The 53,618-nt window shown below is 51.7% G+C and overlaps 1 protein-coding gene across 4 annotated transcripts; it reads left to right on the top strand.

Moving 5' to 3' along the window:
• The first annotated feature begins 27,310 nt into the window (after positions 1–27,310).
• On the top strand, positions 27,311–51,836 carry MEAK7 (MTOR associated protein, eak-7 homolog). Of its 4 annotated transcripts, none has more exons than XM_036012286.1 (9): positions 29,164–29,287; positions 33,067–33,100; positions 36,551–36,714; positions 38,398–38,628; positions 38,959–39,103; positions 41,333–41,758; positions 45,278–45,396; positions 46,924–47,103; positions 47,643–51,836. In XM_036012286.1, the coding sequence occupies exons 3-9, from the start codon at positions 36,565–36,567 to the stop codon at positions 47,754–47,756; spliced, it is 1,365 nt and encodes a 454-aa protein (XP_035868179.1). In that variant the 5' UTR covers positions 29,164–29,287; positions 33,067–33,100; positions 36,551–36,564; the 3' UTR covers positions 47,757–51,836. The 4 variants fall into 4 exon arrangements, with proteins under 4 accessions (XP_035868182.1, XP_035868179.1, XP_035868181.1 ...); XM_028501872.2 differs by having other exon boundaries at positions 29,165–29,287; positions 36,540–36,714; XM_036012288.1 differs by lacking the exon at positions 33,067–33,100 and having other exon boundaries at positions 36,540–36,714.
• Positions 51,837–53,618: the final 1,782 nt, after the last annotated feature.

The raw sequence follows: 53,618 nt of genomic DNA, 5'->3' as shown, positions 1-53,618 counted from the left end.
TCTTCTGTGTTTGGGAGCATACACTGTTTTCCACCTTCTCACTACTTTAAACAATGCTACAATGAGCAATGTAACAGCTACACTTTGCTCTCAGGCGACTCTCTCCACACCACAAATCAGAAATTCTGAGGAGTGGAGTGACGGGACCCTGACATTGGCACACCAGGACGCCCAGTGTACACTGAGGCCTCACTGGGGTTTTCTCTGTCACCAGATCCTGAGCTCCTTGTGCTCCTAGTACCTGGCACACAGTGCGTACTCATCCAATGTTAGTTGAACTTGAACAGGGACCATCAATAACGTTAAGAGGATGCCAAGTCATTTCATGGCATGGGACCTGCTGGTTCTCACTCATCATTGCTGTACTCCAAGAAATGTTCCAAGGTCACCAAATCACACCTGGTGTGAGGAGATAGGCACGAGGCAGAGGAAACCTAGGGCATGGGGGCTGCACAGGGGAGGGTTGTGAGTCAGTTCCTCAGCCCCCTAAATCATCATCCCTGCAGTAAGCCCCTAGGAGAGGTGATTATAATGTTTCACTTCCTATTGGGAAGTGTATACATTTTAGAGACTCAACTCAACGAATCCTCACACGCCCAACACAACCACATGATCAGCGTTGAGATCAGGAAACCCAACATCCCCAGGACCCTAACCTCACTTCCTGCCCCCTGAGTGTCCTCAGTGGTAAGCGTCACCCCAACTCCCAACAGCATAGATTCCTTGTCCTGCTTTTATACATGAACCACATGCCTTGTTGTCATCTTTTGTGTCTGGCTTCTGTGCCTCAGCGTCACCTTCGTGAGATCCAGCTCTGTGGTCCAGTAGAGTTGCTGGAGTTCTTTCTTCTGTGTGGGTTCCGCTGTATAGACAGGCCCCGTTTACTCGGGCATGCTACTGCTGGTGGGCACTGGTGGCTTCTGAGGTGGGCTCCGGTGAGGAGGATTGCTAAGAACATCTGGTACACGTTCTCACACGTGTACACTTCCCTGCTGGGTGTATGCTGAGGAGTGGGATTGCTGGCTTAAGGTGTATGTCTATGTTCAGCTTTATCCCATATCCCAGATAGTTAGTAAATGCTTATTCAATGAATGACTTTCTTGAGTCAAACAATCAGAGCGACGGATAAATCAAAAACAGGGCTGGCGTCAGGAGCAATCAGCCTTCTGCTCAGACAGGCCTGTACTTGAGATTCAGTACTCTGCGATAGCTCCTGAAATTCTCGATAATTTTATTGTTACATTTACATTTTGTGGATGAAGTGTGATGGGACAACGGACATGAGCCGGGAGCCTGGTGGGCCTGTCTGCCGCCACCTCCCTGCCTCCCAGGGTGAGTTCTCAGCCACCTGCTCCCTGCCACACCCCTCGCTGCCGCTCTCCACCCACTGGTCCTGTGAGCATCCTGCTCCCAAGACAGCATGTCATTAAGTAACAAATAAACACCAGGATAGGGAGAGAGAGAGAGAAAGAGAAAAGAGAGACTGCACATTTTCATTTTGCCCTGGGCCCACAGATTATATAGCCATCCCTGGCTAGAGCGTACCCCACACCCAATGTGGCCTGGGCCCTCTGCAAAATGCTTCATACATGTGATCACGCTTACACTCTCACCACCATATGATATCAGTGTTATTGTCATCATCTTCCCCCTATGGCAGACAAGGAACTTGGAAGTCACCCTGCTGTGTGGTATCTGGGAAGTGGGCATTGGACAGAGTTGAGGGCTGCTGTGTCTGCCCCTAAAGCTCGAGTTCATTCTCCCCTCAGGGTACCAGGCCTCCCCACGGGTCCAGGCCCCGCAGACCGGGTGAGATCGTCAAGGGGAAGGGAAGAGCCCTGAGACAAGGGGTCCCGCAGCCCTAGGCATCAGTCAGGGCAGCGGCCACAGGCCTGGCTGGCATTTATGGCTGGGGGTTGGCCATCTCCTGGGGCTGGCGAGGGGGCAAGTGGGGACACAGCAGCCCGAGGGGCCACAGGGGCTCCTGCAGGGTATGGCAAAGATGGGCCGGGGCCATTTTCGAGCGTGGCAAGCCTTATGAAATGATCATGAGGTCGTGATTCATAATGCATGAGAGGTCAGGTGGCGCTGCCCCACCGGACACAGGGCCTTTGTTCCCGGTGAGGACTGCGGGAGCACTTGCCTTGTAATCACCCCAGAGAGGAAGGAAGCAAAGAAGATTTATTTCCCAGAGTCTAATCAGCTTCCTTTGGGGAGGCCGCTATCTGTCCTGCACAGATCTCTGCCCCCCGGGGAATGCTTCGCATTGACTTGCTCAGGGTCAGACTTTGAGGGGCCAAAGATATATTGCTTACAGCAATATACAGCGTCTTAGAAAATACACGTTCTATTGTGTGTGTGTGTGTGTGAGAGAAGCTTCTTTCCAGACTGGCCATTTTCACAGCTGTCTGCATTGTTCACCTCCCAGCTTCTTTGTGAAGTTTTGTTTGATCGGCTCGTTTCTTTTGTTTTTAAACAGAAGGAAAAAGAAAATGACCAGGGCAGGCAGGATCTTCCCCAGATCAATCGCTCCGCTGGAAATGGACTGAAGATCAAAGGTCAATTTATCCCCCACCAGATCTGTTCTGAGGGCCCCCTTCTTGGAAGGGACGCTCGTGGGAGAGTGAGCGCGAGATGGTTAAGCAGAACATTCCCGGCGGCTGCGGCCAGGGGGTTGTTGAATGCGTTTCACAGGAAGTTTCAAGGCAGACTTGTTTTTTGCCAACTGCTGACTCTGTTTTCTGCTTCTGTGTGGAAGCGGTGTTGGTACTGAGGCTTCTGTCCGCTTAGCCAGAGCCCCCTGCAGCAGGGCTGGAGGCCGGATCCAAGCTGGGCAGTCAGCGCTGTCCTACGGAATTGCTGTTGGGACTGACTCTGGAGCAGAGCAGATGAAATCTCGGGCAGGGCGGGCACTCATGTAGTCTCACTGGCCGAGAGAATACCGCAGGGGGTGTGGGGTGGCGGTGGAGAGGCAAAGAGACAGAGACAGACAGACACACCATGGCCTCCAGAGCACCTTCTGCTTTTTCCCAGCCTCTCTCTGGCCCTGTGGTGTCTAACCACATTCTTTATGCAGGGCTGGCTGCACCATGTGTGGGACGTAGTGCACAAGGAGATCACCGGTCCTTGTTCGAATGTTTTTAAGACTTTCAGCCCTGGCTGGTGTGGCTCACTGGATTGAATGCTGGCCTGTGGACCAAAAGGTCACTGGTTCAATTCCCAGTCAGGGCACATGCCTGGGTTGTGGGCCAGGTCACTAGTTGGGAGCATGTGAGGGGTAACCACACATTGATATGTCTTTCCCCCTTTTTCTCACCCTCCCTTCCCCCCTCTCTAAAAACAAATAAATAATTTTTTAAAAAAAAGACTTTCAAGGTGACATTAGCAGAGAATGAAATCTAGTGGGGACCCTTCCAAGTCGGGGACCTGCTGTGCCACCGGGCAGGTTGCACGCCCATAAAGCCAGCCTTGAGTCTGTGGGCCCTGTAGCCAAAGAGCCTTGAACAAGGCAGACCAATTGGAAAGGTGGCCTTTGCATGTGAAAGAAAGGTATTTCAAAAATTTTCCTAGAACTGCATCCAAGGGGGCAGCCCCAGTCCGGGAAAACCCAGAAGACAGAAAAAGTCCAGGATGACTAAAGAAAGTGAGAGAAGAGGCATTCCCAGTGCAGGCACCGAGCAGAGGGCCCCAGGGGGGAGGGGTGCAGCTGGGAGCAAACTGCTTTATAGGCCATGCTGCTGGGGCAAGTTCAGACAGAGTGGGCCCAGGGGCGAATGAACCCCAGCCCAGGAACCCCGAAGGGGCCTAGAGCAAGTTGACCATGCTGAAGAAAGGGAGTCTGGACCAGATCAGAACAAAGACAGAGAACTTTCTCTTTGCACAGTGCAAGTAAGGAGCTCATCAGCAGAACAGAGGGGAAGGCTGAAAATCATCATTGGCCCCTGGCATTAGTGTATCTATCTGCACATCTGCCCTTTGGTGTCGATGTTATGTTTAATTAACTGCACAATTAGCTGAATGCCGTTCTCATTCTCCATTGTGAGTTCAAATATTCCCATCCAATCCTTTGTAAAATCTCATTAGCAGAAGAAGCAATACCATGCCTCACTCTTTGAATTGGGTCAAGCCCATCTGTGCATGGTGGTATAGCTGTTGGGGCTCGAACGGACGGGAGAGAGTGGCAGCGTCTGTAAGAGAGGCTCCCGTCGTTGGCCTGTCTCTGCCCCCTGGGGAGACGCTCACATCTCAGGCACTGTGCTGGGGGCTGACGGGGTGTGGGGGGTTGGGGGGGTTGGCTGACCAGGGCCACACTAAGCCTTCATCCCAGTGATCTGTCACTCTCTTCATTGTCATTGGTCCTGCCCGTGCATCAGTAAATTCCTGTTGACAGCCGTCTTATAGTAATTTGGAATCCACTGGGTAAAATGTCAAGGACATCACGAGAGGTCTTTCATGTGCAGCTTTGGTGTGTCTGTTGCATTTTCCTGATGTGCAGCCCTGTGAATCCTGCTGGAAAAGGAAGTGAGTGAGCTGGCCCTCAGTGGAATGGTTGGAGCAGGCCTAGATATGAATCGCAGCATCCCCACTTATGGGCTGTGTGACCTTGGTAAGTCACCTAACCTCTCTGAGCCTGTATTCCTCAGCTGTAACATGGGAATAATAAAATTCCTTATGCCACAGGGTTGCTATGAGGATGATAAAAAAGCTACCAAGCATGTAGTGATGCAAATTATTGTTGTTACTCTATGCTGGTTCCTGAGGAATACTAACTACTTATTTCCCACGTGTTCCTAAGCCATCCGTCCCAGAATCTTGCTTGAGGTTGAAAGGAAGGGACTCTATGGACGTGCTAGCAGGGGCGTGGTTATGGCTGTGTGTGCTGGTGCAGACAAAGAGCTAAAAAACATGGCAGGCCCGGAAGGCTCTCCTTAGAAAGGCCTGTGTATGAGGCTGGCCCTTGGCTGGCGTCTGGGAACTGGCACTTGAACTAACTGTTCCTTGCATTCTGTAACTGATAAGGATGTTTTATTATTGTACCAAAGCTGTTTGCACAAACAGTATCGTTTATGCCGAACACCTGCTTTCCTTGTGGGACTCTGGAATTGCGGTTCGTGCCAGGTCAGGGGTGCCTCCGAGACCAGCCCCAGTACAACCCTGGACCTGTGTCTCTAACGGGCCTCCCGGGCCCCAGCGGAGCTTGCGTGTTGCTGAGGGAAGGTGTGCTCTGGGTCACAGCTCACAAAAGAGAGGGCGCGGGAAGCCGGTGCATGGATCCCTCTCCACTCCACATCCCAGTCAGCTGGGGCTGCTGTAAGGAAATGCCAGGGACTGGGAGGATTAAACAACAGATGCTTGTTTCCCACTGTTTTGGATGCTGAAGATACAAGGTCAAGGTGGTCCCTGGTGGAGGCCTGCTTCCTGGCATGCAGACGGCCACCTTCTCCCCGTGACATCACACAGAGGAGAGAGAGGAGCTGCAGTCTCTTCCTGTAAGGACACCAGTCTCATCGTGGGAGCCCCACCCTCCTGACCTCGTCGGAAGGCCCCGCTCCGAGTGCCTTCACGCTGTGGGGCAGGGCTGCGACGTATGAGTGTGGAGGGGACGTAACATTCCGCTGATACCACTTCCCCTGTGGGTTTCCCCCGCATAATCTGGCTGTGCATCCCAACTCCGTTGCTGAAACAAATTTGGGCCATGAGCACAATGGTATGCTGAAAAGGAGTCCTCTTAGTGAATTTTGTGAATGCGGGAGTGGTCTTGGGGACCCCTGACATGATGTGTGTGTGTGTGTGAGAAAGAGATTTCTACCTTTTGGTTTCCTTAGGGCAGTGATATTACTTTCATGGTGAACAAATAAATACGCTGTAAAATTTTGCTGAAGGAACTCGAAGCCATGGTGTTTTCAGTAATAAGATCACGTTCTTGGTGCAGTATCCTCAGGGACAGCTTCCAGCAGCTGCTCGGCTGTGTGGCTTCCTTCCTGCCCCTGGCCCTTGGCCCCAGAGTCCCTCCCCGTGATGATGAGATTGTCGGGACCCACCCCCCCTCTCCTCCAGGGGCTGCAGGCAGGAAACCGGGGGTATCCTGGAGAAAGGCCTCATGCCAGAAGGGAACTGAGAGTGAGTGCGACAGGAAACTAGAACTCCCAAGTGTCGAGACAAGATTTTGAGCAGCCAAGGAAGGCGCTTCCAGAAATGGTACCGAGGTCCCCAGCCACTGCTGGGGAACTCCGCTCAGCAATGCTGAGATGACTGGCCGTTCTTTTCAGAAAGGTCACTGCTCGTGTCACATTCACTGTCCCCGCGATTGTCTTGGTTACGCTCATGAATGAGGGAATCAGAATGGGGTGATTTCAGCCAGCAGACTGGACAAAAGGACACTTGGCCAAAAATGCAAATCCAGCAGCCAGATTGCCCATAAATTTGCAAGCTGGTAACGCTTTGTGTTCCTTTGTTCAAGTTCTCGCCTGTCTGCTTGGAGGGCGTGTTTGTCCAGAGTTTCCAGAACTGGCGGGATGGGGGCAGCATTCACCAGGGACGATGCGCCTCTCCCAGCCTGCGGAAGTCAGGGACAGACGAATGAATGAATGAGAGCAGGAGCAGCTGTGGCTGTCAGGAATGCAGCCTGGGGTCCCAAAGGCCAGGGGTTTGGGTGAAAAGGGAGGAGAACGTAGTGGGTAGAACAAGGGCTGGGGTGTCAGACTTGGTCCCTGGCCTGCCTCGGCCACGGTGAACTCGGGACCTCTCTGAGCATCCGTGTGCTGGTCTGTAACACAGTTTCCCCTTCAGCGGGCGCTGTGAGGATGAGCACCACGCACCTTCGTACAAGCACAGGCACTGCCGTTAACTACCAGCCCCTTGGGGTCCACCACAATTATCACATGCTGGGGGTGTGGTGCTGCTTCCTTCCTGTGGGTGCAAAGAAGGACGGGGAGGGAGCTCACCTATATCTAGGTCAATAATGTACCTGACACTTTACTTTTTATTTATTTCCAACAAGTATCTTGTAAGGCAAAGCTCTGCAAACTTAGACGTGTACACCTATTTCTTGGGGATCTTGGTTAAAATGTGGATTCTGACTCAGCAGGTCTGAGGGTGAGGGCTGAGATCTGGCATTTCTAGTGGATTCTCAGACCGTGCTGATGTTGCTGGTCCACAAGTACACTTTGCGTGACAACGAGGTAGGCAAGGCTTACTGTGCCCATTTCACAGGTGAAAAACTGAGCTTCAGGGGTGGGGAAACCCAGATCGGCCTGCCTCTAAACCCGTGCTCCCTCTCCCATGCTACTAAAGGTTTCTCAGTGGCTGGATACCATTCTGATTGCCATAGGACAGGAGAGTAAATCGGAGAGGGGTGGGCAGCATGGATTGGAGGCGAAGAGAATGAAGGAGGGGCATGTGTTGGAACATTATTGAGGCATGGAGGTGGGAGAACATACAGCCTGAGAACAGTGTGTGAATAGAAGGGTAACAGATACAGTGATAACATACCGTGAAGGGTTTCTTCTTTTCTGGACAGAATTTTATGGTTTCATTAACACGAACACAGTGTGCACACAAGCTGTCTCTTCATTTTCTTCGCTGCACAGCCTGGCACTGGGACTAGTGACTCGGAAGCGGGGCTGTTCTTCCCTGGGCGGCCTTGCAAGCGTGCGGGGAGACGCTGTGAGCTGTCTCAGTGCAGGAGGGTCTGTTGCTCAGCAGCAGCACTTCCAGCTCCTCGGCGTGTGGACCAGCGGCTCCCGAAAGCCACTGGGCAGCATGTGCTTGGTTTTCTCGTTGTGCCCCAACCAGTGCTGGGCATCAAGAGCCAGCCCTTGAATCTTCTGAACACTCTCTTGTCTCTGCTGCTGGGGTCCTGCCAGTCACACTTAATTTTGATGGGCTGGTTTGGCTGATGCTGGGTGAAATGCTTGGTCCTGTTTTTGACGATCTTGGGTTTCCTGAAGGGTGTGAGGGTGGCCACGATGCCGAGTAGGACATGGCCGCCTCCCCACACACAGCACCAAGGAAGAGCTGCAGTGAAGTTTTAAAGTGGAATCTGGAGTGTGTGGGTGAGGGGAGTAAGGAGGCTTTCGGCCAACCCAGGGTACAGGGGGTCATGAGCAGTGTTGAGTTTAGGTAAGCTGTTTGCCTTAGGCAGGGTCAGCAGGAAAGGGCAGTGCACTCAAACGGTTCCTCTAAACAAAAGTAATGAAGGGTCTATTCACAGAGGCTTGGGCAGTGGATCGAACCGAAACAGGATTGAGGATTGAGATACTCCCACAAGCTGCAGCAGGGGCCACTGCCGCCCCTAGCCTGGCAGCAGGAGCGAATCTGCCAGCGCTGCAGCATCAGAGAGGTTGACAGACAGCAGCCGTGGCCTTGGTCAAAGAATGAGGCCACTGCTAAAGCAAGCCCAGTGTGGACAGAGCTTAAATACCCTGCCTTCTCTCTCCTCCCAGCCTCTCCTCCCCTGCTGTGCTTCCCATTGGCCAAATCCAAGGGAGCCTGAGAGGCGAGCTCATGGACATCAGCCACCTGGGCCACAGGGCAGAGAGTGGGTCTGGAGAATAACCAGCAAGTCCTTGAATCCCAGATGTGCAGCTTACTAAATGGGCAGACTTGGCCAGAGAGTTATCATTTCTGTGACTGTAAAGTGGAACTTACAAAATAGTACCTTTCCCATAGGGTCATTGCAAACATTCAGAAAGATAATGCACATTCTTGTCTCTTATAACAACTCTGCTGATCAGGAAAGAAGCTATGGGAAAAGAAAAAGGCTTTCCTTCTGATGTTGGGAGCTTAAGACATAATGGTTCAGCTGGAAGTGTCAGAAGTCCAAGTTGGGGTCCTATTTTCCAAATAAAAAGACCTCTAGGCCTCTGTAATATAGTCCTGACCCGGTCCTGAGTCACTACCCCCATGCTGAAACAACTGTCTGCACTGTGATGGTTTAAACAAAGTGTAGAGGCTATGAAAATGCTACTTTATGTGGCTTTGGCTACATCTCTTCTGGTGACTGTTGGGAAAATAGCAAAAGGTTTGCAGCAGACAGCAACTGGCTGCCTACTGTCCCCAGCGAAAGACTCCTCCACATTCCCAGATGCACATACTAGAAACTCAGGAGGCATACTGGGCTGTACCCCCTGACCCTTACATCCAGCTCATCAGCAAGTCCTGCTGATTTTATAGAAGCATTCACTTCCATTCCAAGCACTGTAGTCCAAGCCCCTGCATCCTCCACTAGGTTTCCGCTCTCCCCATTGGTTCCACATGGCAGCCAGGGTGAGGTCTCTGAGATTCAAATCTTAGCATGCTATGTCCTGTGGGAAACTTTTGATGACTTCCCATCCCTCCGAGAATGTTTGTCCTACCAGGCCTCTCATTAGCCAGTCTTGTTCATGTCTGTGGCCACTTACCCTGACCAGCTCGCTCAGCTGACACTCGCTTCCTTCCTATTCCCCAGATCCCGCCCTCTCTCCCCTCCCCAAGACTTCCTGCATCCTAGGCTGACTTTCTCTACCATCCATCCTCCTTCCCTTCTCTCAGGTTTAACACCCACTTCCTAGGGGAAGCCCCCGGCCTCCCTGGCTAGGTCCCTTCCTTGTTTCCTATATTTTCTCCTGGCCCTGTTGTATTTCCTTCACAGCACTTGCAACTAAGTGATACATGGTTTGGTGGTATGTGGTCATTTAGAACGTTCAGGTGTCAGTAACTATGCCCTCTGTTTGCCAGTGCTTAGCACAGTGCCAGGCGTATAGTAGGTGCCCCAAGAAACATTTTTCGAATGAATGAATGAATGAATGAATGAACTAGTGATTATTAAATGAAACAGGCTCTCCATAGGTGCCTTCAATCCCCAGCTCTTAAAACTTAAAATTCACTGTGTCAGCATATGGAGAGGCTGACACAAGTTTTCTCTTTGAGGGAGTTCATAGTCAGGGCAGCTTTGGTGTTGAAATGAGAGAAATTACCCACAGACACAGCTGTGGCTCCTTTATGACTTTTTGAAAAGTCATAGTCATAAATCAACCTGTGCACAGCCCTGTGCACCACACACAGATGTCATTAAGTCAGCCTGGGAGGCTCTGGCCCAGGGGTTGCATTATCCCTTGCAAATTCACTCCAAGGTGAGGTGGTGGTGGTGGTCTGGTGGGAGTATCAAATGGGGCAGAAAACAGAAATATCCAAGGTTAACCTTTGTTAGTACTTAGGAAGAGCCAGGCACTATTCTAAGAGCTTTGCTCATTTAACACCCATGTTATGAGGCAGGTCTTACCATCCCCATTTTATAGATGGGCAAACTGAGGCCAGTGAGACACCTAGCCCAGGTCATATAGCTAGTGGATCTGCAGAGCTTGGCTCCTTGTACTCTTTCCCTCTTTCCTGGAGGCCCTGCTCTCTCCAGCTGGAGGGGAGCACCCGCTTTCTGATGCTTTGGCTATGGAGATTTATGCCCTTAATTTCAGTGAGTTTTGATCCTGTTCATGAGCCAAACCTGCTTCTCCTTTTTTTTGTATTTCCTTTCTTTTCTCTGTAGCAGAGGATGAGCGATCAAGTACATCGATTCCAAAAGCAAATGCCCAATTTGAATGCCAGTTCATACACCCCTGTGTGACTTCAACGTCAGCTTATCTCTCTGTGTCTCAGTTCCCTCGGATGTAATACCCTGATGATGCGTGAAGCTGCCTCATAGAACTGTGGATATGATGAAATGAATCGATGCTGGTGCAGGGCTCAGATTGTATCCGACACAGAGCAAAAGCACTTTGTGTGCTTGGTATTACTGTATTTTAAAATAACAACAAACCTATTGGCCCAAAGAACAGACCTTGGTTGGAAAAGTCTTTTAATCGGTTCCTAGGCAGCCAGACAAGCCACCCGCTCTGCTTAGAAGTAGGAGGCCCAAGCTCCGGCCTTGGCCCTGCCCTTATCCGCTGTGTGACTTTGCACAAGTTACCAGCTCTTTCTGAGCACCAGTTCTTACATGTGTGAAATCAGGTGTCATCCTTCCTCACAAGATTTCTAGCATTCAAAAAAAAAAAATCCTGGCTTAAAAGCAATGGCTGGACCTAAGAGTGTCTTCTTTATAATCAATGATCTAAGATTCACACAGGGGAATGAAACAACAGAGAAGCAATCGTGTTTCTCTGAGCTGGGCGCATGCCGCCCCCCGCCCCGCCGAAAGCCCTGGGAGTCATTAACAGCACAGCCTCAGAAGTCACAGCCGCTGTGTCTCCTCTGTTCCACCTCACGGGGCTGGGATTGTCACCTTTACAGTGGGGCTGGCTGTTGTATCGAAAGAACATTAGGAACTCTCGGTCCTGGCAAAGGAAATGATATTCCAGTGGTTCTCCAAGGCCTGTGCCCTTCATCGCAAATGTGCTGAAACTCGGGCTGCTTGTGCCCACTCTGGGGCGTCCCCCGACTTCCTCAGGCTGGAGGTTCAGGAAGGCCTGGGTCTGTGACTGGCTGGGCTGGGGGAGGCTGGACGGTGCTTTCTCAGAGGGATTGGCACGGAATCTGCCTAGGCTCTCAGCTTGGTCGTGCTGCTGAACGAAAGGTGGGAGCAGGGCCATGGGGCTGGCGTGGCTGCGGGAGGTGAGGAGGGAGATGGGGAGAGCAGGAGGGAGCAGAACCCTCTTCCGAGGGTTGAGATGCTTCTCTGCTCACAAGGCTGTAGGCCGGGGTGTGGGGCAGGGGGAGGAGGAGGGTGCTGCGCACCTGCTGTTGTCTCATTTTCAAGGTCAGGCTTAGGAGAGGCGGTGATGGGGACCAGGGCTAATCCTGGAATGGGCACCTCTAAGGCCCAGCTGCTGTAAGTGTGGTCAGGGGACCACACACTGGTCAAGGGGCACCTTCCTTAGTTTCTTGGGCAAATGGTCAGCAATTCCCTGGACTTGCATTTTTATATTCACATAAGGGAGGCTTTATAGTAAGGCAGAAGTGAGTTACTAAGGAAAGGCCTTGTAATCATTAAGTCGTGTCCATGGGACAGGGAGAAATATTAACCAAACAGCATGCGTGCCCTTCTCTACCTTTCCAAGGGTGGGACTGGGTGATTGGCCTGCCCTCAGATCTGAGTAGTTCTGCTCAGGAAGTGGGTTACATTCGTGTGGGAAAGGGCACAGTGCAGAGATGCAGGGAGAGGAGAACAGGCCTTCCGGGGGAGGGGTGGCGGGAGAGAGGAGAGAGCAAAGGCATTAAAGACAGAGGGACTGGGCCAGCGGCTGCTTGCAGTGGGAGGCTGGGGAAAGATCCGAGGAGCACAGGGGACACTTGTCGTGTTGTGGACACCCGTGTTTCTTGAATCTTGTTCCTGTCTGTGGAGACACACCTGCCTGATGAGTCCTGAGCGAGAAGCCAAGTTGAACCCCGTGTCAGTTCAGGTCCCACGGGAAACAGATGCTGGCTGGAATTAGATGTGCAAGAGACCTACAGGGCGTGAGGCCATGTGATGGAGCCGGGGGGCACCTTCTGCCCATGGTGCGGGTCTGATGCCCGAGAAAACGAGAAGCGAAAGGAAGGAGGGTTGACTGGGAAGTGCCTCAGCCTACAGGGTGGCAAAGAGGAAGTCTCGGCCAGGCCGATGGGGAAACCCAGAGGAACCCTTTGAAGAAGCCCCGAAGTGGTCAGAAAGGCCTGCTCCGCCCGCGGCTGGGAGCAGAAACGCTGCCAGGGTCTCCCTCGGAGGGAGAGCGGAGCAGCGCCTCTGCATGGCTACCACAAACCCGAGAGCACAGGGGAGCCCCAAAGAGGGCGGGTTCTGGAGACCAGTCTGTTGCTGGAGCTACGGGTAGAAGGTGGGAGGGGTCCCAGGATGAGGGCAGTGGGGCACCCTGTGGGATGGAGGCAGAAGTTCAGCTTCAAACAGGCTGCCACATGGGTTACCGCCTCTGCAGTTTCTTCAAACTGCCCCGGGAGCCACAAGGCCGCATCCTCCCACACGGCCCCAGACAGCAGGGTATGGTGACAGCTTTCGGTTACACATCCATGGTTCCCAATGCTGCCGTGCCCTGGAACCCCAGATGCCTGAGCTCCGCCTCCCCGAGCTTCTGCCTCAGTTATTCTGGCAGCAGCCAGGGTATCGGTTTCCCACGAGATCCAACATGCCACCCAGCTGAGAGGGGCTGGTCTGCACCAAGAGTGACGGGCAATTTGATCTTTCCCCTCAGCTTCCTGTTGGATCCAGCGGACAGCCTGTCAGTGCGGGTGTGTGTCCCTGCACATGTCCCAGCTCGGACAACCTCCAGCACCAGGGCACTGAGACTTTGGGACCCTCGCGTGCATTCAGGGTGTCAGACCAAGCCAAGATCCTTTAGTATCCAGTGCTCCATGTTTCTGTTTTTTTTAAGATTTTGTTTATTTTTTAGAGAGAGGGGAAGAAAGGGAGAAAGAGAGGGAGAGAAACATTGATTGGTTGCCATTTGCAAGTCCCCAACTAGGGACCTGGCCCATAACACCAGCGTGTGCCCTGACTGGGAATTGAACAGGTCGGTGTTCAGCCCTCGCAGCCACGCCAGCCAGGGCCGCTGTTCCAGGTTTTAAAAAGCACTGCCAGATGAACAGCCTTTTATCTGGGGCCACACCATTCCTGGTGGCCTCTCCTGGGTGTTCGTGCCCCAGTTTATTCCATGAAATTGGCCGGCTGGGCGGTGGGGCTATGTCTCAGAGCCATGTCCCCACCCTGGGGGGTGGTAGGCAGGTGCTAGGTCCGTTGGCACCTGGCTGCCGCTCTCTGGCCCTCAGTTTCCCCGTGAGGGTGAGCAGCCGCGGGTGCTGCTGCACCTGAGGGTGTCAGCGCCTGTCCTGGGGATGAAGGCAGCCTCCCCTGCCAGCTCCCAGGAGACTGAGATCTCTTAAAGGAGGACACAGCCTTCCTTCCCCGCAGATGAGAGAGGAGACTTACCAAACACAAAACCCCTCAGGGAGCAGAGACTCAAACCCTCCAGGCAGTGAGCCCCAGAGCAGACCTCGCCCCAGGCCTCAGTCCTGGCGCCCCGTGCATATGAACTTTTTTGGAAGTAGGGTCTTTGCAGATGTAATTAGGGAGCTCAAGATGAGCTCATCCTGGATCAGAGGCCCCTAATCCAGGCTCACCCAGGGGAGGCCGTGCACGACTGAGGACAGATGGGTGCGATGCACGTATGGGTTCTGACACAGAGGGTCACTGGCAGCCGCCAGAAGCTGGGAGAGACGCCTGGAATGGACTGTCCCTCAGAGCCCAAGAGGGAACCAGCCCTGCCACCTCTTCTGCGTTAGACACTGGCCTCTGGGACCAGGAGTGAATTTCTGTTGTTTTCGGGCGCCCAATCTGTGGTGCTTTGTTAGAGCAGCAGCGGGACATAATACAAGACCTATTGCAGAAAAATCCAGCTTCAACCTTGGAGAATGGTCGCTAACGTTTGTCTGCCAAAGAGGAGGCGGGGCAGGCAGAGGGCTGGAGGCGCTGTGCTCGCTCGCTGCACCCCTGCGCTTTGCCCTGAGCGAGCTGTAGGTTGGGGGACGCCCCAGAGCAATGCCTGGTCTCAGGGGGTCTTGTTAAACTGCACATCCCGAGTCCACCATCTGGGGGGGCCTGAGGTCCTGCATCCCCAGCAGGCTCCCAGGTGATGCTGCTGTCCTCTGAGCAGGGAGGCCTCAGGGCCGCGTCTGTAAGGGCGCCTCAGACCACATGGGCGGCATCACCTGGGGTTCCTGACCTGTAGACCCAGACTCTCTGGGTCAGAGCGGAGCCTCCGAGTTCACCCACCTCCCTGGAACAGACTCATGACCATTGGATTTGGGTCTCTGGGGTTGGCAGGCTGGGAAGACAGTGGCCCCTGGGGGAGTCTGAGGCCTTTTCTTATTGGGGCTGGGAGAAAAGCGTCCATGTTTTTACAGACCCTATCTTTGGCCTGTTATAGCAAGACTTGGGTTCATTTAAACATCAGAACAACTCCTGGGAGACAGCTTCTATTCTTACCCCACTTTGCAGGTGGGGAAACTTGAAGCCTAGAGAGACCAAGCATCTTCATGTCCTATACACAGATGCTGCACAGTCTGATCCACCGCCGGCTCTCTGATCACCCCCCCCCCCCCCCCCCGGCACCGGGTCTCAGCAGAGCTCTACTTAAGGCCAGTGCTTCTCAAGCTTTCACGTGCCTTCCAGTCACTGGGTGAAAATGCAGGTGCTGGCTCCCAGGTGGTGAGACTGTCGCCCACAGAGGAAAGCATCTGTGGTGTGGATTAGGAGCCATCTGCGGGGTCCATCTGCGAATACGCGTAAGAGATGAAAGACCAGGCACCTTGGGAAGGTGGGCCAGGGCCAGACCGCAGGCAGGCGCCATCCTGCTTTCCAGCCATTTTAACACCTGGACACCTGGATCATGGGGCCACCCGAGCGATCGAATCCCAGAGCCATTGGCACTTCTTAGAGCTAAGAGACTGTGAGCTCCTGCTCATGGATTTCTTTGAAAATGAAACAGCTGCCCAGTTGCCTCATTAATCTCATTAGGCACCTGCTTGTAATTACCTTCTCTGAGCAACTCAGTGGCCCTACCTAAGGAGAATGGAAGGCTCGCTCTACATTGGAAACACCTGGGACAACAGGGCCCATCATTAAAAACAGAATGGGGGGGGACCTGGTGGAGCCCCTCTTTACAAAATGATGCCCCGGGGGTGGGGGTGGGTGAGTGACCGGAGCTGGCAGGGTGCGTGCACCTGTGTGATCCCGGCTCCCTCCTTCCCTTGAAGAGTCCTGCTGAAAGCCAGGCAGCGACCAAGTCCTCACGGGTCTGTAGTCGCTGAGAAGGGCCTGCCGTCTACAAAACCATGCCTTCAGTTTGCTGCCTTTTAAAAAACCTCTTTCTAAAGACTTAGGGGCTAAAATGGTTTTACTTCTTGAAACAGAGGCAGTAATAGATGTATTAACTTTTTAAAAATTGTCCTTAGTTGATGAAATAGGCCGGCAGCCTTGTTTCAGCCCCCAGGCGTTTATGCAGCCCGTGCAATCCGCAGACCTGGGAACCCCGGCACTCAGCCGTTGGCATGAAGGTGTACGTGCGAGATGTTGGCCTCAGCGCCGCCCACTGAAGCGAAAGGCGGGAAACCACCCAAACGCTCGTCCGTCGGGGACCGGCTCCGTGACCACTCTCAGACAGTGGCACGTTATGAAAACAGAGATTTGTGTGAGCTCCATAATATGTTATTGAGTGAAGAAACAAGACGAGGTGTGAACTCTCTGGGAAAAGCCACAAGAAGCTTCTGGCGGTGGCTGCCTCTGGGGAGCAGGACTGGGAACCGGGGAGGAAAGGAGTTTCCTTTTTATCACACCCTCTCTTGGGCCATTTGAACTTGTCGCTGTACGATGACTATGTAAGATGTCGCCCCAGGGCAAAGCTGTGTGCAGGTACCCGGGGCCTCCGTGTGCCATCTTTGCAACTTCTCGTGAATGTATAATTGTCTAAAAATGATGTTTAACATTTTTGAGATATTTTACAACTCAAAATAATTTTTTAACTAAATAAAAAAACAAGTCTCTGAGCTCAGAGACTCTGAGCTCAGGTGTGCACATCTCATTTTGGGCCGGTCCGAGTGATTGGCAGCCACGTGTGGCCGGCGGCTGCTGCTGCTGCGGATGGCGCAGCTGTGGCCTTCGCTTCTTCCCTCCAGCGCAGCTTTCTGGGAGGTGGACTCCTGGAGGCAGGTTCTGATCGTTTGGCAGATAAGTTACTTACCTCAGATAACTTACGGCCTCTCTGACCCTCACTATCTTTATCTGTAAAGTGGAACTGATAATGGCTTGTTCTAGCCAGTGTGGTGTTCAGTGAGCTGCTGTGCCTGGGGCCCCCACTGGTAATCAGCATGAACCAGTATTGCTGTGTGTGAACCTCCAACGGCAGCTTCATCTGGTTCCCCTCCTGTTACAATACCTACTGCCCCGGTCTGCCCGTTTTCCCCAAGCAGCACGTGCCCTGCACCTCTTCTCGGTTTAGCTGCTGGGCAGGAAGGAGGACGAGGTGCCCCATGTGTCTTTGGCACCTCACTCCTGGTGGCGGTAGCTGCACTGTCCTTTCCTGAAAGGTGGCAAGCTGGCTGCTGGCTTGGAGGCCAGACCTTCTGCAGAGATCCTTGCAAAGCCGATTTAGAAACTGAGGACTTCCTCTGCGGGCCTGTTTCGCAGAGGCTGGCTGCTTTTCACCATATAAGGCAACCCCTTGGCAAGCGGGTGTCTGGTCTGCCGCAGGTGAGCCGCAGGGGCCCTGCAAGGTCTGGCTCAGCCAAGCTGAAAAGGCGCTTCCTCCTGGGCCTGTGCACCTCGGGCTGAACACTGAGATTTGGACACCTTTTATGGTTTTAGAAGAAGAAGAAGGACCTGCGTACCACGAAAGCAGGAACGGAGCTTTATCTTGGTGAGAAACGGTGGGCTGACCTCACAGTGACTCGACTGCAGAGCCAGGATGTGACTCTCACCACAGTGCAGGTGCTCACACAGGGCCCTGAGAGAGGCTGTGCCCCGGCTCACTGAGGGGCGGCAGTCACAGGAACCAACTGCCAAATTCAAGTCCCATGGGGGAGGGGTGGGGTGGGGCAAAACCCTCCACCTGCACCCCTCCTGAATCTCAGGGCTCATCCTTGGGGGCTTCCTGGCCTCCCACCAGGTTAGGTTTCCCACACTGTCCTTGGACCCTGCCCTATCTTCAAAGGACTTCCCCCTCTCTGCCTGCAGTGGTCATCTGAGCAGCTGAGGTCAGGTCAGGGAGGGGAGGGGAGGGAGCAGAAGGCTTCTGAGGCCTGAAGGGTGATGGGAAGGAGAAAGTGGGGACGCTTTTCCAGGTGGAGTAGAGGGGCCCTGTGAAGACTCTGAGCTGGGGAATTGGAAGGTTCCCAGAGCAGAACCGCCATGTTTACGGGGAGAGAGACAGTTAGGCCCAGGGCATGGGGAGCTGCAGGGGCCACCCTGGACGGGGACTTAACTTGGTGGGACCCTCCCCCCCCCCACAAGACTACAGGTTTGCCAGCAGGGACAGAGGGAAGAGCCACCAACCGATCACTCAGCCACTCCTTGAATGGTCTGCGAACCAGCCACCGACCCAATGCAATGCCTGTGCCCAGGGGCACTGCACCCCAGTGCTCCAGATGCCGCAGGCTGGAGTCCTCCCTTCGCCCCTCTGGTGCTGTCCTCCTCTGGCTGTCCTCTCCCCGGCTCTCCTTCCCAGCACCCCTTTCATGACACTGGTGGAGTTGTACTTGGATAATTGGAGAGACAGGAGGAGGCTGGACCCCCAAGTAATTGTCTTATGCTCCAAACTTTGAAAACTGCTGGGCTGCAAGTCTCCACTTCTTCCTTCTCACACCCTGTAACTAGAACTCGCCATTCTTTACTCTGTCCTAACCCATCGGGAGGGGTGGAGCAGGCAATGGTTTAAAAAAAAAAAAGGGAACAAACTTTTAAAAACTCAATCCAAAGAGCCGTATGGAAAAGGGAAGGAGAAAGCGTGACTGGACAGCGGAGAAACCGGACAGACAGCACCTCAGCCCAGTGATCAAGGTCAAAACCCACGGTCATCAGTCATGGTGACCGGCACTTGTGGCAGACAGGGTGCCGGGAAGAGGGCGCGTTACCTCTGAGGTCTTCATCCGCCAAACCCACAACCTCAGTCTAATCAAGAGAAAAACATCACACAAGTTCCAGCAGAAGGGCTTCTTACAAAACACCTCACCAGCATTCCTCAGACTGTCAAGGTCATCAAAAACGAGCAAGGTCTGGGAAGCCGTCACCACCCAGAGATGTCCAAGGAGACGTGGCGAGTAAACGTAAGGCGGGATCAGTATTGGCTCATCAATGGTGACAAATACACCACATGGATGTAAGACGTTAGAAGAGAAACATGGTGTGGGCTATGCAGGAACCCTCTATATCATGTTCTCAACAATCCTGTAAATCTAGAACTATTCTAAATTTTGTAGTAGTTTTAAAAACCACGACCCTAGCACAGCATTTTGCGGCGATCACGAGCGCCACCTTGTGGGCATTCAGCTACATTAGCTGTGACAAGTGCCCATGGATCAAAAAGGCAAGGTCACAAACTCTGGGCTTGGGAAACAGAAAAGGCCTGTTCCCTTCCCTGGCTCCTAGTCCTCTTTGGGGGATGGTGTAAAGCACATACAGGACTCCTCATCACAGCCGACATTTATCTGCACTTCTACCTTGGGCCACAGACTGAGCTGACCCATCCCACTGTCACTGGTCCAAGACAGCCTGGGGCAGAGGGGGCTGCTACCATGACATCAGCTTTATTTCCTGTCGCCCCTGGAACCAGCTTGGGGAGGGGGGAGGAGAGACAGCCGCCTTCTTGTCCTTGAATAAAAAGCCCAGAACTTTCCCATGATTTTTAGTGTCTCAGGAAATTGGGTCAGGAGAGGGGGTGTCTCAATTCATTAATTAAAAATGTCCAGTTCCAGCTGATAAGCTGGGACCTTGACTTAACATGAAGTGCCCTCTGCTCCCCTCCAGAGCCTTCTGTGGACAGCACGTGGAGTACGTTTTTTGCTCCTCCTTGCTTCCTTCTTCCCCGTAGCTGCTGTTCCTGGCTAGGGTTGCCAGATTAAAATTGTATTTCAGATGAACAACAAATAATTTTTCTAGTACAAGTATGCCCCGTGTAATAGTTGGGGCTGTTCACACTAAAATATTGCTCGGTGTTTGTCTGAAATTCAAATCTAACTGGGTCTCCTGGATCTCTGTCCCGTGGCCCATCCCGGCTCATGGTGGAGCGGGGAGGAGCGGTGGTGGTGGGCAGGAAGTTTTACTTGGTGCATGGTGGCTTATGGGTTTCCACTGCTGTTGTAACAAACCACCCCTAGTCTTGTGGCTTCAGACGTTAATTTATTCTCTTACAGTTCTAGAGCTCAGAGGCCTAGAACCAAGGTGTTGGCAGGGCTGCCTCCTTCTGGAGGTTCTAGAGTGGAATCTCTTCCCTTGCCTTTTCCAGATTCTAGGAGTCCTGCCTCCGCCTTCAAGCCCCTCCCTTTCTCTCCTCCCCCCCCCCCCCCCTTCCTGCATCCCACTTCTTTATCCTCCTCTGCCTCTGGCCCTCCTGCGTCTCTCTTATGAGGAACTGAGATGACATCAGGCTTGCTCAGGTAATCCAGGATGATCCCCACTCATCTCAAATCCTTAACCACACCCGTGAAGTCCCTTTGCCTGTAAGGTGACATAGTCACAGGTTCTGGGACTTAGGACGTGGACGTCTGGGAGGCTGTTATTTGGCGTCCACAGGTGGCAAGCTGTCTCCAGGCCATCTGGGCCTGGCCCAGTTTCAAGCTGATTTTGAGCTTGTGGCCACTTCGGTGCATCCTCGGGAGTCCTCCTAGCCCACAGCTACTCCCCTGACTGGGCATTGCCTGGTCTCCGGGTGACAGCTGCCAGTTGGAGCTGGCTGGCTGATGCCCCTGCAGCTTGTCACTGCTGGGCCTGGGGAGAAGCCCCTTCACCATGTCCTGCCACAGACCCTGAACCTCTGACCAGCTGCTGGGTGGCAGCTGTGCAGTCGCTGCCAGGAGCAGACCCCATTCTTCTGCCCCCACACCTCAGCTAGGGCTTGTGTGATGTGGATGTTGGCTGGAGCTTCCAAAGATGTGCCATCATTGTCCCCATCCCCACCAGCCCTGGGGCGAGAGGAAGGCTCCCCATTACTCCTGGGGAAATGGACTCAGCTGTCCAACAAGTCTTTCTCCAAAACCCCCCTCATCTCCATGACCTCAAACCTTTTACGCCTGCCTTCTGAAAGGTGTTAACCCTTTCTGCAGAGGAGATGTGAGCTCAGGGGAGCTCACATGGGGGGGGCATGCCGGGCTGTGGGAACCGCATGTGCAAAGGCACACAGCTGTGGAAGTATGGCTTGGCAGGGCCAGAGAAGATGGTGCATGGGGAAGGTCCCAAGAGAAAGCTGAAAAATGAATGGGACCAGGTGATGAAGGGTGCTCGCCCTGGAAGACAGCGTGATAGAATCAATGAGCTGTGTGTTTCTGGGTCTATGATGAGCCGCGGTGTGAGAGAAGAGGAAGTCAGCCTGGGAGAGGGCTCCCCAAGCCAAGGGTGTCCTCATCAACAGTCAGAGAGGCCCTCTGGTGCTCGGGCCTCAGGATGAGTCCCAGCTCAGCGTGTTGTAGCTGCCTGGCTACAGCCAGGCCAGTTAACCCTCCAGCCCTCAACTGTAAAATGGGGGTTGGGGGGTGATGATAAACTTACCTACTTGTTGCGAGTGTCCATGTATCGAATCAATCATGTAATGAATCTAGCAAGTGCCTGGTGGATAGCATGTTCTGTGGCCCTGCCAGCTGTCCCTGTGGTCACTTTCCTGTGGCAGCCCGTGCAGAGTGTGCTGGAGCCAGCAGAGCCAGCAGAGCTGGCGACTGCTGTTCTGCAGCCTGGAGAGCCAGCATCAGTCTGAGGGTGTGTGCAGCAGGGTCCAGCACAGAAGGGGTTGCTGGAGTTTCCTGCTCAGCAGGGACCTCCTAGGGGCCTTACCCAGAAGCTGGTCCATACAGCTCAAACTGTGGGGTTTCCTGGATGGTCCCAATGAGGGCATTTGGGGCACATGGAGTGTGTGGGGCAAGAGATGGCAGATGCCCAGCTGGAGGTGCCTGGCTGGAGGATTGGCCCTTCTGTGGGGTGTCAGACTTGGACTTGGGAGATCTGGCAGGGTGTCGCTGGCAGAGACCACCATAGACAGCAGGGTCAGCCTGGTCAGGACCCCTGGGCACTAAAGAGGAATCAACCCCCAAAGCTGACATCAAAATAAGGGCAGCTGGAGAGGGCGCTGGTCCCCAGTGCCTGGTTGAATGAGCATAACAGATGGATATCCGACGTGACAGTCTCACTTCACACACAGAATTTCAGATAATACAAATCTCCCTCAATGACAAAGAAATCAAGAATACTTTCCAAGCCAGGGAGCTGCCTGGATCATACTGTTTCTGCTATGGGCACGCAGTGGTGCTCCTCAGGGCTTGTCAAACGGTCCCTCTCCCCACATTCACCCCTAAGGAGAGGTTAGTCACATGCTGCCCATAGGCAGAGATGTGTCTGGTGCATCTGACACGTGAAGTGGGTCATTTGTAATGCCCTCCTCCTTTATTTAATAAAAGTTATTTTCAGAAATCACCATGAAATAAAATGAATAACTATAATCAGGAAAAATGCAGAGAGTATAAATGTTCTTTTATTGCATTTTTAATATTTAATCGTTCCAATAGAAATCTTATGAAATTAAGATACGACAGTATAAAAAAGGGGAAGATAATGGATTGATCATTTATAATTACACTCATGTACTTTTTTTTTTGAAGAAAGGGAAGAAAAACTAACACCTATATATTTGTGTGGAAGAGCTAACGTAGCAAGTTTGAGACTACGATCTTCAGAAAGGCCTTTGGACGAGGTTGGCCTGTGGCTGACACCGGGGAACTTGGCCCTTGAACTGCGCCCTGCATTCCCTGCCCGAGAAGGCGGTTGCCTGCACCTACACTGTCTGCGCAAACAGTGCGGCTTATCCCCAGCGCTCGCTCTCCTGCTGGGAGCCTGGAATTCGGACACCCGCCAGGCCAGGCCGAGGGCGCCTATGTGACCAGCCCCTAACAAGAACCCCGGGTGCTGGGTCTCTGGTGGGCTTTTCTGGGCAGAAATACTGCTCACGGTAATGCATTTGTCATTGGTGGGAAAGGGGGTGTGCTGTGTGACCCTTCGTGGGGAGGGGAGCAGGGGAAGCCTGGGTATGGATTTCCCCAGATGCCACCGGTATCTTTTTCCTTTGTCGATTCTACACTCTCCTGGTAATACTGATGCAACTGTGTGCTGAGTCCCTAAATCCTTTCAGTGAAACACCACGTGTATGAATGGTCTGAGATCCCTGAAACATTGCTCACTAGTAATATAATATAATATAATATAATATAATATAATATAGTATAATATTAAGGTTTCTGTGTAGAGCCTTAGCTGCAAACCTGTCAATCATTTCATCGAAATCGACATCCTTGGCAGAGGCACGTTCAGCAGGACACGTGCCAGCCTATTTTTGCCAATAGTCACTGGAAGAGCACGTTTGTTTATATAAACTTTATTTTCAGAAAGCTTTAGATGTACAGAAAAACATTGAAGACAGTACACAGTTCCCATAAACCCCACACCCAGTGTCCCGTAGCATGAATGGTTTATATTATTGTGATAATGTTACAATTCATGAAGCCTTAGTTCCACGTTATTATTAACTCAAGTCCATAATGTATTCACATTCCCTTGTTACCTGTTACCCTCTGTCTGCGCCAGCATCCCATCCAGGATCCCACGTGGCGTTCAGTCGTCCGCGTCTCCGCAGGCTTCCCTTGGCTGTGACAGTTAACTGGAATTTCCCCTGTTTTGATGACCTTGACAGTTTTGAGGTGCGCCGTCAGAAATTTTGCAGGATGTCCCTCAATTGGGATCTGACTGATGTTTTTCTCATGGCTAGACTAGAGTTGTGGGTTTTCGGAAGACCCCAGAGGTAAAGTGCCATTTCCATTTCATCATATCAAGCATCCAAATGATCAATGTCATTTATTACTGCTGGAGTTGACCTTGATCACCTGTCTGAGGTAGCACTGGTCAGGTTTCTCCACTGTCCAGGTAATCCCCCCTCCCATCTCCATCCCGTCCACTTCGGAAGGCAGTCACTGTGCGCAGCTGAACCCAAAGAGAGGGGAGTTGCACCCGGAGTGTCCATACAATTAATGGGGCTCTTCTGAAGGGGAGATGTGCCTCTTCTTCCACACTTATTTATTTAGTCAATCACATATGAGTGTGTATGACCATGTTGTATTAACTTTGCTTTCCACATTTCTTCCACAAAGCAATGACTATGCAAGTAGGAAAAGTCTTAAACATAAGGCTCTGTTGGACGGAGGTTCATACAGGTTTCATTCCATAGCACATTCAAGAAACTGGAGCCTTCGTGTCTTTGGGATTCATTGTAAAGGCTCTTAGATTGCTCTGGAGTTAACAATTTTTAACCCTAAAAACTCCAAGAGGGACTTTAATGACAGCATTCAAGTAGCCTGAGGTCTGTTTCTTAGTCTTTACAGTCTCGGTGCTTCTGAGATTTATTTCTGATCTATTCTAGTAACGTGGGGCAGACACGCGGGAGGAGCTGGAGACCCGCGCTGCACGCTAAGTGAGCTCAGAAAATTCTGGATATCTCACACTTACTCTTACGATGAGTGCTCTTGTTTCAGGGGCCAGGTCTAGACCTAGGGGTTCTCCAAATATGCCTAGTTTTTAAAAGATATGTAATAAAAATGGAAAAATTTGAAGTTTATATAAATATTATAGAAACAGTAAGAGCAGTGACTGTTAAGAACAGAAGTCAGCAAACCGTGGCTCACTCGTCAAATACAATTGGCTGCCTGGTTTTGTGTAGCCAGTGAGCTCAGAATGAGCTTTCCATTTTAAATGGTTGGGGGAAAATAAAAAAAAAAGAATAATCGTTCATAACGTGTGAAAATTACGTGACATTCAAACCATCTATAAAGTCGGAGTGGAGCACGGCCGTGTCCGGCTATTCATTGTCTGTGGCTATTCCGTGCGGTGACAGCGGGGCTGCGGCCACAGAGACCGGGTGGCCTGAAGGATCTACAGCATTTACTCTGCGGCTTTCCACAGAAAAGTCTGCCGGCTCCAGGCTGAGGGCTGACACCAGTGCAATTGTCCCCCCTCACCCACGGTGACACTTCCTGAGGTTTCAGCTACCTGTGGTCAACCCCACTCTGAAAATATGAAATGGCAAATTCCAGAAAAAATGTGTTTTCAATTGCTCGCTGTTCCCAGTAGTGGGATGGAATCTTGTGCCAGCCTGCCCGGTCCTGCCCTGGATGTGAATCTCCCTTGGCCCACGCTGTCACGCTGTCCCGCTCCCTGCCCGTTACCCACTTCGTAGCTTCTGGGTATCAGGTTGCTTGACTCTTGCAGTATCACAGTGCTCATGTCCAAGCAGCCCTGATTTTCCTGAAGAGTGCCGCATTCGCACGACTTTGATTACGGTATACCCTGTAATTCTTCCATTTTATTAGTAGCTGCCATTGTTAATCTCTTACTGTGCCTAATTTGTAAGTTAAACTGCATCATAGGCATATATGTATGTGTAGAAAGAGCCATATGTATAACATGTGGTACTGTCTGTGGTTTCGAGGAGCCGCTGGCAGTCCTGGACCACATGCCGCCAACATCAGGGCGGGGCTGCTGTAAAGGGCTTTTTCAGGGAAGAGAATTACATCACTGATGTTGCTTAGAATTGCTGGTCCTTGGTGATACAGAGCAGATCGATTTTTACTTGGTTTTGTTGTGTTTTAACTTGTAAAGCCAGGACACTCTCCCTGCCCCACCCCCGTCCCGGGCCTGCACCTGGGGCAACTGCGCCCCCCTGCTTGTCCCAGGTTGGCTTCAGCCTACGGTAAAATCAGGCGTTACTTAAAGCGTACCCAAGGTTTGTGTGCATGAGGAGTACTCGAGTACACTACCACTTGGCTGCAGGTGACAGAGACCTCATTTGAAGGAGCCGAGGGGAAGAGCTGGGGTTACTTACCCCGGTCACTGGAGGGTGGGTCAGCTGGGCTCTAGGACACGTCGCTCTCCTGGAGCTGCTTCTCCTTGGCCAACGTCCTCAGTGCACAGACCATTGTCCCTCTCTCCAGGACGGACCGCGCCTTGGGAGCTGTCTTCAGCTGGCACAGACCTGGGGCAGGGCCAGGCGGGAAGGGACTCTCTTCTCTTTTTTCCAACGTGGAAAATAGCCAGGAAGCCTCCGATTGGCAGGCAGGATGGGGCTGAAGGTGGGTAGAAAGTCTGGAAAGGCAGTAGGTCCTTGGCCTTGACGCAGGAAAGGAAGTGTTTAGATGGTCTCTGAGTTCTTGGGTTGGGAAGTCCCTGTTTATTTCTTCATAGCCCACCTGTTTTCCTGTGATAGCCGGTCACCCTCAGCCTCTCACTGTCTTCATCGTTTTCCCTTATCTTCCCCAAACTTCTCATCCACAGCTTCACCCCCCAAGTCTGCACCCCCCTCCCCCCACCTGTAACCATCTTCTCCCTTTAATTGAGTCATCATTTGCCGACTCATCCCAGGACAGGGGAGTGATGAGAGCAGGGGTTCTGTCGTTCACTGCTGTGTCGCCAGCACCTGGCATGGAGTGGGTGCTCCATACATTTTTGCAAGTTGGAGTGACTGCCTGCTCTCACCCTCTTGGACTTTATCGTTGTCCCAGCCTCTCTGTGACCGGACAGGGGCCTGGCCCTTAGTGGGGCTGCCCAGGGTCAGTTGGAGTGCGTGGGTTCTTGACTTCGTATAGGAGAGATTTCACAACACAAGTCCAGGTGGCTATGAGGGCACGTTTATTACAGCTGGGGACAGTGAAACACGGAAGGGCTTAGCATGGAGGAAGCAACAGGAGAGCCCGGGCTGGGCTGCCTCAGCTCACTGGGCAGTCAGAGAAGGGGGTTCTTGGGGACAGGCTCAGGGGATCAGCCTGGGTCAAGCTGCCACCGCCCACTGCCTAGAGTTTAGAAGACCCGTGCCTGTGGAGGAGGAAGTGGGGGAATAGGAAGGGAAAGGAAATGGCACAGGCTGCTCCCCAGAGAGAGAGTGCATGAGTCCAGTCCTATGTCTTGAGGTTTTTATCTCTGTCTTGCAGGTGGGAATCTCAGGGGAGGTCTCAGGGGAGAGTTTCGTTACTTTTCCAGGTATTCTTTCAGGTCATGGTCTCCGCTGATTGGTCAGTGACAGGGAAGGGGGTCTTCGGTCATTGCAGTTGGTTCTGGCATCACTCAGCTGGTTTTGCTGCTTTTCTGGGCCTGGAGCTGAAATATAACTGAGGCCTAGATGTTATCTCCAGCGAGGTGACCATCTGCACGTGGCTGTAAATTGCTTGGCCAGTTGGTTCAGCCATCTGTCTCAGTTTCCCCGTTCCACTTGCCAAGGAATGTTCCTACCTTCTTACTATCCTGTCTCACCACCAGCCTAAGACCATCAGGATCAACCCCACAGTCTGACAAATCAGGTGTTAACTTATTGCACCAGGAACCCTGGGCAGTTCAGCTATAGGATTTGTGGAAGAGTGAGGTGGCATGAAGCAGTGTCCTGACAGGCCCTGTGCAAAGCAGGGCCATATGTGAAGGGGCCACATTGGGTCTGGGATGCAAAGCGGACCCAGCTCCCGTTCCCTTAGGAACCACCAAGTGGAGATAGCTGTGGGGTGCTGTGTTCATGATGTTGTGCTCTGTGCCTGGGCTGGAAATCTGGGCTCCTTTCTGATGAAGTGATTTACGTACTCCATGAGGGCACTGAAAGTTTCATTCTTCTGGGAATTTCAAACAGCAAAGTTTCTGCTAATCTAGAATTTTAGAGCTCAAAGTTCTTTTTGAGGAAAACAGCCATTACTTTAAAAAGGGGTCTGTTATAACACTACAGCTTCAGCAGGGTGCCTTTGAGAAATACTGTTCCTTTGAAGTTTGCAGCTGGTCTTGTCTGTGCATGGCACTTTGGCTTGGTGAATGGCCCAGGGTACGCTGGGATCCTTTCCCAGTCTGTGGGGAGCATGAGTCTTTGTGTGTTTAGTGTGCAGGATGGGTTGGAGGAGGCAAAGAAATCAGGAAGGAGGCTGTTCCTTTAGGTCTAGCCTGGACCTATTGAGAGAAGTGGGTGGATGCAGGACAAATCTTGGATGTAAAAAAAATTATTAAGTAATGGAACGTGGGGAGAGAGCGAGGAGACATCCAGGATGGTTCTGGCTCTCTGACTCAGGCATGGAAGGTGGTGACCTGCGCTAAGGAAGAAGGGAAACAGGTGAAGCAGGTTTTTTTAGGGAAGAGGCTGCCTTTGGGTTCAGCTGGGCTGAATCTGTTGTGCAGCTGTGTGCAGATGTCTGATACACACCCGGACATACCTGTCAGAGGGCAGGCTACAAGGCCAGCTGGGCCTACATGTGGGGGCCAGCACAGCAGAGGGGTGAGAACTGAAGCCAGGAGGAAGGATGTTATCTCAGGGAGGGTGTGTGGGGTAAGAAGAGGAGGTGGCCGCAGGAAGCAGCAGGAGGAAATCCAGTAGAGCAGAAGCCAGGAAAGATGTGAAAATTACGTGAAAATTACAAGGCGAGAGGAGGAAGGAAGCCAGGAGGTGCGAGATCCAGCAAGGAAAGCTTTAATAGCGAGGCAGGAATGACAACTGGGAATCACTGCATGTCAGGACAAAGCACCCTTTGGATTTAGCGACAGGGCCCCTTGGGCCAGGTTTCAGTGGTTTGGGGACTGAGTGGAAGGTAAAGAAATGAGGACAACAGTTGAGACATTTTGGAGCAAAGGTGGGATGGGTACTAGCTGGAGAAGGGCATGGAGGTCAAGAGAAGTTTATTTAGCAAGACTGGAGAGACGAGCGCACATTTAAAGGCTACTAGAGAGGACTGGTAGGAAAGAATGCAGGAAGGACTTGGTTACCAGGGGGAGGTAAGGGGTGTGCTGCGGAGCAGAGGTCACGGGAGGAGAGGAACCTAAGCCCTGATGAGGAGGTTGTACTCTCTTCAGGTTGGGAGGGCGCTCCTGGCTGAGAAGGAGTGGTGAGGAGTGAGGAGCATCAGAGGAGAGCTTCCTGGGTCTTAATCCACGGGAGCCTAAGTAGTGGAGGGTCCCGCAGCTGGGTAACCAGCTTCTTTTTTCTCTAGCTATGCCTCCATTTGGGCCCACTTTCCTTATCGGGTTATCTTCAGACCCAGCGTGCAGCCGGTTTCCCATCTACACCCCGATCCTCTGGCACACTTCTTCCCAGCCACAGCCCAGCTCCTGTTCCGTACTCCTGGCCAAACACCTGATTCCTCCTCAGGCCGGCCTCCCTGACTTCTCCTCAGAATCACCAGCTTCTTACTTTTCCAGACTCGGTTTCCAGCCCCTTCCCCAGTTCCTACTCCAGCTGTCCCAGCATTATTCCTTTCTCTCCCACCCGCAGCTTCCTGCTTGCAGCTCCCTGAATGCGGCACTGACTGCTGGTCCCACCTACATCTCCGGCCCCGCCCAGTCCCTGGCCCCGCCCTTACTCGCCAAGGCCAGCTCACCCTCTATGGGGTGAGTTGCTATTGGCTGACTCCTGCACAGGACTCCGCCCCCTCAGCCTCCACTTCTGCGATTGCGGCAGATAGACGCCTGTCAGAGCTGTCCCCTGGCAACGGGGCGGGCCGCTTCAGGAGAAAATCCTTGGACTGCCCAACCGGAAAGCGGAAAGCGAATCCAGTTGGTGAAGTTGGGAAGGTGAGTCCAGTTCAGAGATGACGGGAGGTAGAGGTGGCTTGAAAGCGGATGTAGGGTTCAGGGGCAATGGCCCTGGTCCTGGAGCAAAGGTGCCCGGAGTCCAGGGCTCTGAACCTCCCTGGCTACCCATGCCTCCCGCCCCTAGATGAAGGAAGGTTGGGGGCGAGGGCGGGACAACTTCGAAGAATGGAGGGTCTTTCCGTGTGGTCAGTCAGGTCAAAAATCAGCCTGCACCTCCAGCTTTTCGTGTGCTGGAGATAAGAGGGGCCCGCAGGTGCATCCCCAGGGTCGAAGTCAGCTGTCCGGAAGGGGGAAGGGAGAGCAATAAAACTGGTAAAGACGTGGGAGGGACGGGAGCTTCTGCGGGAGGAGGAGTCAGGGGGGTTATGGTGGAATGTGCGTGGGGCGGGACGGGGTTAGGGGGTGGAGGGACCTTCCTTCTTGTATTCTGATCACACCGACCAGCTTCTCCCCAGGTTTAGTTGAGTCTGATCACTAAATGCGGTGCTAGATGGCAGAGGGCGAGGGAGCACTCCTAGGCTCGCACCTCTGCAGAGGAGTCAGTGGGGCTCTCCGGAGGCAGGAAGCCCGCCTCGGGCAGGCCAGGTCACCTTTTCACCAGCGGGGACACTGCTGCCTGAAGGCTGGCTCAGGCTCAAGCTGCCCTTTTGCAGAAGGGCTGCCGGGCTCGGAATGCGTCTATCCAGATGAGGCAGTTGAACTCTTCCCAGAAAGGGGGTCCTGAGGGCCAGTCACCACTCTCAGGACAGTGGCCCCTTGAAGGTTGGGAGTTGGAGGTTGACGATCCAGGGTGGAGAGCACCCCCAAACAGGAGCCGGTTGGAGAGGCTCGGAGAAGGGTTGACTGAATATCCCAAATTGCCCATTCAGTAGAAAAGAGCTCCTGCCCTGTGCCTCCCCGCCAACACCCCCTCCCCCCCAGCACGGAGGGAGTTTGCTCCTTCCAAGCTGGGCTGCTTCTCTTATTCCAAGGCAGGAATTCCACTTTTCCTTCATCTGTTTCTGTCCCTGGCTCCAGAAAGCAGAATCAAGTATCCTGTGTTATTACCTCATTAAATCCTCTCACCTCATTATAGGGTTAGTGGCACTTCCTCCATTTTACTAAAGTTCGAAAGGGCTTGGTGACTTGCCCCTAGTCATAAAACCAGGAAGAGTGAGAACCTGAACTCAGATTTGCCCCTCTTTGCTTACATTGTGACTCCAGGGCCCCTGTGCTGAGAGGCGAGTGTTGTGAATCTGATTCGGTGCAGTTTAGTGTGGGCTCCCCTCCTCTACCCCGAGGCCGCACCTCCCTGGAAGCCAGGGTTTCTCACCCTCTGCCCTACTGACTTTTTGGGACAGGTAATTTTTTGTGGTGGGGGATCCTCCTGTGCACTGTAGGATATTTAGCAGCACCCCTAGTCTCTACCCACTGGAGGCCAGCAGCAACCCCTTCCGCAGTTGCAACAACCAAAAATCATTGCCAAATGTCCCCTGGAAGACAAAACTGCCTCCAGTTGAGACCTGCTGGTGTGAGCAGTCTTAAAGTAACATATAGGTGTGTCCTCCTGAAAGAGAACTTGATATAAGTAACCTACAGAAGACTCAGGCCAGCAGAAGGTGGCTGTATGCTCAGTTTGCCAGGAAAAAGTCTGTCCTGCATTGTGAGATGTGCCCGGCGCCGGCCCAGGAGAAAGCCATTGCTAGGGAATGAAAGTAAACTCAGGAAATTGCATTTGGGGAGCAATGAGATACATAGCAGGCCTTTGTGTCCTTTGCAAGATCAATGAAAGAGATTTCTGGCGTGGTTAAGGCAGTCAAGGCTGGGATGGATGAACTGGGGAACTTTGTACCATTGCTGAAACTTCATCTGGCCTTGCAGAGACTCTTTAAAAGGAAGTGGGGTTGTCCTTAGAGCTGTTTTGAGATGCATCCCTTCCCCAGCGCCCTGCAGACTAAGAAAGGTGGGGCAGAGGTAGGGGCCTGTTGTTAGAGGCTGCCCCTCTTCCCATAGGCCTGAAGTTCCTACTTGAGGCTACTGCACACCCTTCTCCTTCCTACTATAAAAACTGGGGTAGCCCTGGGCCTTTCCTGGTATCTCCTCCTGGCCCTGCCCAGTGCCTATCCCCAGGTGACGGTCCGCACCTCTTCTGTGCGTTTCTGCCCAACTTGGCTGCTCGCCCAGCTTGCTCCTCCTCTCAGCGCCTAGGCACTGGGAAGCCTGGCCGGGCTGCTCCGTACTGATTTGTTTTCAGACAACAGTGGAGGAACCTATTTCCAGTGGGACAGAGGAGGTGGGGTGGGCTAGAAGAGGGGCTGATGAGAGCCCCCTTGCTCTGCAGCCCCTTCTGGTACCTTCCCCACACCAGACCCCGCCTCACTGACCTTGGTGTTCACCCCACACCTTTGTGCGCACTGACCCCACTTCCCAGGTGAACCCCCTGTGGGTGCCTAGAGACCCAACAGGAACATGTCTTGGCTCCCGTGTTCTCACCCGAACCACACCGATCCCTGCGGCACTTGTCTGCCTCTCCCTGTGAAACAGGGCGCTCCTGCACGTCCAGGCCTGCCTGAAACTTCTCCGTGTCACCTGCTCTCTGATGGGCCAGGCCCAGGAGATGCCGGGCTGTTTATTGAAGGAATAGATGCGTGTGCTGATATCAGGAAGTGTCCTGCGGGAGGTGCCCCTGAGCGGCACAACCCCTGGGTGCAGGGATCCCACAGTCACGGAACATGTGGACACTTCCGAGCAACGGCATTGAGATGTTGGCAGCCTTCTAGCCCCAGTCAGTAGGGCAGAGGGTGAAAAACCCCTTAACAAGGCTGGTATCCCCGAGGAGAGCAAATCATTGGTTTTGAGCAGAGAGGAAGCTTTCTCAGGATCCTGGGAATCTGAGGTGAGACATTTAGATGTCTTTGTGTTTTTTAAGGAGAAGTCGGAGGTGGTGGTGTCTTGAGATCTCGTCCTTGCTGTAGGCTCTCGCTGGCAGCTTCTGGGCTTGTGTTCTTTGGGTTGGGGTGAATCGCTGCCTTGTATGTGCTGAGTCCCTGCCATGGCCTAGGCTTGGATACCTACAGAGGTGAGGCATCCTGGAGCCATCCCACTGTGAGTGGTAGAGGGAGAGGCATTGATCCAAAGAGCCCCTGAGTACTCTGGGCCCGTGGCAGCGAATCCCATAGGAGCTGAACGCAGGGTGCTCAGGCTTTCTCAGGACCTGGGTCAGAGCAGCCGCCTGGGATTTACCCATGGGAACCCACAGGGTAGTGGGAAAATGGGTTGGTCTGCCCGAGAGACCAGCAAGGAACAACACAGCCATTGGACAGGCACTTCCCCATGCCTGCGTGCACGCCAGGTTGGCGTAGGGGCTGGGCAGGTGGCTGTGGGGCAGTCTCTTTTGTGACTTTCAAATTCTGGCCAACCAGTTAGGCATGAACCCGAGTGCTGGGGTGGGGGATGGGGAGCAAGCAGAGTGCACAAGGATGGGTGTGTCTTCATTTCCGTGAAGGCAACAGTCGGTTCTAGGAAAATTGCAAGTGCTGGGTGGTCTTGGAACCCGAAGGCTGGGTTTGATGGTGAGGCGTGCAAGGGGGCCGGCGAGGGCCAGCCTGCTGAGCCAGACGAGGGGCAGAAAGGAACTGCCCAGAGGGAAAGGCGTCTGATGCCCCCCAGGGGACTACACGCAGCCTTGGCCTCGGGAGCCTGCCTGGGGTGGGTGCAGCCTCGAGAGTTTGGCTTTGATGTGACGCTGTGCTAACGTCTCAAAACCCTTTCCCTCCCAGGTGCTGGGAAGATTTCATCTCTTCCAGCGTCTAGGTAAGTCGTGGGCCTTCTCACGTCACAACCTTGAGGTGTTTTAGAGTAAGTGCAAAAGTATGATCGTTGGTATGAAAACTCCATCTGAGAGTGGAATGAATTCACTAGGGTGCATTTTCATCCATCTACCCTTTTCAGGGTTTCAGCAGAATAGCAAGATAGGACAAATTTTCTGCCGACCTGATACATTAACACAGATTTTGAGTGATTCGAATTTCCCCGGGGTGTGTGTGCGTGTGAGTGTGTGTGTGGTGGGAAGTATGAACCTAGAAGCACTTTTGACTAATGCCCTCATGGTTTGCCAGTGATAGATGCTGTGTAGACAAAGAGAAGACCACCGAGCAAGCTCCCCAAAGAAACCCCACCCCCCATTCCTGGTAAACACCAGCAGGGCGGTGTCCTTCCTCATAATACCTGTAGCCCCTTTCTGTTCTTCCTGCATCTTTGTGAAATGTCATTGAGATACCCAGTCTCTGGCTCACAGCCAATCCGGACTGCACCCTCCCTGCTGCGACCCTCCCAAGAAGGCAGCCCCCACACCGTCCCAAGCCCCCCACGCTACCTTACTGCAGCAGCTTGGAAGTGCAGCTTTGACCACACGGGTTCTCACTCATCTTTAGCCACTGGGTGTGGACATATTTTTTATTCTGAGTTCTCCCGGGCACGGCCTTGGGACGCTCCGTAATGCATGCTGCGCGTGGGATGTAGGACATGAACTGCAGAATCCGTGCTGCTAGTGCCCTCCTCCGCCCTTCGCTTTGCATACTGTCCTCCTCTCTGCTGTGTTTAAAAACCACATGCTGCCGTCTCATCTCCCAGTCCGGTCCTAAGTGATCAGGTTGTCTCTTAGGGCTCTTAGCAGATTGACGGAAGCGGATAGGTCTGCCTTGGCACGGCCGTTCGGATTGTACCCCTGGCGGGGACCAGGTGGCAGCTGGTGCTGCCCACTGACTGTGTGCTAGAGATGAGGAGAGCCTCGTGCAGGCTGGACCTTGAGCCCAGGGCCTGAGGTTTCCTTCTTGGCTCTTCGCCTATGAGAAACCTGAGCCGTGGAAGCATTTAGATCAGACCGCCCATGAGTGACAGCTCTAAACTAGGATGCATAAGCCCTCGTTTCCAGCCGGCCTCTGTGAGTGCGCCACAGTCCCTCTCCAGGGAGCCTTCTGCTGGAGCCTTCCTGTGCAGGGCAGACGGTCCCCCTGCCAGGATGGCAGAGATAAAAAAGATGAAAAAAGTACAAGAAAGCTGGAGAGGGTATAGTGTAATTGGAACACATATGCTTTGCTGCTGGGAATGGAAAATGGAAAATGGTTTGGTGGTTCTTCAAAAGTTCAGCATCAGATTACCATAGGACCCAGCAGTCCTGCTCCAAGGCCTGTCCCCTCAAAATGTGAAAGCGGACACTCAAACAGGTACGCGTGAATAGTGCTGCCATCAACGTGTGTATACGAACACCCAGAAGGTAGAAAGAACCTAAACGTCTGCCCACAGATGAATGGATAAACCAAATGTGGTGCCTTCACACACTGGAATATTACTCAGCCACGAACAAGAATGAAGTGCTGACACCCGCTGTAACATGGCTGAGCCTTGGAAGCATTCTGCTGAGTGAAATAAGCCAGTCACAAAAGAACACATATGTATGACTCCACTTACATGAGAAGCCCAGCGCAGGCAGATCCCACAGAGACGGCACATTAGTGGCTGCCAGGGGCGAGGGGGAGCAGGGTGGGGAGTGACTGGTGATGGCTGCAGGGTTTCTTTTGGACGTGAAGGAAATGTTCGGAAGCTCTGTAGAGGTGCTGTTTGCACAAGACTGGGAATGCGCTAGATGCACTGAGTTCTATCCTTTAAAATGGTGAATTTCATGTTAGGTGAATCTCACCTCAGTAAAAGGAAAGGAAAGATCCCAGCGGTACCCCATTTCCCCTTGAAGTTTTTTTTTATAAGGAAATAAAGTATTTTTTAAAGATTTTATTTATTTATTTTTAGAGAGGGAAGGGAGAGAGAAAGAGAGAGAGAAACATCAATGTGCAGTTGCTGGGGCGCATGGCCTGCAAACTAGGCATGTGCCCTGACTGGGAATCGAACCTGCGATGCCTGGTTCGCAGCCCGCGCTCAATCCACTGAGCTACACCAGCCAGGGCCCCCCTTGAAGTTTTGCACAACCAGGGCTCAGTGGGCCTGTTGTTCACTCTCTGAGCCCTTGAAGGCGGCCTGGCCCTCCCTCACTGTTCCGTGGGAGCCTATTGACCCTGGCATTGACTAGGTTTGTGGGGTGCTTGTCTCTCCAGCAGTTTCACCAATGCCAGTTTCCAGGTTAAGTTTTAGGATGAGAATTAAGGAGTCATAGGACTTGCCTCTTAAGAGATTTGTTTCATTTGAATGTGCTTTCTCCTTTGAACCCACGGATTTGTTGACAGTTGACCCCTTTCTGTAATGAGGTCTGTGACAATGAACAAAGGTCATCAGATGTCACCAGTGGTCACCTGCCTTTGGGTACTAGTCACTGCAAACCTTCCTGAGCTCAGTGGCTGGATAATTCATCTTGTTAAGTTATCACAACAATCTCTGGGGTAGGGCTGTGATTATTGCTGTTTTAGAAATGCGGAAATGGAGGCACCGACTTTCTGTAGCTTGTCCACGCCTACGCAGCTAGTAGGAGGCAGAGCCGTGGTCACAGAGGAAAACCTGTGAGATGGTATGTTCCCTTTGCCCATGGTATTTTCTTTTTTTAAAAAAATTTACATTTCCTTTCATTATGAGTGACATTGAACATTATTTCTAAGGTACTTTTTAAAAAAAGATTTTAATTTTTTTAGAGAGAGGGGAAAGAGAGGGAGAGAAACATCAGTGTGTGGTTTCCTCTTGCACAACCCCTACTGGGGACCTGGCCCACAGCCCAGGCATGCGCTCTGACTGGGAATCGAACCAGCAACCTTTTGGTTTGCAGGCTGGCACTCAATCCACTGAGTCACACTAGCCAGGGCTGAACATGATATTTTCAAAGATGTTGATTTTATTCAAATACATGTATGTGATCATCCAGGCAACAGATTATTTTCAACTCAGGTTTTTAAAAAAATGAATATTTAGAATAATCTAAATTTATATTTAGATTAAAATGCTGATTTTTCCCCCTACCTTTTAATTATATTAGCTTGGGAACTGTGCTTTAAAATAGAGAAATCTAAACTGTTTGGCAATTATGAGCATGTTCTCAGAGATCATAGAAATCAGGACCAGGTCGTCACACTTGTTTTTCTTGGCTGTTAAGTTCCACCACATTGAAACAGCATCACATAGCTCTGGTGTGTTTTAACCGCATTTTGCAGCTAAGTCAATATGTATTAACTTGATCGTATAATTAGCAATGTTTGTTTTCCATGATTATGACATTTTGATTCTTCTGTCTAACTCGCTGTCTTTCCCTTCCCAGAGAGCCCTGGCAGACCCGAGGAAGGATGGGGAACAATGGGAGCTGCTCAGAGCCGAACGTTGGTTCGCAGTTTCTCCCAGAGGAGCGGGCCGAGGTGGACAGACTGTTCGGGGCTCTGTCGGAGAAGAGCAGCTCAAGCACCTCGCCCAGATCCTTCTCCCTGAAGGCACTGAAGGCAAGAGCGTGGTGGTTATTGGTTAATGTTTAGTCTGGAGTCCGTAAACTACGGCGCACGGGCCCAAATCGGCTCTCCATTTCTGTAAGACTAACCTTTAAAAAGCTGGTTTCTGGAGAGGGCCAGACAGGAGCTCCTTCCGCCTCTGCGGGCCACTGTGGCCTCAGCCACAGAGACGCTGCTCTGCCCTCAGACCACGCTTCCAACTTGAGGTCGGATGAAGGGCCGGCCCTGCTCCCCACCCCCGACCATCGTCTCCTGACTGCCCTCCGGGTGACAGACCGGGATTCGTGGGTCCAGTAACCTCGAAGTTCAAGTGTCTCTTTGCCTTAAGGATTTGTAGGCGATTGCTGTCCTAGGAATCCTATGGTTCTCCTAACAGAATAATATTTCAAAGTCAAGGTTCCCCTGACAAGGAGTTAAAACTTACCATTTCCCCAACTTTTCGTCCTGTTCCATGGGGCTTTGAACTGCCTGTGCTGAGTGCTCAGGCTGAGGCGAGACACTGGCAGAGAGATGGCACCAGCCCATCGTGCTGGGCCGTGGGAGGGAGGCATCATGGGAAGGCACTTTAGTGCCTCCTCTTCTTGGAACAGGTGGAATGGGAGCTGATGGGCCCTGGGGGTCCCCCAACATGCCCACTCTGTATGGATCAGCGAACTGGCCAGGGAGGTCGTGTGGGTCTCGGCGGTGTGGTATATGTGTGTGTGCACTACCAGAGCCACCCTGTTGGTCTGGCCCCCTGGCGCACTGGGGCAGACGGACCCAGCCTGGCCGGTTAAGGGCTCGACTACAGAGTCGGTGGCAACGTGCATAACTGTTTATCGAGATAAATATGGGTAAAATTGATCAGAGAACCGTGGTGACTGTATAAAGTTTCCTGTGAAAAGGAATTTAAGATTGCTTTTCTGGTAGAATTTTGAAAACACCGACAGAACTAGAGATACTCTTTGTGAGTAGTCAGGTGGGAAGCAGCTTCACGAAATCTCGGAACACCGACGTGTCACGAATGGTATAGGCGGAGCTGTCACTGGAGAATCCGGTAACCTACGATGGACGTTCGTGATTTGCTTTCTCTCACCGTTTGTTTTTAATCCCTGGACCAAATCTGGTCTGATGTTGATCAAAAGGAAAGCAATATTTACAGGATGTAATTGGCAAGACATTAAGAACTAGATTTTAAATTTAAATAAAAATTAATTGAAAATGCATATCGAGCACAAAGAACTGAGATAAGAAATGAAAGCTGGCTAATGTATTTGGGAGTCTGCAGTATAGAGGAGACCAGTTTAGCTATAAATAGACATATGCACCATCTGTTCCTACATTCAGACATGCAGATGGCACCTATCAGTGTAGGATGAAGGAGATGGTCTAAGTAGAGCAAAGGGCAGATGCTGGCCACAGGCAGGGATGACACGGCCAACCTGGGAGACTGGACAGTTTGGAGATATGGGAACAGACTGTGGAAGAATCTGGTGGCCAAGATGAGCCTCGAGCCAGGTCATGTTATGTGTGTGATGTGGTGTGATGCCTTGGGAGGGGGAGAGGGTCCACGTGGGGCGTTAGGGAGGCCGTGTGCCAGTGGAAGCGTCCTGGCGTGGCCGTGGTTGGCCTTGGCCCCCTTGTCACCATGTTTAACTTGTACCCCGTCTAGCCTTTTCTCCTGCTTGTCCTCGACAGAGCCACATTGGGGAAGCTCTCCCCCCAGAGATGGTCATCAGACTGTACGATGGCATGTGCAGGGTTGATGTGACGGGACAGGCCAAGGGGCCCAGCGGGAGTGTCTCCCGGGAGCAGTTCACATTGGCGATGTCCCACCTGCTAAAAGGGAACTCCAAGGAGAAGAGTCTCATGATCCTGAAGATGGTTTCTGCTACAGGTGGTGCTGTGAAAGCAAGAGAAATCCAAAAGGTAGAAAGGCCACAAGGACCAGCGCAGCCACCCTAAGTAGTCTTGGTGTCCTTGGGTGGGGGACTTGGGGTGGAGGCATCACAGAGCTGTCCACCTTTGGGGAACCCTAGATCGCTTAACTGGCTGAGGTCAGAACTCCTGGACAAAGGCCTTGGTAAAACCAGGCTAGCCAATGGTGTCATTAGAAAAATGAGTAACTACCTAAGTTCCATTATCTTTTCCCACAGAGGGCCATTGTAGTTGACATTCAAGAGATAAAATGCTCTTCCCCTTCTTGATATTACTGTTCATGGCAGAAAGGTCATTAATGGTAAAATTGTGATCTTCAAGTTCACAGAGGATCTCGTTGGCGCTGTAGCGCACGTGCTGACCCACAGACAGGAGCTGAGAGGCTGGACTCAGAAGAAAGCCCTAGGCCCCCCGCCCAGGGTGAGGGTCCTGGCTGCTCAGCTGTTCTCCGAGATGAAGCTTGCAGGCAAGTGCCCTGCGTGTGCGCGATCGCGCTGAGCCCTGGGCGGCCGCGTGGAGTGGCCCCACACTGTCCCAACTACCGTAACCTTTCGGTAAAGTTCTGAAATCTGCAAGCGTGAGTCTTCCTCCTTGGGGAGACTATTTAGATCATCTAATTTGATTGGCATGTGACTGCTCATAGTATTTCCTTATAATCCTCATTCTGCAAGGTCGGTGGTGATGTCCCCACACGTACTGCTGACTGTAGTCATTTAAGTCTCCTCTTTTTCTCTTGGTCAGTCTAGCTAAGTGTTTGTCTGCATTTTGTCGATATTTTCAAAGAGCCAGCTTTGGTTTTGTGGATTTCTCTGTTGTTTGTCTACTCTCTATTTCGTTTACTTTCACCCAAGCCTTCTGTTTTCCTTCCTCCTGCTTCCTTTAGGTTTATTTCAGTCATCTTTCTAGTTTTTTTTTATTTTTTTAAAGGTTTTATTTATTTTGAGAGAGAGGGGGAAGGGATGAGAAAGAGAGATACATCCATCAGTTGCCTCTCTCACACCCACCCCCCCACACTGGGGACCTGGCTGGCACCCGGGTGTGTGCCCTGGCTGGGAATCAAACCAGTGAGCCTTTGGTTCTCAGGCTGGCACTTAATCCACTGAGCCACACCAGCCAGGGCATCTTTCTAGTTTTTTAAGCTGGAAGGTAAGGGTAGTGATTTGAGATTTCTTCTTTTTTAACATAGGCTTTTATGACTATAAATTTCCCTCTAAACACTGCTCCCATTGCTTCCTGTAAGATTCAGTATATTGTGTTTTTGTTTTCATTCATTCTCAGAATTTTCTAGCTTCCCTTATGATTTCTACTCGGCCTGTTCGCCATGTGGTGGTCTGTCATTCAATTTCTACACGTTTGTGTGTGTCCCAAATTGCCTTCTGTCACTGGTTGATAAGTTTATTGTTTTGTGGTTGAAGAACATGTGTTACATAATTTCAGTCTTTTTAAATTTACTGAGTCATGTTTGATGATCTCACATTCTGTTCTGGAGATTGTTTTATGTACACTTGAGAAAAATGTGAATTTTGTTATTGTTGAGTGAGAAACAGTATATGTTTAAAAAATTTTTTTAAAGGTTTTATTTATTTTTAGAGAGAGAGGAAGGGAAGGAGAAAGAGAGGCAGAGAAGCATCAGTGTGTGGTTGCCTCTTGCACGCCCCCTACTGGGGACCTGGTCTGCAACCCAGGCATGTGCCCTGACTGGGAATTGAACTGGCGACCCTTTGCTTCATAGGCCCGTGCTCAATCCACTGAGCCACACCAGCCAGGGGTAAATTTACTTGGGATTTAAAAATACCTTCTGGGGCATTTCTGTGCAAAGTAGACTTGTTTTATACAAGTGTTACTGTTTTATTATAAAGCTGGACTTTTTAAATGCAATTTGAAAATGGGTTATATTTTAAAACTTCATTTAAGTGAGGTATTCAGAACTTGGAAAGAATGGCATAATGTACATCCAGTGCCCCTAGTTTGTCTTCTGGTGTCACCAGTGCATCACCTCCACTCTCAGTAGGTAAGAGACAGAAAATGGGATGATAGATGCCGCTTCGACACTGCTGAGCACAATTTGTAGTTAATGAAACCTGTTCTTCCTGATAAACTTGAGGGAAACCAGATAAGTTACCAACCACTGCCTTGACTCGGCCGAGGACAACACATTCTACATCCTTTGCAAATGACTTTGCTAGGGCCAAAGCCCTGGACCAGTGACTTTGCTTGGAACTGTTGCTGAGAGTCCCGGGGCTCGCCGAGGGTGTGGCTGTCTCTCCAGGGCCTCTGCAATGCAGCTGGGAGGGGAAAACAGCAGGAGTGCTGACGTTAAATTGTTTAGACTCACGCTGTCCAACAGATGTGATTCATGCACCAAAGTAATACACACGTGGAATTTTAAGTATTCTAGTAGCCATATTAATAAAAAGAAACAAGTGAAATTGACTTTAATAATACGTCCAAAATATAATTTAACATTGGCAATCAGTCAATCAAACAAGATTGAGATATTTTACATTCTTTTTTCCATACCAAGTTTTTGAAACTGGGTGTGCATTTCCCACTTGTTGCTGCATGTATCAGTTCAGATGAGCCGCGTGTCGTGCGCTCAGAGGCCACGCGAGGCTCCCGTGTTGGATGGTGCAGATTTAGGCGAGTAGATAGAAGAAGATGTAATCACCCGCTAATACTGTTTCCCCTCCCCTAGACGGCAAGAAGCTGCTGGGGCCTCAGCACCTGGACTGTGACTGTGACCCAGCTGTGATCGAGGACTGGGTGTACAGGGTCCACCTGGTGCCCACATTCCTGAGTGTGGTCATCCACAGGGGCTTCCTCCTGCAGTCGTCCCTCAATCTGGCCACTCTGGTCCCCCAGCGTGAAGTGGACCGGGGCCAGGAGTTTGAGAGTGTCCTGGACGTGCTGTCGGTCATCTATGTCAACTCCCACCTGCCCAGGGAGCGGCAGCACCGCTGGCACCTGCTCTTCTCGTCCAAGCTCCACGGGCACAGCTTCGCGCAGCTCTGCGGGCGCATCCCCCGCCAGGGGCCCTGCGTGCTGCTCCTCGAGGACTGCGACGGCCACGTGTTCGGTGGCTTTGCCTCCTGCTCCTGGGCGATCAAGCCTCAGTTTCAAGGTAAGACTGGCTGGGCCACCGAAACCCAGGGGTAACGCCGCACGTGTTAGGTGTCCCGGTCAGATGGCTGCGGCGTGGGGGCCTCTGAGCTGGGAATAGGGGTGCAAGCACCAGGAAGAATGTGCGCGTCTCTTTTATTGTCTCCTCCAAGGGCTTGTCTAGGCAATTTGGGGGGAACGTAAAACGTGATGCTGCTCTGTGGTGGGTGAGTGCTTCACGGATTGCTTTCTGATTCTGACATGGGGCCGGGTAAGCAGGACAGGTGTGCTCACCCCGGATACTAGGTTTATTAGATGGTGCCAGGTCCCGGCCGTGGGAGTGGCGGGGCTATGGGTGCCTCATGTGGGGTTCTTCCAGATGGGGTGCTTTCTCTCATGGGACCATCTTCCTTCCCTAGGACCCCCCTGTGTGTCTGCTTTGCTGCTTCTGCCATGGTTTTTGGCTTTGTGGTTTTGCTGGAGTTGGGGAGTTTTTGTGGGATCTCCAGTGCAGCGAATGAATAGCTCTAACTAAGCGAATTATTCCCCTTCCTCAGGGAAAACGCTCTGGTAAACATTTTTGAAGGACCATTGTGGAAAATGCCCACGTGCTGGGCAGACTTGGGTGAAACTGCCTTCCTAGGGCCTGTGGTCACTGCCTGTCCCACGGTGTGTGGCCCTGCTGCCTGAGTCTGTGTTCTTGGTAGAGCTCCCCGGGGCCAGCAGCTGTGACATGAAGGGCTTTTCCTAGTGACTCTGAGAGACCAGGTGCAGTCCCGCTCTCGCTCCCATGGGCCCAGTGAATTCTGGGCAGGGGTTAATACCCTCCCTGGCTGGGTGAGTGGAAGGGAGGTTCCAGGGACCTGAGAGTCAGAAGGTAGAGGGGAGAGGCCTCTTGGACGGAGACTGTACTTCCGAGCCAGGTGGTCCTCAGCTCCCACCCATTCTGCCTGTGTCCCTCCCGCCTCCTCTCGCCGTCTCGCCCTCAGTGGTGCAGTGCAGCTGCCTTCTCACTGGCCTCTGCTTTTAGTCTCACCCACTCTACCCATTTGCCATATCCGGCTCTTCTCCTGGAAACCCTTTAACAGACCATCCCCCAGCGCTCAGGGTGGTGCACCTTTTACCTCCTCTGTCACCACCCGCTCCGGTCCCCCTGCCATCCCTGCTCAGTCCCACCGAACTTCCTGCAGTTTCCAGAACAGGCTCTGTTCCCCTCGTCTCAGGGCTTGGCACGTGCTGCTTTCCCCCTCCTCCACCTGTTTGCACAACCAGCTTCTTGTTGGGACTCAGCCCAGGGTCACCTCCTCCAGGAAGCCTTTCCAACCACTTGAGGGCCATGCGCTCCCTGTGGTCCTCCGTCAGGCTGCACACCTCTGGAATCATTCCTGTCTTTCCTCCACTAGGCAGAGCGTCTGTCAGCAGGGGCGCCGTGTCCAGGTGCAGGGTTGCCGTCACTGGAGAGGGTTGAGCAGCGGCGGCAGCCCCTTTGTCCGGGAGGGGTGGACGGAATCATGAGAGGAAGGTTGGGTACCTCCTTCCTGGAGATCCTGCTATTTCTAGGATTTTATTTTCTCTGGGTGTTAGAATGTTCCAGATCATAAATGCAGGTGCTGTTACCAGCTCTTTCCCACTGTGTCAGAGGTCCCCAAGACCACCCACACATCAGCGATTCACTGGCAGCACTCACGGACGCAGCATAAAGCTGTGCTCACAGCCACAGCTCATTTCCGTGAGAGGACGCAGAGCGAGACCAGCACAGGGAACAGTGTGTGGGGTGAAGTTGTGGGGTTCCTGGCATCCGCTCCCAGAGTCCCCTCCCAGGGGAGTCATGCAGGACGTGCCGACCCCCCAGCAACGAACTGTGATGACATCGTGAAGTGCTGTCCAGCGGAGAAGCTCAGTAGGGACTCGGCACCCAGGGTGTTACTGGGGGCCGGTCACGTGAGCACCCTCTGCCAGGCTTGTCCCAACACCCCAGACTCCCAGGGGGAAGCAGGCGTTCGGCACCGGTCCCTCTGTTTGCACGTTCAGTCTGGGCCCAGGGAGCCACTCTGGTCAGTTCTGGGGGTGGCGGGGACCCTCCCGAAATCCAAGTGCCCAGATGCCAGCCGAGGCCAGCCTTGGAAGCAAGCCTTCCTGGGGCCCACGGCCTCGGGCCTGCAGCAGCCCCACTCTGCACACCCACCTTTCCTTGTCACCGGTCCCAGGGAGTGGCGCATCCCCCCCCCCCCCCCGCCGTAAACCCTTCCAGGCTTTATGGGAGTGATGAGCCAGTGGCTCTTTCTCTCTGTGTGGTTGGAGGCTGCGTTTAGAAACAGGAAAAAAACCCTGAGAATCACTTTTACAGACAAAACATTTGCTTCTTCCAGCTCCTTTAATATTAACTCCAGGTTAGCGCTGCTGGGCCTCATGTTTTATTAACACGCAGAATTCCTCTTTCAGAAGAACTGTGGAAACCATGCAGTTACCAAGTTCCCCAACTTGAGTTCAGTCTGTTCTGAAATGCGGGCTGGAGTTCCAGCAGAGGGCAGCCTTGCACTAGAGTCGGGTCGAAACCAGAAAGTGTTCTTGTCCATAGGTCTTGGAAACAATCCCTTCTGTTGGAGACTTGAAGTGACCGACTCAGGGTCACTTTACTTTTGCTCTGTCCTCTGTGGTGCGGATGACAGGCCTTGGCTTGGGACCGAACACAGAGCCTCAGCAGTCCAGCCCTGGTTCTGGGCAGGGTGCCGATTTCTCGGCTTCCCAGAATTATGGGAGATGGTGTTGTGGGAAAACAGCGTGTAAGCTGTGTCCCAGCGCGGGGTGTCATGTATCGCTGCTGTGAGCATTAGGCGGGAGCCTCACCGTTGGCGTGACATTTTTGCAGGTAATACTGCCTCCACAGGTCCTCACGCCATGTCCTAGGAAGACTTCCCCACTCGGCCTCCCTGCTGAGGGCCAGCCCCCTGAGGGCCTAGAGTGGGGTCCATGGCAGCTGAGGGGCCTCTACTTTGTGGCCCCGTCACCTTGCTTAGCGTTGGGACTGAGTATACATTGGCTGAAAGACAGCCTTGGGGTTGCAAAGCAGAGTGATGCCACGCCCAGCATTGGGGGCAGCAGGGTGGGACCAGGTAGCTCATTGCTTCTAAAATCCTGGAGTGACCGCCAGTCTCCTTGCTCCCCAGTTAAGGGGGCACCTGCCTCTCCTGACTGGGATGCATTCTTCTGATGGACAGCGGCAGAGTCCCCATCTCTGCTTCTCTGGCAAGAGCGAAAAAACATCCCCAGCAAGCAGACGTTGTTTTATTTTTAGTTGTCACTCTCACCCTCGAGCCCTCAGCTCATCCTCCAGGGCCCTGTCTTCTGTGCGGCCTGGGAACTGCCCGCGGGTCTGCGATGGCTGAGCCCCCGTGTGCATGTGAGCTCAGGGCACATCTGGAGACCCGTGGGACGGTTCTCGCCACTGTGCCTTCAGAGCAGCGGCTTATTTGCGCCCCCTGCCTCTCCCTGTGCGGCTCAGACCGGTGATCCTGCTCGTCTGTGCTCTGGTCATTTTCAGGGGACGACAGATGCTTCCTGTTCTCCATCTCGCCCCGCATGGCTGTGCACACTTGCACGGGCTACAACGACCACTACATGTACCTGAATCAGGGGCAGCAGACCATCCCAAATGGACTGGTGAGGACTGGGGAAGGGCTGGGACGTCCCGCCTAGTGGTGTCCATCCCCGTGGTGTGCCCAGGCTGACACTCCCCGACACCTCAGGGGCACTGCGTGCATTTGGTCATGCGGGCATGCCGTGTTCCCTTCATTCTGCCCGGGTTTCCCAACTAGGACAGAATTTCTCCAGTGGAAGGGCGGAGTCCCTCTTGGGGTGTTTTGGTGTTTTATGTGCAAATAGTGGATTTGACCAGTTTTCCTGGTGGTCAGATGGTTGGCCTGTGGCTTTCATTGCTGGACATGTCATTAGTGTCAGACCTGTCACCAGGCCCTGCTGCCCTGCCACTTGTCTGGGGGAGGGGCAGGAGGAGGGGCACGCCCAGGGTTAGGCGCCCTGGACCCATGGGGAGCTGTCAACAGTGACTCACAAAACAGTGTGTGGAGCTCCAGCTGGGGTGGCCATACCTCCTATTTGCTCTGTGCTCCAGCCTGAAGGCTGAGCTGCAGGAAGAGGAGGATGAGGGCAAAGGCCAACGGCAGGCAGAGGGGCTGGGGTGGGAGAGGGGGCAGGGTGAGGTGAGGGGCTGCGCCAGGCACCCATGTACACACACGCCAGCCCAGCACCTGCAAGCCAGCTAAGTGTGGTGGGAAGTGGGTCTCTTGCCAGCACTGTAGACAGTTTTTTTTCTCTGCTTCTTAACAAAACACTCGTGGGAACTTCCAGCCCTGTGCTTGCAGAGCCAGGGGCTAGGAAGGCTGGTCCCCCGTGGCAGGATGGAGAATGCCCCCCTGTGCTCCTTTCCAGGCTTTTGCGTGCCTCCCATGGGGCCACCTGGGGACCCCCCGGACATCTCCCAGAAAGGGCAGTTTGGTGACTACAGGGGCAAGGGCTTTGGCCTCAGGAGCAGCACCCAGTAGGTCCCCAGGAATCACCAATAATTAGTCCGAGGGAGAGAAGCAGCCCTGAGAATCAACTGTGTTTTCTTGCTTTGGTCTCTTGTTCAAAAGTAGTTCTGGGCCATCCGGGACACGAGGAGGCACCCAGACAAGTGATCGGGGAGGAGGAGCAGCAATTCTGTCCTCATTGCCACGAGCTTAGAGCCAGCAGTGTGGCGGGTGGTCTTGGAACAGCCCTGCGTCGCCCCCTGGTCTGCTCCCTGTTTCCTCTCCTTGCGCCACACTGCGGAGAGAGGGGCTCACACCCTCAGCCCAGTGCCCTGGCCTGTGTGGGATGAGTGTCCCTGCCCGCAGGGTCTCTGTCACCGCGTTCTCCGGGCCCTGATGGTGTGCCTTCTCTGTCCCCTGCTGTCAGCCAGCGCAGCCCCGTGAGAAAGAGCTGTGAGCTGGGAATCTGGACCCCTCAATGATTATTCTAATACCCTGTAATGGGATATGTAAATTGCCCCAATCTATATATTTCAGAGTTAAAAGAAGAAAATTACAATCATTTCTCATCCACCCTCCTCTCAGACTGGCACCTAAGGCTGATGTGGGCTTGGAGGCTGATACTCAGGCCGAGGAGGTGCTGATGGCCTTCCCTTCGCAGGGCATGGGCGGGCAGCATAATTACTTCGGGCTGTGGATCGACGTTGACTTTGGGAAAGGACACAGCAAGGCCAAGCCCACGTGCACCACGTACAACAGCCCTCAGCTGTCAGCCCAGGAGGACTTCCGGTTTGAGAAGATGGAGGTGTGGGCGGTGGGAGACCCCCCCCAGACGGAGTCGGTGAGCAGGGGGGCGTTTCTCTACTTTCTCGGCCTTGCCCCTTTTACTGGATGGAAGCATCTAGAGACAGTTTATTCCAAGTTTGTTTCCATCAGCTGTCATTTTCCGTGGACACTCGCAGATGGCCAGAGAGATGCCAGGGGGTGCACAGCAGAGTCCTGTCGGGGTCACCGGGGTGAGGGAGGGGGTGGCGGGGGATTAGCAGAATGAACCGCCAGGGAAGTGGGGCCTGCCCAACGTGGGAACTTGGGTGGGTGGGCGGCCTGGCCTGCAAGATGCAGAGAATCGGGGTGCCTTTTCGTTCCGTGGTTCTGCGGTGAGCCATCGTTGGGCCTTCTGTACCTTGTCACCCCCCCCCTAGGATGGCGCGCCAGGGTAGGGGAGCGTCAGCGAGGGAGCCAGGGCCCCCACCACGTTTCCTTGTGGCCCCAGTGGGATATCGATCCATGCTAGTAAGCTCGAAACCAGCACAGCATCCCTGCCTGTTCTGTGCTGCACGTCACTGGTCACTGAGCTCACCCACTCCCCTTTCTCCCAAGGCCGCCAGCAAGAAGAGCGTTCTTGATTCGAACCCCGAGGCCCAGGTCGTGCTGCTGATGAGTGGGCACACTCGCCACAGCGATGGGCTCCGGGAAGTCCCCGACCAGGAGTGAGGAGGAGCCCGGAGCACGACCCCCTGGATGAGAGCACACAGCTTGCTCACCTTGTCCCCATCCTGTGCGCACTTGGCTTTGACACAGAGCTGCACTGGCCATGTTCAGGGCGTCCTGGACGTGCTCAATGGGGACAGTAAAATTCCCCTGATGATTAGCAGGTATATCTCCCAGGTAACCTGAATGTCAAATCAGCAGCTTAGCTCTTACACTTCGTTAATTTAGACCACTGAAATGCAAAGACACGGAGACATTTGGGACCTCTGGTGGAATCAGCATTTGATGGGCATAGAGTTCTTGTGTACAGGAGGTTCCCCTCGCTGGGGGTCTCTCAGCCTCTTGCCAGGCCTTCCCAGTTACAGCGCCTTGACTTCCGTTTTGACTGGTAAAGGACAGAGGCGTTTGAATGGGAATTTCAATGTTTTTCAATGTGTTAATAGGGGGAAATAGTCGAAGATTTTGGATCTAAAAGTGGCACTGGTGTTCACTAGGTGTTTATGATAAGGGTCCATATCTGCCTTCTCGGCTGTTTTTAAAGGAGTCGGCGCCACGAGCAGATGGGAAAGTGAGACGGAGACGCAAAGTTGGGTTTCTGTTGCTGATCTAGTGTGGGGACGTTTGGAGGCCCTGTGTGGCCTGTCGCATACATTAGTGGTGAGGGGCTTGCAGCACTGGCCTGGGTTCCGGGCCTGCAGACTCACCCCTGCCAGGATCAGCTCCCTGTGCAGTGCTGCCCCCGCAGGGGAGGGCTGGCGGTTCCACAGCCTGGGCTCTCTTTGAACACACCCCAGAGATCCTGAAATGCTGGCAACCACTTAGGTGGGCTGGGCTTCCGTGGGGTGGGCTGGCGAGCAGAGCTGCCACCTCCCAGCCCTGAAAGAACTCTGTAAACACACTGAGAATCCCCTCCTTCAAGGAGCTGGGGGTTCCTCCCTCAGACATATACCTCATCCTCCTGTCTTTTGCTATGCACTTGGACCTTTGATTACAGAGTTTGCTCTGATTATAAGCCATAACAAACTAAGCTGTCTGCATTTTGAAGTCTCTGTATCTTCTACCAGGAGGCTCATCAACCTTTGCACTTAGCAGTGCCCTTGACTGAGCAGGAGGGTCCTGCAAAGCAGCCTTCACAAGGAAAGCACACGCTCAGATGGTGTGTGGAGGGTGTGCAGGGGCAGCAGCATGACACACACAGATTTAGTCATGGTTGATTTTCCTTATGAAAAGCCAGTTTAGCCCTGGTTGGTGTGGCTCAGTTGGTTGGGGGTTGTCCTGTGAACGAGAAGGCCACCAGTTCGATTCCCAGTCAGGGCACATGCTAGGTTGCAGGTTCAGTCCCCAGCCAGGGCTCATATAAGAAGCATCCAGTCAATTTTTCTCATATTGATGTTTCCCTTTTCTCTCTCTTAAAAGAAAAAAAAAGAGGGGCCAGATTATTAAGCTTCTCGGGGATATTATGTGATTTCTTAATGGGGTAGCAGGTACAAGATTTGGGGATCCTCAGATATCCTTACCATAAATCTGAAGGGTCTTAAATCTTCAGTTTATTGTGGAATTAAAGAAATTAAATAAATACAGTTAAATACCTCCTAATAAAAGATCCAATGGTGTTTGTGCCTCGAGTGCCCTTTACTGCCGCCTCTGCCTGTGGCTGTCAGAGGGGCTTAGTTTTGTCTGGGTGCCTGTTTCCTACCTTGCCCTTGTTCTCACGAGACTGCAGATCACAGATGCGGACAGGTTTCTGAGGACTGCGCACTTACAGGGGGAAGGAGGGTGCGCAGTCCAGGTGCTCGGGAACCTGGGGGTGCTGCCCTGGTGGTGGGCCTGCTGTTCTTTCTGGGCGCACAAACCCCTAGGGTGCCAATCATGGTCAGGCCCTGGCCTGCTGCACCAGGCCCTGCCTGGGACCAGGAGACCCGCGATGCTTGTTTTAACAAACATTCTGTTATGGAGCAGGAATAACAGTTCTGGTTGGAGAGACCAGTGGTCTCCCCATAAGTGAAGACTCAGCACTCAAAGAGGTGCCAGAAGGAAGAGGTGCAAAAATGCAGCTCCTGATACAAACATGGCTATTATTTTTCCCCACCATATTTTTAATGAAAAAAAATTACCATATGTGTACATGGTAAAAAAAAAAAAAGGTCAAAATATAAGGATATAATTTGAAAGGGAAATCCTCCCCACTGGCCCCTTCCTAGCATTTCCCTCCCAAGAGGCAAAGCGCTCCTGATAAAGCCACATAGGTCTCCTTCCGGAGGTAACTCCGCACACTCAGCCTGATTGTGTTTTACGCTCCGGTGCGTCCCTCCCTTCTTATTGCAGAGAGATGGCTCCGTATTCACCCGTCTGTTTCCCTCTGTTTTCGTCCACTGTGTAACGTCCCATTACACGGAAGCACCGTCATTGCCAGCGTTCAGCCATCCCTGTGTGCGGAACATTTTGGTCGCAGCTGACTGGCTGCAGTGAGTATCCTGTGTGTCTCCGAGTGATGTTTGTCTGGAGGCTAAACCCTTGGAGGCTGAACTGTTGGATCAGAAGGTGTGTGAATTTCTATTTAGATACTGAGAGGTTAACTTTTTGAGCTCAATTTATACTTTTAACATACTAGAGTGCTTGTCGGCTATATTTGCACCAACACAATTTAAATTTAGTTTTTGTTTACTGAATAACATGAAAATTGTAACATTATTTTCTGTTTCTTTTATGCGTGACAGAGAACAGCTTCATTTCTCAGAAGCCAGCTGTTTTGTATCCTTCATCTAGTTTTCCAGAGTGTGGGTCTTTCTAACTGATTTGCAAGAGTGCTTTTTTTGAATGAGGCAAGTTAGCATTTGATGTGTATGGCAAATATTTTTCCAGTTTGTTCAACTTTCTTTTTCTTCACATAAATTTTGCATTTTATGCCATCATATTTGCCAGCATTTCCTTTTAAGTCTTGAGACTTGAAGCTTTTCGTGACTTTGAGATAAAAAAGTCCCTGTTTTCTTTTACTTCTGTGCTTTCTATTTTTACACCTACATCTTCAAACCATTCAAAATGTATTTTTAAATACACTTCTCTTAGCCCAAAGCAAATTCCAGTACCTTTTATATTAAATGGTATGTCTCTTTCTCACTGACTTAAAGTGCTACTTCTTCATTAACTGAATTTCTGAATGAACTTAGATTGCTGTTTCATATTTTAACCACTGGAATTTTAGGATAAAAAGATGTAAGAGCTATTCCCTTATAACTACTGCTTTTCAGAATTTTCCTTCATATGCTTGCCTGCTTATTTTCTGTCACCTTTGGGAGCATTTTGTCTACTTCTAAACAGTTTAGTAGTAGCATTTTCCAAATAGCATTAAATATAGATTATGTAGGCAGAACTGACTTTTGGTTAAAAATTTATGATTCTTGCTATCCAAGAACGGGATGTCTAAGTTTGCTACGTAAATTTTTGTCGTCATTGCTGGCACTATAAGTGAACCATTCCCCCCAACCCCAAAATGATTGATTGAACATAGAAAAGCTCTTGATTTCCCTACATGTTTTTATCCAGTCGCCTGCTGAATTCTTTCATCCAGTGGCTCTCAGTCCTGAGCCTGCACCGGCATCCTCTGGAGGACGTCTTCAAATGCAGACTATGGGGCTCCACACCTGGAGTTTGATTCAGTCTGTCTGGGAGGGAGGGTCCCAGGAATTCATATTTCCAATCAAATTCCCAGGTCTTGCTGATGCATCTGGTCCCGGGACCTCACACTGAGAACCGCTGCTGTTTACTATTCTTGATCATCTCTGAATTCCCTGGGAGTTTGCAGGTGGTATCTTTTTTTTTTTTTTTGGTCTGAAATCTTTATCTTTGCTTTCAATTTTTGAACCATTGTTTTTGTTCTGCTTTTTGAAAGATATGTCAACATATTTTTCCCCAACCGCTTTAAAGCTGTCTTTCTGCTGTGTTTTAGCTTGCAGGATTTCTATTTCTTCTTCCCCAGCTTTACTGAGATGTAATTGACATAGACTGTTGTGAAAGTTTAAGGTATGTGACATGTGATTGCAGGTAATGTGATTGCATACCTGGAAATGAAGATAATTTCCCCAGTCTTCTGATTTCTAGACCTCTTATTCCTTTTTCTTGATTAATAGTATCCACAAATATTTTTGAGAACTTTTAAAAGAAATCTTTTTAAAGAGATGTTATATATTTACTTTTAGAGAGAAGGGAAGGGACAGAGAAAGAGGGAGAGAAACTTCACTGATGTGCAGTTGGTTGTCTCTCGCACACCCCCAACTGGGGACCCAGCCTGCATCCCAGGCATGTGGCTTGACTGGGAATTGAACCCGTGATCTTTCGGGTTGCAGGCTAGTACTCAAACCACTGAGCCACACCAGCCAGGGCTATTTTTGAGAACTTTAAAAGTATAATACATCCTCCTTATTTCTGACTGTAATGGAAACACATCTAATCTTTTATCATTAAGCATGACACTGGCTGTGTGGAGATATTTCACATATATAAGTATTTTCATGTAAAGAAAGTATCCATTTGTGTTTATGTTACTAAAAGTTTCCTATCAGGAGTAGATGTTGAATTTTGTAAAAAGTTTTTAGCACCCATGATTTTCATTTTTAGGGTTGTTACACGGAATAGGGCCCCCCACACTGAGCTGGGTGTGCGTTCTCACTGCCACCTGCCCGGTGTGCCAGCTCAGCTGGTCTGCATTGGGACTGTTGCAGCGATGTGTGTAAGTGGGCTGCTGGTTTCTAGTTCTGTGTTTTGTGTTGGTCAGATTTTATGAAAGTCATGCTTTAATTTTAAAGTTCTGCTAGCTCTACAAAAATAATTTAGAACCTCTCTCTTCTCTGGGTTCTAGAAAATGCAAATGAAGGACATTCTTCAAGTGTGGGTAAAATTCACCTGGTACATTTTGATTTGGTAGGTGAGGACGGGGTTAACTTTTGATGACCTTATTTATTTATTTTATCATCTGGGTTGTTTTAAATCAATACTGGATCAATTTTGATAATTTTTATATTTTCTTCCTAAATTTCCATTTTATTTAAGTCTTCAAATTAATTCATATAAGATTGACTAAAATATTTGAAATCTTTTGTGGGTTTTTTTCCCATTTATTTATTTTTAGACAGAGGGGAGGGGAGGGAGAAAAAGAGGGAGAGAAACATTAATGTGTGGTTGTCTCTTATGCCCCCTATGGGGGCATGGCCCACAACCCAGGCATGTGCTCAAACTGGGATTCGAACTAGTGACCCTTTGGTTCGCAGGCTGGCACTCAATCCACTGAACCATACCAGCCAGTGCCTTTTGTGGATTTTGTCTCATGGTTGGTTTTTTTTTTCATTTTTCCTAGATTATGTTTTACCAATTTTTTAAATTAATTTTTTCATATTTCCTCCTAATTATGCTTATTTTTGTTGGTGTTAAACTTAAAATTTCAACTTCTCATTGCTAGTATGTAGAAATGCAAGTGATTTGTTTTAACCTTGTATTTTATGGCTTTACTACACTTACTTATTTGTTCTACAAAGATTTTTGTTTAGGTTCCTTGGGATTTTCAACATAGACAATATTGTCATCTGTGAATAGGATCAGATTTATTTTCTCCTTTCCATTCTTTCTTTTTTAAAAATTTTTAAAAAGATTTTATTTATTTATTTTTAGAGAGGGAAGGGAGGGAGATAGAGAGAGAGAGAGAGAGAGAGAGAGAGACATCAATGTGCAGTTGCTGGGGGTCATGGCCTGCAACCCAGGCATGTACCCCAACTGGGAATTGAACCTGCGACATTTTGGTTTGCAGCCTGTGCTCAATCCACTGAGCTACACCAGCCAGGGCCTATTCTCTTTTTTATGCCTCTTATTTTATCT

Source organism: Phyllostomus discolor, chromosome 12, assembly GCF_004126475.2.
Source record: "Phyllostomus discolor isolate MPI-MPIP mPhyDis1 chromosome 12, mPhyDis1.pri.v3, whole genome shotgun sequence".
Classification (NCBI taxonomy): domain Eukaryota; kingdom Metazoa; phylum Chordata; class Mammalia; order Chiroptera; family Phyllostomidae; genus Phyllostomus; species Phyllostomus discolor.
Note: the sequence above shows the minus strand (reverse complement) of the source record. Positions and strands in the feature narration are given on the sequence as shown.

Excerpts from the sequence above, each read along its gene's own strand:
- MEAK7 (XM_036012288.1), top strand. The coding sequence starts at position 36,565 with ATGGGGAACAATGGGAGCTGCTCAGAGCCGAACGTTGGTTCGCAGTTT. Across the intron at positions 38,629-38,958 it reads AAGCAAGAGAAATCCAAAAG|TTCACAGAGGATCTCGTTGG; the intron begins GTAGAAAGGCCA and ends GTGATCTTCAAG. Across the intron at positions 47,104-47,642 it reads ACCCCCCCCAGACGGAGTCG|GCCGCCAGCAAGAAGAGCGT; the intron begins GTGAGCAGGGGG and ends CTTTCTCCCAAG.